Source organism: Diaphorina citri, unplaced genomic scaffold (genome assembly GCF_000475195.1).
Source record: "Diaphorina citri unplaced genomic scaffold, Diaci psyllid genome assembly version 1.1 scaffold758, whole genome shotgun sequence".
Classification (NCBI taxonomy): Eukaryota; Metazoa; Arthropoda; class Insecta; order Hemiptera; family Psyllidae; genus Diaphorina; species Diaphorina citri.
The window spans coordinates 59,216-131,304 of NW_007378191.1; the positions used below are offsets into that span (position 1 = coordinate 59,216).

At 36.3% G+C, this 72,089-nt stretch overlaps 1 protein-coding gene and 2 pseudogenes across 1 annotated transcript; all 3 read right to left on the reverse strand.

Annotated features, from left to right (window-relative positions):
- Nucleotides 1–12,476: 12,476 nt before the first annotated feature.
- LOC103511847 lies at nt 12,477–58,321 on the reverse strand. The gene is made up of 10 exons (XM_026825481.1): nt 58,194–58,321; nt 57,694–58,104; nt 29,149–29,389; nt 28,518–28,739; nt 27,200–27,359; nt 25,248–25,480; nt 22,913–23,122; nt 22,548–22,613; nt 22,049–22,373; nt 12,477–12,668 (listed from the first exon to the last, which is right to left on the reverse strand). Exons 1-10 carry the CDS (start codon nt 58,310–58,312, stop codon nt 12,478–12,480), a joined length of 2,178 nt encoding a protein of 725 aa, XP_026681282.1. The 5' UTR covers nt 58,313–58,321; the 3' UTR covers nt 12,477.
- LOC113468517 lies at nt 42,112–42,229 on the reverse strand (annotated as a pseudogene).
- On the reverse strand, nt 54,661–54,778 carry LOC113468518 (annotated as a pseudogene).
- Nucleotides 58,322–72,089: the final 13,768 nt, after the last annotated feature.

A 72,089-nucleotide genomic window follows, 5' to 3' on the forward strand; every position in this document is an offset into this window, starting at 1 on the left:
TAGTGTACTGTTTACATTGTTTTATTTGTCGCTCCACGAGACCAAGTACTTGTTACTGACGTGCACAGTTAGAAGTGCTTTACGTGGAGACGAGTCTTTAGGGCACTTGTTTCCAAACAAGTCCAAACAGTCCGTTATCTATTGTGGATAACAAGTAGTGGATCTATCAGATGAGTGGCAAACATTGAAGTAGATCGGATCAGCTGATCTGACGAGAAGAGTACACAGTAGTTCCCAACAGATCATTGAACCAACTTTGTCCGATTTTGGGATCTGGACGGATGGTTGTGTGACGACACACTGCCATTCCGGAGGTCATGCGCTACTTTGCGTTGAAAGTCCAGCGAAATAATATACCACATGCGTACGACAACACACATTTCCGAGTATATTGAAACAGAGAGTCGAACTTCATACAAGATAACACATTATCTTCCATCATGTCGATAGGAAACACTTTGCCATTTGTTCTTGTGACAAATAACCGTTAAAATACCGAGCAGATTTGTGTACATTGGAAACTTGAAAATAGATTCCTGCTCATTACGCTGATCATACGAAACACATGGTAATGTGCATTTTTTGTGTTGAACCATCACACAACATCAAAGCATTACAAGTCATAAGTCAAAATAATGAACCATTACATCATTGCTTGTCCTTTTAAATCCTAATGCTCCATTGATCGTTATGAGCAGCGAATCAACTACTCATGTCCTCACGAGACTGAAATTCAGGCGAAAAGCCGAAAAACTTCTGTCACGCGGAGAATTGAACCCGGGACTTTCCGACAGAGAAGTGCTGAAACAAGAGGAAATATTATGTAATGTGCAATCAAGTGGAAAAGCACTCAAGCACTCATGTCCTCACGAGAAATTCAGGCAAAAAGCCGAAAAACTTTTATCACGCGGAGAATTGAACCCGGGACTTTCCGACAGAGAAGTGCTGAAACAAGAGGAAATATTATGTAATGTGCAATCAAGTGGAAAAGAGATTCCTACTGCTGAGGTATTCCATCCTTTTAGATTTGCTGGTAAACTTGGTTGATTTTCTAGAAATTTAATATGTACATTGTACTCGTATCTTGTATACCTTAACCTTAATACCATATTTATACTGTCGATGTCGGCTTAGAAAAATCCCATTATGTTAATCAATCATTCAGGTGAACTATTGGTCTGTTTTCGGAACCCAACACCCAAGGTATGACTTGGGGAAAATCCACACACTCTTTTCCAAATACACCTTAAGACAACGCCCAACAGATTGCCGTTAGACCAGCCAGTTTATGGACTTCTAGGCGCTCTCATGGGGGAAAACCCACCATATGATAGTCCAGTATGTTGTTTGATTGATTACCTTATTAGTCATTAGTGATCTTAACTCATGGTCTAATTAAGGTTGTAGTTGTTGTGTATGGCTTCTATTTCATTCATCCATTAGCTGTGAGAGGCTGTGAGGTGTAAGGAGTTAAGAGTAAGGTGTTACGTTGATTATACTAAGATTTCTGAGTGGCGCCATTACCAGTGTAATAGGATTATTGAAATATGAAAATTGATTGCAAATGAGGCACTTAATAGTGCTGTGATATCTACAAAAGTTGTGAAGACAATCTTGACCCCAAAACCAGCAAAATAGCGTACACGTGATGCGACACGATCTGTTTAATATACCACATGCGTACGACAACACACATTGAAACAGAGAGTCGAACTTCATACAAGATAACACATTATCTTCCATCATGTCGATAGGAAACATTTTGCGATTTGTTCTTGTGACAAATAACCGTAAAATACCGAGCAGATTTGGGTACATTGGAAACTTGAAAATAGATTCCTGCTCATTACGCTGATCATACGAAACACATGGTAATGTGCATTTTTTGTGGTTGAACCATAAACACAATTACATGTGTGTAAATCTTGTGTGGTTCTGCGATTGCTGCGGCATGTACTAAAGTTTCTGAATGTGACAATACAAGAATTATTTGCATTTTACATAACACCATTGTTGGAGCTTTGGTTCCTGATAGATGGCTGGCTCATCCCATGAGTTACGGCTTTGGAATAACATTATTGTCTACTTGCATAGAGGATAGAGGCTTCTGAATATTGATGGTCAGGGAAAATCAGTATTTTATATCCATTTGTTTTGAAAATAATAAATTAGCATACAAGTACTTCGCAGCTTGTAGATAGGGTGACTCTGAAAGCTTAATGCAGGCCAGATTGCAATGATTTGGCAAAAACATGACCATACAGGATGTAACACTAGAGGTTCAGTAAACTGTAGACCTCATTCAGCCCTCTCAAAAAAGGCCTCATAAAGACTTCATCAAGTCCAACATCTAAGAAGCAAAATGTCCTTTAGACGGAATGCACACTGGAGAAACGCGTTCTATGAAAAGCGATTCTCCAGTATGTATTCCGCCTTGGGTTTCGCCAAAGTCCATCAAATGCGGAGAATCCGTTTTGGGAGTTATGTATGGTGAAACGGAAATTTCTGAAGGCCTCATTTCCTTGGGGGTTCTTTTTAAGATATAAATTCTTTGTTTCGTTATCACTCCCGAAACGTTTTGTTTGATGTTGTTGAAATTTGGTAAAGTGCTCATTTTATATTTTGGGTTTGATAGGGCCTTTTATAACCCTCGTAGGGCCTTGTTTTCTATGTGAGTTCTATATTTCATTGAACAACAACTAGTTACATAAGTTACATAAGACATGAGTAGTGAGTACAAGTGCATCAGTACACCCTAAACACATTTGTTGATAATGGTTTATTTGTGCCGTAAATTTCATCTAGTTACATAAGACATGAGTAGTGAGTACAAGTGCATCACTACACCCTAAACACATTTGTTGATAATGGTTTATTTGTGCCGTAAATTTCAGTCGTACGTGCCGTCCGTATTTGATGTCGCAATATTTTATCTTCTCAAATATTGATGTTAATCAATAGAACAATCTGCATTCTGCATATCACCTCGTCGTAAATGCCTATGAGATAAACCAATGGAAATAGTGCAGTCCTAAGCATACTGGTACAGTCAGGTCAGAAGAGGTCAAACCCATTCATAGAGACCCACTTGTTGCATAATGCGATGCTGTATGAGATATATGGGGAAAGTTTAGATTTCTGCATATCACTATGAAAGTTATGCATTTGCGTAAAAAAAAGTTGACTGGAACGTCGCATATCGTGTAAAATGTTTGCCCAAAAAGTAAAAGAAGAAAAAAAAATCTAATCAAATCATTAATAATTATTTTGCTAAAGCAGAGCCTATTTTACAACTTTAGTCTACAATATCACCTACCTCGGTGGTGTAGTGGTCAAGGCGCTCGCCTGGTAAACAGGAGGGCGTGGGTTCAATCCCAGCCGAGGTATGGAATTTAATTTTTTCGGAGTTTTGACCTCAGATTTGGATTTTCCCAACTTTTTACTTAGGAATCGACCATTTATAATAAATTTTTACCCATTTGCAACTGCGCCATTAGCAGTTAATTAGTAGGTAGGTAAAACAAGGGTAGTTTTCTGGACTAATTTCCTATCGACCCAGTACAATAATATCCTTGGTTATTAGCTGATGGTAGCTAGCTCCCATCAGCTATATTAATATTCTTCGCCTATGCAGATGGCGCTCTCCCCTCCTCCTCCTTCTCTTTCTCCTCCTTCTCTTCCTCCTTCTCTTCCTCCTCCTTCTTCCTATTATTTCCCCTCCTTTCCCTCCCAACATCAAGATATTATTAATGATGGTGTAGGAATTGCCACTTTCCATAGGTTATAGGGTGTACCTCAAATAGTTCATTTGATGGAAACATTGTAACAGGGCCGAAAAATCTGCCATGATCACCGTATAGATCAAAGATGACAGACCAAAGATTGGACCACAAGATGGAAATAGAAAGGTCGGAGTTCGTAACTCGGGCCATACAAATCGGTAAATGGGATCAACAGATTGATCTTAATAATATTAGAGGTTTTATATCACTGTAGGTACCACCTACCTCGGTGGTGTAGTGGTCAAGGCGCTCGCCTGGTAAACAGGAGGGCGTGGGTTCAATCCCAGCCGAGGTATGGAATATCCTCAATATAATTTGAGAATTTGACCACAATAATAGTAGTAGCCTACTGCTGGAGTAAAGGGACTTTTCAGTCCTATGCGAGTTTGTGGTACTAAGTTCTGAGGTTCTCAGAACTTAGTACCGAGTTTACAGAAACTAATGAAACAAGAAATCAATAAAAAATAATCCTTGAAATCTACAGTGCATGCAAACTATTTTTAGTCAAATTATCAGTCCAAATTATTTTTAACTGCTAAGGTCTTAACTCTTAACGTCCCGAAAGCAAAGAGTCTTAACGTCCCGAAAGCAAAGAGAGAAGGAAGACAGGATTAGGAGAAAGCCAGCAATCCGGCCCGGGCGGGAATCTAACCAGCGGCCTTGTGCTTATAAGACAGACACGCCACCCTCCAAGCTAACTAGGCTGGAAATGATGAGTTTGAATGATTGCAAATTTCAATCTCAGGATTTCAGGTCCCGATAAAACCCTACTAGAAGAACAAATTTCAAGTCACCCTGTATTGCACCTAGAGTAAATGAGATAAAAGCTTTTCTGAAATAAACAACTTTCTAATGTAGAGAGGGCTAGGTTAGGTAGCTTACAAAAAAGGTTTTCTAAAAACGAGGATTCTGCTAAAGCAGAGATAAGGCAGCAAAGATTACTGTCACAGAGGAACTTACTGATGCTGCTCTATATTTAAGGTTAGATAGCAGATTAGCAGAAAGCATACAAAATCCTCAAAAGGCTGAGCGAGCTATGTGTTGCATCTAAATTGTGAGTGATTTTGAATCGTGCTACTGTTTTTCCCGGTCCTGTGCAATTGCTTGCTGCTGACTTTGACCGGCCCCATTCAGGGTGAGGTTTACTACTTTTACGAGTATGTGAGTAGGTGGTTAGCTCTTGTTACCGACTGAAGAATGAACTAATTAAGAAGATGAAGAAAATTTAAGAAGAAAAATAATTAAGAAGAATTCCCTAAAAGTACTCTAGTACTTAAAGGGATTTATTCCAAAAGAACATTTTATTGTTAATGTGACATAAAATAAACTTCAATATTAATATTATTATTACTGGAGGGTAAAAGCCCCCTCACTAAGGTCCTTAGCCGTTATACCTACAGTGATGTGAAACCTCTAATATTATTAAGATCAATCTGTTGATGTAAAACCTCTAATATTATTAAGATCAATCTGTTGATGTAAAACCTCTAATATTATTAAGATCAATCTGTTGATCCCATTTACCGATTTGTATGGCCCGAGTTACGAACTCCGACCGACCACTACAGCACCTGCCTCGGTGGTGTAGTGGTCAAGGCGCTCGCCTGGTAAACAGGAGGGCGTGGGTTCAATCCCAGCCGAGGTATGAAATTTTTTCCCTCACTCTCTCTCTCTCTCTCTCTTCTCTTCTCTTTTTCTTCAAAACTTGGATTGAGGAAGTAGGTATCATAATTATCTATCTAATAAATTAGAAAAATAATGATTTCTTCTTGGTAGATATTAATTAGTGATTAGTGGTAAATTTAAAATATTTAAATCCTTTAGGAGCTTACCTGTTCCACCCATAAATTCGTTGTCATAATTTGGTTTTTGAGGTTCTGAAATCAGAATAAAACAAAATGAAAATTGAGAATAAATTTAATAACAAAGAACTCCATCTAATTAAGAAAGCGAAAAAAATGAGCTTACAAGATATGCCAACAATGTCAACTTGATTTTTTGTTAAGCAGGTACTAGACCGCTAGACAAGAAGGCACTAAAAGGTACCTAGTATATTAGACAGATAAAAGGAGCCTCTTCACAAGGGTCACTCCAGAATACCTTCTTCAGATAAAAGCCAAACATCAAATAAAACACTAGAAAACGAAAAGACTAGCTTAGCTGTTCATTCTTGCAGACAACGATATGAAATGAAACAGACTAAATAGAGCACGAGACAAAAGATGAAATAGGGTATGAAATATGAAACGGAGTGCCGGGAAAACTAACAAGAAGCAATTAGTTCAGAGAATAACAATGAAACTTAAACTAAAGTGGAGGTAAAACTAAAAACAAACAAACATGACGGTGGAATTGTTAAACAAGAAATGGGAAAGGAGAAAAAGAAAGAACAAATGAGAAAAAAAAAGAGTGAAATAATTGAAGAAGAAGGAGGAGAAGATGAGGAGGAGGAGAAGAAGAAGGAGAAGAAGAGGAGGAGGAAGAGAAGAAGAAGAAAAAGAAGGAGAAGAGGAGGAGGAGGAAGAGAAGAAGAAGAATGAAGAAGAGAAAGGACACGACACGAGAAGAAAGAACGATAAGGAAATGAAGGAGAAATCTAAATGAAGATAGTGGGAGATAGGAAAGAAGGAAGAAGGAAAATGGAAAGGAAAGAAGAGGTATCTAAAGAAAGAAACGTAACAGAATCACGTAAACATAAATAATTATAAACAAAATGTTACGAACAACATGTCTACAGGCTACAGGATGGCACTAAAATATCTTAAACCAGTTGTGTAATAAAGGGTGTCCCAAATCCCAATAAGAACGCAAGATTTGATTGTTAAATTAAACATGGTTCTCCGTGGAAGAAAATGGATTTCTTAAATGATTAAGTAAACATTCTGAAATTTTTTATGGAACAATAATCATATAAATAACCTCCTTGACTTTGATGGTACATTCGTTCTCTTTTGACAAAATTTTCGATGACAAATTCGAGGAAATCAGGCTGTATCTCGTTGATGAAACTTTCAATTTCAACTTTTAAATGCTTCAAAGCTTGTGGGTTTGTTGGTGTATACATGTGACTTTAGATACCCTCACAGAAAGAAGTCTAGGGAGGTAAAATTATATGATCATGGAGGCCATATATTATCTCCTCAGCAAAACTGAAAATGACACGATTTCGACTAGGAAAATTCTCGCGCAAAAGTGATATTGTGTCGATTTTATTATGCTAACGCGTTGTAGAACAATTTAGGACTCCATGATGAATAAATTTGATATGTTTACATTGTTTACAATCCATATGTCAAAGATTGGGTAAGATAAAACAACGCATAAAAAAGTTATGACCCTTTCAAATCTTGCGTTCTTATTGGGACACCCTTTAGAAAAAGTAACTTTCATGCTAATGTTTTGATAAACACAAAAAAAAATCTAGTACCCTTCCTTGAGAATAAGCAGATGAATATCATTCATTTTGTATCGCTTTCTGATCCAACTTTACCCGTTCAACGAATCACAGAACATAGGAGGTTAGGCTTCAATATTGGCTTTTTCGGGGGAATTGAAAGAAAATGTATTCGGTGAAATGTCATGCAATTGACGTTAATTTATTTCACAGTTTTCAGACGCACAAACAGGGCATTGTAGAAACAGCAATATTTGTTGATAGTTCCCTTGTGTAAACCTTAGAGAACAAAAAGAGCTCTTCACTGTGTTCTGAAAAGCCTTTCAGTTCTGAGTTAGATTATAAGAAAAAGGGTTCGTATAAAAGAATATCGACTTTCTTTTAGTTGGGTACCTTGGTAAGCAGATAATTTTTGATAGTTATATCCTTCTATCACTCTTCTTTAGCTTACCTTAGATTCTTAGTCCTCTTTAGTGAGTAGAGACAAACAACTTGAAAGTCTGACAAATTTGACTTACATAGGTTCAGGTACCAGGTTTCTCTAGTAAAATTAACTTTTCTGGGTTGGTATGAACTGTGGATAACATGGAAACCAAATTTTCTTTTCGGTGCGTTTAGCGTGTTATGAAATTGTAGGTAAGTGCAGGAAATGATTGATTTTTAGTAACAAATCGTTTACTGTATATTTTTCTTAAAATTCATGCGATAGATTCCCGCCATCAAGTGTGGTTTGGTGATGGACTTTGTAGAGCGATTTTCTCGTGCCGAAAAAATATGCCTGTGGGATTTTCGATATTCCATTTTAATATTAGTTGAATTCTATTTTTACAGGATAGCTAGAACGTTCTGTTTTAGCAACCGAGGTCATGGATTATACTTGTGTTCTCCCAGTGAGGTTCAGAAGTTTACCGTGTCAGCAGAATTTAGGTAAGAACTCAGGGGACGGATATTTCCACCCATTTCCCGATTTCGAAAATTCGAACCGATTGCAATACTTTCAATAGAAAGTAAAAAGAAATTCATTTTCTCATTTTATGACTTGAATTACCAACCTCCAGATCCGAAATCCACCTTGCTAATCATTAAACTAATAAAGTTGATGAGGGGTGCAATTCTCGTACATTCCTTGCCTATTTTACGTGTTGTCGACTTCTCATCCATACCAACTACGGAAATTTTAATTTCAGTGATCTGTCGGGAACTTGCACATTCAATGACTTATATACAACTGGCTCTTATCATTAATTTGTTTTTTATTTCAGTCTAAGTCTTGCGGAAATGGTAGGGGGAATATTTCTTCAGATAGTTTTTAATTTTGGTTTGCTATTTGTTTAGTTGATCTTTTTGATATAAATGAATGAACGTGACTCCAAATGTCTTCGCTAAGTGAAAGAAGAAGGTTAGAGGAATCCTGGAATTTCTCATGCATTGGAAAATAAAACACGTACACATTGATTCTATAATCTTTAGCATGGACTCTATTAAATTTCGAAAAAAAAAAAGACAGAAAAAAAGATAAACATAATAAAAAGAATATAATAATATGGTTGCACCAATATGGCACATATAATAGGGGAAAACATAAATAAAAAATATTGGTTGTATACCGTATGGGCCGTTTTCCTTTAACAAAGGCAATATTAACAGAAGGAAAGTTTTGCATGAACTACTTTCTAGTTGGTTAATCCCTAACTTTTAACTTTTACAGATCCATTTGGCTGGGTCCATATTAAATACGTACATGAATAATACCTACTTAGTTTTTATTTACAATTTACAACAATTGTCAACAATCAAGATACCTACAACTACATTTGGCAATCCAAATGTTAAATGTTGATTTACCCAATCTGGGTAGAAATGGATAAAAATTTAAAAATATAGATAACTAAAACATTGTAGGCTTGAAGTTCCTACTTCTTTTGTTCCGAAGTTCAAGAAAAGTTAGTTCATAACTTGATATAATACATAGAACGGAAGAAATAATATTTTTCGTATATTAAAGTTTATTTTATCAAGTGTTTCAATGAAACGTTGAGAATTCGTTTCACATTTCTCAGATCCATCCAACAATCAGAACTGTGAAAACTGATACATAGTAGAAAACGAACCAGATTAAACAGTTATCGGAAATTTATAAAACATTATAAATGTTAAACCTTTGCAACATACAAGTAACAATAATCGAATTCCGTAGTAGGTACAACTTTAAATTGTGAATACATAAAAGAAGGAAAATAATATTTGACACAAAAAGGTAGACATCAGGTATCGGTAAAACAGAATACAGAAAATGAAGGTTATTTTAACTGGACGCATATCATGCTTTATTTTCTACTAAATTTAAAATTTTGGTTTGTCTAACCGAGAGACTAGGTCCTGATAAAACTGGATCCTGATCAAATTCATAAAATTCAAATAAAATAATGGGAGGTAAAAAAAGGGCACAATACAATACTATTCCAATATGCATGTAAATGTGCGTCTTTTCTTACGAAATTCCTCTATGGAGTTTAGATTAGGACTAGCCATAGATTCGGTAAGCTCCCTTAAAAGTGAACACTATTAAAGGATACTTTTTAGGAATAAGACCTAGAATTCTATGACCTTAAAAGTGAACACTATTAAAGGATACTTTTTAGGAATAAGTAGACAAGCAGAGGTTCTCAGTGGACAGTACCACCTGACGTACTTGCGGTTGCTCGGAATATTATCAGACGTGGATTCGATTCCCGCCCGGGGACTGAGAGTGCGTACCACTGTTGGTACCCGCAGGTCATCCACGGCCTAATCTGGCCCCCGGAGCTAATTCCAATAATAGGCATGGATTTTTTTTTTTTTTTTTTTTTTTTTCTTAAGAGGTTTGACAGAGGGAACGTAACTCTCTCGACCCCGCACCACACCTTAATGGAGCAGTTGTTTCATGGGTAAGAAATAAAAATGGCGGTGAAACAATTTGGCCCGGTTCGAGTATTTTTTCGTGAAAATTTTTTTGACGATTTTTTACAATCTAAAAATCCAGATTTTTTTAAATCGGTTCGAGTTTCCAAAATTTTCACGACAAAAACAAACATTCTCGAACTCGAACCCGATTACAGCAGCCACATAGGAAATTTTTCAAGATTTTTCACCAAAATGAGATTTTCAAATCAGCTGATCGAAAAAAAATTTTGAACCCAATTTTTTTTTTTCAAATTCTTCTTTCTCGAACGGATTTGTCGAAAATTTGCCGTTTTTGACAAAAATTTCGACTTTTTTTCAGAATGTAAAAATTGCTCGAACCGGCCCTTTATTATTTGACAGCTTCGGTACATGGAGGAAAACCCGGTGGGTAATCACCCCTTCTGGTTACTCACCAGTAGCCGATGATGAATATAGTGGATAGTTGCCATCACCGAAAGGTGCATTGTTGGCTGACTTTTTCTTCTTCAGTTTTTGTTTGCTCTTCGAACACAGGAAATTCGAACTAAAGAAATGGATGGGAGAGGTAGACTTATCCTTGTCTGTTATGTCACTGTTAATACTGCGCTTGAGCTGTTCCCGTCTGCAAGGAAATAAAATAAATTTATTAATACAATCTCTCTCAAATTCTTTGTGGTAAAGCAGAGCTTTTTCACAACTTTTGTGGATATCACAACATTACTAAGTGTCTCCTTTGCAATCAATTTCCGCATTTCAATATTTTTTTTACACTGGTAATGTCGCCACTGGGCGCTAATCGATTAAAGTAGCTACTCAATTGTCCTCACGAGGCTGAGTGCATCCCGAACTCCAAACACAGAGCCGAAAAAACCTCGGTCCCGTCGGGAATCGAACCCGGGACCTCCTGCGTGCAAGCCTAGTGCCTAGTGTGATACCCACTCGGCCAAGGAGGTTGCTTGGGTGAGTACCATAGTACATAATACAGGGTGCGGCGCGGTTATTTACTTTTTTGAAACTTCGATTAAAAAAAGGCTGTTTGGCCTTGACGACCGCCATTGACGATACACTCTGGAGGCGATTTCTGAGATTTCGCTCTACTCTTCCAACATTGCAAGAGGTATGCGGCCTATGTTGTGCTTTAACTCTTCAATGGTTCTTTTACGATCATTGTAAACTTTGGATTTAAGGAAACCTAACGGGGTTATTAACATTCACCGCGAAATAGGCAGCATACCTGTTGCAATGTTGGAAGAGTAGAGCGAAATCTCAGATATCGCCTCCAGAGTGTATCGTCAATGGCGGTCGTCATTTGAATGGTGGACTGTTCAAACCTTCATAAAATCAAATTTCCCACATGTCTTGATAATAATTCAGCATTAATCATCAATTAAGAATAACAGCCTTTTTTTAATCGAAGATTCAAAAAAGTAAATAACCGCGCCGCACCCTGTATGTATTATGCTGAGTCGGAACAAGCGTAAAGAAAAGAGAGGGAGGGAGAGATAGACAAAGAGGTACAAAGAGCGAGATAGGAAATAGTAGAGTTGAGACAAATTCAAAAATGATAGAACAAATCTTAGGTCCGTGTTAAAGTAAAATAAATGATTTCAAATCAGTGACCTCCGTGGCCAAGTGGGTATCACACTAGACTTGCACTCCAGAGGTCCCGGGGTCGATTCCCGGCTGGGTCGAAGTTTTTTCGGCTCTGTGCTTAGAGTTCGGGGTGTACTCAGCCTCGTGAGGACAAGTGAGTAGCTACTTTAATCGAGTAGCGACCAGTGGCGGCATTACAAGTCAAAAAAACAAGCGATGAGAAATATGATGATTGAGTAAATGAAATAAAATAGCATACCCCTTAAACAAAATGAGTGTAGAAGGGTTGTAATATACCAGCATCTTGAGAAAAACACCGCGCGATCACGATCAGATAACCTGCTTAAGCACTTGTAAAACACTGCTTTTAGACGGACTATGTCCACCCCGGGCCCTCATTTTAGTGCCGTATACGGGTTTTACACCCAAGAGTTATAGCAGTCTATTTTTTTGTCGTTACCCGCCTTTTCCCCCCTCGTTACACCCAAGGGTTACAGTCAAAACCAGTTGGCCTCAAAGCGATCACTCTAAAGCTGATTGAGAGGCCGACGAAAAACGCCGACCCCATCTGAACATGGGAAAAGGCATAAGCGCTAGGCCGTGGGTTCGATTCCCGCCCGGGGCGGATTTTATTCTAAACAGGTAAGGTTCGTTCTCGGAAAGGCTGGCTTTCTCCTATCCTGTCTTCCTTCTCTCTTCTTTTTCGGGATGATAAGACCTTGGCAGTTACAGTTCCCTCTATTAAACTTTTTTATTTATTTATTTATTTTAGTACGTCTATTCCATTCAAGTTACCTTGAAGTTATCGCCCCTGCGGATTCGTTTCTGCTTCAACAATTCAAACGGAGGAGGCGCCACAAATATCACAAATGGTTTCAAGTCAGAACTCCGCAGGATTTTCAATGATTGAGGATGAAGATTGAGTACGCAGATTTTGCCTGCGTTGACCACTGTTCGAATTGCGTCCAGTGATGTACCTGTGAGAGAGGAAAGAACGGGAAGATGTCAGTAAGCATCTACTCGGACAATGAAAATCGACAAAATCTCTTTTCCTGTGACGAACGACACTTTTACCTCCAAAATCATCTACGCTTTCATATCGCTTTCCACCTACTGATTCTAAGGTCCGCCGATTTAAGTTTGAGAGAGTGGAGTTGAAGCAGTCTATAAACGCTGCTCAATAATTCACAGGGACTTACTGGTATTGAAAGGATCTGCTAGGAATGAGACCAGCCAAGGTGTGATCTTCCTCCCCTTCCCGATAGGCTTGCCACCAATTCGGATCATCCTGGCTAATCACATGCAGGATATCCCCCTTCTGAAAACTCATTCCTAATTCTTTACAAGGTATGTACATGTCGTCTTCAGGATCGTAGTCGAAGTGAGCAATCACGTGCATCTGCAACACAAAATGAGAATGAGACAGTTAGTAAAATACAACCCAGGTGTTTGGTGATACATAAATGTATCGCCAGGACTTGAAGGGTTAATTCCATGCCCAAAAAGCCCACTCTGAGGCTTGGGTGTAAGGGCAAATAACCCTGAAGTTTGGACTAAGCTATACGAATCTAGTAAAATACAAAATCCAGAGAAGGAATGAAAAAGAAACTCATAAAGTTCAATACAAATAAGCCCTTCAATAAATTAATTATTGATTGATGTTCGTCACTGTATATCAGCTAAGGGGTTATACCCTTCATTCGGTGACTGACAAGCTACGCGTCTCCTCACATTAACCTTACCCAGTCTTTGAATCCCGTCCGGAATACAAAACCAGCTCCTCCGGGTTGAAAGTCTGAGCTATCTTAAGGTATCTACTTCGTAACCTAGGGTCAGTGCTTGAAAAGGGTGGGGATTTAGGTAGTGAGATAAATCATAGAGTGCAGTGGGGATGGATGAATTGGAGAAAGCTGAGTGGAGTGCTGTGTGATAGGAGAGTTAGTTGTAGGATGAAAGGAAGATTGTACAAGAGAGTGGCCATTACGACCCCTAAGTCTTTAATTTCTCTCTCTCTTTGGAGTGGTACATTATTGATGTGGTGTTTGTAGAATAGGATTCATCTTTCTATGGAATATTATGGTTTTACATTTATTGACATTTAGATCCATTTTATTGGTTTGACACCATTCATGTAATTTATTGAGAACATTTTGCAAACTCATAGTGTCCTCTCTGCTTACTATTTTCTTGCCTAGTTTTTTGTCATCAGCAAAAAGCCAAAAAGGGGTGTCAATAGTGTATTGTATGTCATTTATGTACAAATTAAACAATAGACCACTGTTGTGTCCGCCTTGAGGGCTCCCCGATGTTACATTGAAAGGGTTAGAGTAATAAGCTTTTGAATTTTTCGAGACTTTATACAAAACTTGTTGTGAGCGGTTTGAGAGGAAATCGCAAAACCATGATAATAGTGGATCCGCGATTCCGTACGCGCTCAATTTTGCGATTAGTATGTTTAAATTCAATTTGTCAAAAGCTTTGGAATAATCAGTCAGAATACAGTCAAATTGAGCTCCGTCATCAATAACGTCATTAACATAATCAGTAAAAGACACAAGATTGGTAGTGGTGGATTTCATAGGGACAAATCCGTGTTGTTGTTGCGCGAGTAATGGTGATAGAACGGGAGAAATTTTCTTGTACACCAGTTTATCTAATATCTTAGGAATGGTTGAGATCTTGTTTATTGCTCTGAAATTCTTAACGTCTTGTTACAAGAAACCGTATATTCGATAGATCTTTTCTTAAACAAGGAATCTCTATGTACAACTCCTTGCCTGACAGTCTTAAAGAAGTAAATCCTGTTAATTTCAAACTTCAACTTAAAAATAAACTTCTCAGTGCTGCGCCCTACGAAATTGGAGATTTCCTGGGACGGCCTGGACTGATGGATGACTCGGGTTGGATCGGTGTGTTCGGTTTGCACTGGATCGTCCTGTTGGTCCGGTCCTGTTGAGTTCGCCTATCTAGTCTAATCTAGTCTGTTAAACCTCTACTCTTGTCTTTCATCTCCTCTTACCAACAGTAAAGGAGTACCTATCAAGCGCGCCGGGAGGCGCGCGAACGTCAAGGGTTCGCAGCACCGCCCGGCCTATATTAACACGAAACAGAATTTCATCGTTTTTCGGCATTTTCACCTCAACTTTGCTCCCACTTCCCTTCAACTTTAAGCAAATTTTATTTGATATTCCTGGTCGGACGTGAAAGTAGATGCGAAATCTCCAAAACCCGACCTTAGAATAATAATATGTAAGTGCTTATGTACTATAATACTATTTATTTATTTAATTTAATTTAATTGGGAATTTATTTGTATAAATTTACGGGAATTCCCTTTTTACAATTGAAAATTATACTAATACAATTTAACATTAAAAACTAATAGACTAATACTTAATAATAAAATAATAAAAGTATGTAGGTGGTAAGATATACTAAAAGTACATTGATTCAATTTTTAAATAATTCATGCAGCTTGTCCTTGATTTGTTTTTCTGACATAAAAAATACGTCAATGGTTGAATCTTATTTTTTAATAAAACGGGTGGGATTAAATCTGGTCCACATGACGAGTCGTTTTTTAGTGCTTTTAGGGCTTTTAGAATGTCCTCTTCCTTTATGTAAATATTTGTTAGAGGCGTAATTAGGCTGTCACGAAACTTGAATTCAGGCGGTGCTAATTGTTCACTCGAGTACACGGACGCGAAATTTTTTGCAAATAAGTTCGCAATGATATTTCCATCACACGATGATTCATTGTCAAGATGTAACATAAGAGGTAAACTTTCATCATTCTTTTTCTCGCGAATACCTAAATGACCAAAATTTTTCTGGATTTTCTTTGAATTCTCGTTCTTTTCCTTGAATATATTTTTTATAGTCCTGCTCTGATTTGTTTTTACATTTTGTTCTAAGGTCTTGAAATGCAATTTTATAACTTTGGCTACCTGTAGTTTTAAAATTTTTATGTGCTTTTTTCTTCTCAATTATTAAGTTTTTAAGATTTGGTGTAGCCCATACCGGGAATTTAAAATCACGAATTGTCTTACTAGGGACAAACTTAACGATGTTTTCTCTAAGAATATTATAAAAATACTCGGTAGCTTCGTCAACACTTTCTGCTTGTCCTAGGTCATGGTTCCAGTTTACCGATTGTAAAGACTGACTCATCAAAATATAATTTGCTTGTTTGTAACACAACACAGTTCTATCCTCATTGTTCCCGGTTCCATTAGTTTTTCTTTTGTTCAATGGAAATTTTACTTCAATATTTAATGGTGGATGATGTTCATCTACTAAAATTGGTAATCTGTCAAGACTCTCTTCAACGTTAACTTTTTGTATGTTCGAAAATACAAGGTCTAATTGAACTTGATCGCTATTGAGGATAGAACTATATTGTTTCAGATTATGGTAAAAACATAAATTTGAATACAGGGATTCAGATGGTCCTGTATGAACAGTGCAGGGATCAAGTGTTAGATCTGCTTGCCATTTTAGGTTTCGATGGTTAAAGTCACCTGTCAATATTATGTCAGTATGGGGGTATTTCGAACATACCTCATCTAGTTCTTCGGTAAAATTTAGAATAGTTTGCAGAGAGGACTTACAAGGAATGTATACATTACCTACTATAACTTGGTGGTTTTTATTTTTAACAAATACATAAATGGATTCTGTGGTCGAATTATTTGTATCAATTTGATGGGCAACGAGTGATTTCCTTGTTGCAATGAGTACGCCTCCACCATCCGATTTATGAGATGTTTGCTTCGTTCTGTCGCTTCGAAAGACATTGAACTTGGAAAAACCCAATTCAGGATCGTTGATTTCATCTGTTAACCATGTTTCTGTCAATGCGTAAATGTCGAAGTTGAGAGTAGGTATTCCAGCTTGAAGCTTATCCAGTTTGGTGCGCAATCCTCTTGTATTTTGGTAATAGATCTTCAGACAGTTGGTTCGAGAGATGTGTTTTTCAGTGATTGTTATCAAATTACTTTGATTCCTAAAGTCGTCAGGGTTCCATCTTGTGGAAAAATTGTCTGGAACATTTTTTTGTTCCTGCGTCAAGGTTGAAAGACAGAGGTTTGAAGAAGGTGAAGTGTTATAATAAGTATAACAGTTGTCAGATTCTTGCGATGTTTGTCAGACTTGATACTCGTCTGAGTAATTTTGCTGATAATGCAGTTGCATATCATTGTCATCATATCCATACTGTTCATAAGGATAATAGTAGTACTCGTAGTTCTGTTGATAGTTATCGTTCTGTGCTGACCAGTGCTCTGTTTGGTTAGAAGTTTGTCTTGAAGCTACAGGGTGGGTTTGTTGTGTATTTTGATAATTCCATCTTCTTCTATACTCTTGGTTTGTATTGTCCTTATTCCATCTTTTGAAATGAACGTTTCTGTTGTTTTTATTTTCTTTGGTGCCTTCTTTTGGTTTCCATGATGATTGATAATAATAACTGTTATAGTATTGATTACGATGTGGATACTTTTGATATTTTTGTTGACTCAACGATCTTTGATTGATTTCTGCTTGATATTTTCGGTGGAATGATCGTATGGCTTTACTAATCTCGTTACAAATCTTGATTTTCCCATTTCTGTTGATTTCGATCTTATTCTCGTAATCCCAGGATTGTATAAGTTCTTGTGGTTTATAAACGACAATATGTTTGTATTTTTTTATATGGTCAAAGACCATCTTATTCACTGAATTGATATGAAAATTGAGGTTCACATTATCATATCTATCCGGAATTTGTATGAGATGGATAGTGCTGTTTGCAAATTGTTTCGCTATTATATTTATGGCTTGTTTTATTAATTTTTTTGGCGTTTTCTGTATGTCATTGCTCCCTGCAACTAGTATGAGATGTTTGCATTTCAATGTTTTTATTTCATTTAGTGTGCTGATATCAGATAATGTGATCTCAGTGTTGCAGTATTCCATTATATGAAGATTATTTGGTATTTTCTTCTCAAGTGTAGGTTTCAAGTTTGTTGCGTGTTTGTCTCCAATGATCAGGATATCTGTTTGTTTTTCTATTTCTTGTATCAGATTTGATGTATTTCTTTTGGTATTTACATTTAATTGTGAAGGTTCTTGTATTTTATGTAAAATTTTCTCTATGTTTTTCTCAATTGTCAATATTTTTGCTTCCATTTCTTTTCGTGTCATGTTGTTTCCTTCTGTTTGATATTGTTTGGGGTTCGTAGATTTTCTTGTTGTATAAAATATAGAGTTCTCTGGACTGCTGTTTTCAGGGGATGAGAAATATGCGTTCTTATTGTGTTCATTAGTTTGTGGTGGATGTGAATTATTTGCAGACCGAGGAGGTGTATGAAACTCAATCACGTTTGTACTAGTATTGTGTTCATTTGTTTCTTTGATTTCTTCTGCTAGTGACCGAACTTCTTCAATTCTGCTTATTTCATTTATTTTGGTCTTCAACTCTACAATTTCTTTGCTCTTTTCCTTTATGGTTCTTTTTTCATTATCTAGAATTTCTTCATTTTCAGCAATCATACTGTTGATCTCTTTGTTTTTCTGTGCTAGTTGGTCTTTTAAGTATTCAATTTCATTTTCCATTTCCGTCGATTTTATAGCTAGAGAATTGTTTAATTCAGACATCTCATGAATATGTTTTGACTTATTTTTTATACTATCTGCTATAGAGTTAATTATATTTACTAGAATGGTGGCATCACAGATTTCTTTTGCTTGCATTTTTTGATGTATGAATTGTAGTTCTTGATAAATTCTTACAAATAATTCTTTGTCTTCATTTGAGAGATATTCGGCATCATCATAGTTTTTCACCATTGTAAAACTATTTCTTAGTATCTTGAACATTGTTGAGATATTGATACACCTGGTATAACGTCTGTATATGCAATAGTGTAGTACTTACAGCTTGTTTATTTTTATCACTAACATAGTGCACTCATATCGGGTGGAAACGTGCTTTGGAATGTAAACAAACTGACTAGTTCTAATTGTAAAAAAAAAACTTCGATGTAACGATTAAAATAAAATCGAAAAAGACTTTAAAATGATTTTTAGCCTTTGTATGTTTTTCAAAATGTTTGAGAAATTATTCATAAAATGGGGGTGAAATTTCTTATTTTTTCTATATAACTTGAACTTGGTTAGCACTTGAGGTTGACTTGAAAAATATATACAGGGTGGTCCAGAATTATAGGGACAACGGCCTACAGTAGATATATGGGATCATTTCCAACAATAATCATTCCCATATGCATGAGCGGTTTCGATCGGTTCTCTAGATAACCGCCATTTTGTGTGTTTTGGGGAAAATGAGAGGCACCCTCAGAAAAAGTTGAATAACTTTTTTTCTACTTGTCGTAAAAAGAAACGGTTTTCATTTTTGAAATTTGCACAAAATTTTAAATCTAGAACAATCATAATAATATGCAAAAAAATACAAACTTACCTATTTTTAGGAGTGATTCTCTCCAAAGTTTCAGTTTTTGAGATTTTTTGACCAACTTTCCGCTTGAATAACTCGAAACTTTTCCCCCATAAACAGAAATCTGGTGTTCTCATCAGGAAAAATTGTGTCTGTTTTGGTTGCCTTTTCATTATACATCAAGATTGTCGAAATCGTTTACGACGACCGAAACCGGAGATACAACAAAATGTTTGGCGATAAAACGCGATGTGCACTACACAAACTATCACAGTATTCATAAGGAAATTGTTGGTACTTAGACTCGAACCACTAACGCGTTCAGAATCGACAGTACATAAGAATGTTCATATTCCGAAGTCAGATGGTTTCTTGGTCGCCACAAAGAATTCCGCAATTGGCTAGACTATTTTCTTATGATTTTCTTTCTTTTTCTCATTAAATGTAATTAATGTTCGAAGCCACATGAACATATAGAAGTGTGATTGAGTCTCTCTCACTCTCAGTACGTCTTTCTCTCTCGCTTTCTCTTTCTCTCTCTCTCTCTCTCTCTCTCTCTCTCTCTCACTCTTTCTCTCTCTCTTTTTTTCTCTCTCTCTTTCTCTCTCTCTCTCTCTCTCTCTCTCTCTCTCTCTCAATTGTTTCTTGTAATGCTGCAATGATATTTATGTTGCATGAAATATGACATGAAACAATATGTTGAATTACTTCCCCGGCTTACAGGGTGTTCCAAAAAGTTTAGAATTGAATGAATTGATGCTGCAGTCCTGCCTGAGAGTAATTTCATAAATATGGCTCCAACTTCTGGATTGTCCATTGCCCAGATGGTCACCGCACCGATCCGGACACCAACCACGAGTAATGTATGAACACCCTGTATACAAATTTCAAATATAGGGTTGTACATTTAGGTACCTTCTGGTACAAAAATATATGATCTGTGAAATGAAAATGATCTTGTAGAAACAACAGAGATTTATTTTCCCTTTCTTGTTATGACTATGATACAAGCTGAGATTTGCAAATTTTGCAATTTACAGTGATTAGCAGCTGATACCTGTTTGCAAATTTCGGAGATTGGGTGCATTATACGACAGTGTTGATAACTTACAAGCAGTGGCGTAGCGTCCATGTAGGGCGTGTATGGCGGCCATACACTCAAAATTTACTCAAACACCCTTAAATAGGTACATCAGACTCGAACGGCGCTAATACAACTTTCCCGGGCCTAATAAAAATTTCAAACGTCCTTCTACTACCTTGCTCTCAAATTTTACCTTATTTACCCATTAATGGCCAATAGCCCCAACAGTGGCGTAGCGTCCATGTAGGGCGTGTATGGCGGCCATACACTCAAAATTTACTCAAACACCCTTAAATAGGTACATCAGACTCCAAAAAATTGGGGTCAAGGAGGCCGCTGGTCCCCCCAAGAGGACCCCTTCCCCTACCTTCGAGCTTAATTTTTCTCCTGTAATACGCCAGGCCAAGTTCCAGTAAGCACGCCTGTGTATCTTTACACGAACCGATTCGGCAAGTTTTTCTCACCTTCATAGATCGACTTCCTCTGGAGATGAACTTTTGAAATTCAGGTCAGTTTTAGAGGAAATAAATTCTTTTTGAAAACCATTTTTGAGACGAATCGTAATACGTCACTCAGAAGACAATATGGTATTGTGTTAGAAATCCCCTCGAGCCCTTCAATCTGAGCTCACGGCAATACGCCAGGCCAAGTTCCAGTAAGCACGCCTGTGTATCTTTACACGAACTGATTCGGCAGGTTTTTCTCACCTTCATAGATCGACTTCCTCTGGAGATGAACTTTTGAAATTCAGGGTCAGTTTTAGGTACTTACCAGGAGTTCATTAAATGATAGAAGCTCAAAGGAAAGAGAGAGATAGGAGATAATCACAGTTGAGACGAGTTCAAAGCGAGCGGAAAGGAAAGAGTGAGAGAGAGAGGAAGAGAAAGAGAAATATAGAGCGAGATAGGGTAGAGAAGTGCAAAGGAGAGAGCGAGATAGGAAATATGTAATAGCAGAGTTGAAATAAGTTCAAGGTCACACGACGCATGTACGTTATAGGAGACGACAGGTTGTTCTACCGGGTTCATAATATTGGGAGTCAAATTCATCACTATAGCATCGTGAGCGCTTAACGTCTGATCCATGTCTTCTAGAATATTGATACATTCCGAAGCTTCGGGCAGTGAACACGATTCTAACACTTTGATACTCTGCAAAAAGGAAATCAAACGTGAAAATTTTATGTAAAAAAAAGGAAAAGAAAAAAACAGAGCTAGAATCTAGATAAATTAGCTCTTAATAAAAATGGAAACGAAGTAAGAGAATCGGCTCTCGTTAAGTCTCCTTTTTCAAACTTAAAAGTCATACGTAGCGTAAGTAGATACCTAACTACCTACGAGACGTTTTTATTATTTTTTAGCATTTCGGGGCAAAGTCCAAAGTTTAGGTGGGTCTGCGCGACGCGGCGGAAAGCTTCTAGTGCTTTTTGTCTCACTAGAAAGCTTCTCCCTATTAATACTCATTTTCATTTCTACCCTAGCAGATACCTACAAGATAGGAATCCCACTATGGCAGTCTTCTTCTTCCTAGCCTTTACCTATTTAAATAGGGTCGCCATATGGCATATGGCCTACTACGGCAGTATGGCGATATATTTTCCAACCTACTAGTCTACTACTCGTATTGTGTTATGTAATTTATGAGTTTCCGCGATTTCAATTTGCAGATGATTATCTCTACCATGTCCTTCCACATGAACATAAAGCACGTGTTTCAGACTCGTTAGTTCTTTTTTTTCCTAGCACAGGCGCTCTAACGCGAAAGGAGGGGAAACAAGCTTCACAAGAGGGAAAATTGCAAAGAAAAATACGGCTTGTGCTTCCCCTAATGAAACTCACCGTAATAAGACTTTTCATACTCTCCATGTTCGATGAACTTCCTCGCCAGAATGTCCAATTCGAATTGAGCGCGGGTTATGAAATGGTAGTCCTGGCCATCCACTTCTCCGTCTTTCATTGGTCTACTAGTGTGCGGAATAGCGGCGGCAAATCTATCCGAATCTTCCATCAGTCTTTGCCGTAGTTCGTGTCGGCCGATATTAGGCGGCCCTATGAGAACGATCGGCCTCTTCTCATTAGATCGGGGATAATACAGGGATACCTCTTCGTATGTGAGAATCTCGTCAACGTCGAAGTCTGAAAAATCGGGCATTAGATAGAAACAGTTTTATTATCACAGCATTACCAAGTGCCTCCTTTAAACTGTTAATTGCCATCTATTGGGATAAGGTAGAGTAAAAAAAGAAGAAGAAGAAGAAGAAGAAGAAGAAGAAGAAGAAGAAGAAGAAGAAGAAGAAGATCTACTTCGTAACCTAAACAGTACGAATCATGAACTCACCAAATTTTCTCTAGAATTTGTTCGCTTCGTGTTCGTTTCCGGGTTGGGCAGAACCAACATGGTCATCTGCTCGTATCATCAATCATTTTAAGGTGCGCCCAAACATAGTCGACCAGCCGTCAATCGACCAAGTGAATTTATGTTGTCGAAGCAGTGTGGACGGTTCAGCCGACATCGATCGACGGCCGGTCGACTATAGGTATGTGAACAACTTATTGTTTCATTATAAATTTACATTAGTATAAATGGTTTCTTCAGATTAATTTGGGCAAGGGCAAGGAAAATCTAGACCCTTGACAAATACGAGTGTGCTCAGTGTGCCTGAAGGCATGTGATGTTTTCCATGCCTCTCGACCCATGGTCATCTCTTGACCCGTCAATCCAACTAAAATATCACAGACAATATGAATACTTTTGCCTCGAATCTCTATGCCATTAATTTCGAGGATCTCGTCTCCTTCGTGAAGAAGTCCTGTTCTGTCTGCCAGGCCACCCTTGACAACTCTCCCTACTATGACAGCATCGCCTTCATTCCTGATCGTTGCTCCCTGGAAATTAAACAGAAAGTATCGATTAGATTATTAGCCTTAGCAGAAAAAAAAAACATTGTGTAAGAACTAAGAAAGTCGTAAAACTAAAATGAAGCTGTAAAGGTACACGCTATAAATCGTGGCCATAAAACAGTAAATAATGGCTAAAAGCTATAAATATTGCTAGGTACCCAGTCATAGCATAGTTCTAGATATGAAATTCGATATCGTTCCAGTTGTAGGACAAGCCTTTAAAATTGTTCAGGCTTAGCTCTGTCTACAGAGGAGAAAGGAAAGTGAAATCCGAGGTAGGTTCCCACTTATTTTCTAACTAATAGTTGTACAGAACTGTAAATTACACAGAACGGTATAAATACCTACATATTTTCAAGTGAATTTGAACTTTGGTTTCATGAACGGTAAACTTTCAAATTCTGAGGGAAGGAACCCACCGTACGTACGAGTAGAATACTTAGAATATACGAGATTAGGTACCTTGTTTATCCTGCTCGAATGAGCAAAGCCTCTTCACCCCAGCAGTCTAAACAAGGTCTCGTGCTATATTATTGTTAGAAGGGGAAATAAATTCCTTTTGAAAACCATTTTTGAGACAAATCGTAATACGTCACTCAGAAGACAATATGGTATTGTGTTAGAAATCCCCTCGAGCCCTTCAATCTTAGAGTTTGGATCCTTGGGCCCCCCACCTGTCCTACACGCCTTACACTTGACTTTAGACCACGCTACGCCACTGCTTACAAGTAATAGAGTATTCTTTTGGAAGGTAGTAAGTCTACCTTGTAAGCGCTAGGTCGCGGGTTCCCGTCCGGAGCGGACTTTATCTTGTTAAGGTTCGTTCTCGGAACGGCTGACTATGTCCTCGTCCACTCTTTGATTTCAGGACGATAAGACCTCCATAGACCTCCGATAAGACCTCCATAGACCTCCGATAAGACCTCCATTCAGGACGATAAGACCTCCATTGTTATACATAGCTCTCTCTATCAAATCTCTCTCTTTTCCTCCTACTCAGGGGACCAAGTTAAATATGACGCGGATAAGTAGGTAAGTAATCAGGGGATCAAGTTAAATATATAAATAAGTAAGTTAATAAGTAAGTTCCTAATGAGTACAGTACTTATAAATAAGTAAGTTTCAGAATATAAATTAGTAAGTTCCTTATGAGTACAGTGTACAGTCAGTACACATATGAAAAGCGGAATTAATAAACGCTTTCGAATTACATTTTACCCATGGAGCTTATATTGCGAGACATATTAAAAACTTAGCCTATTTTATGGGTTCTCATAAACATAAGTAATATTATAAGTATTAAGTAATATAAGTGTCTGTAAATGCTATGTATTCGCTTACGTCAGATAAATATGGGTACTAAATTGAAAATCTCAAACGTATTACATTTTTGTCTCTGCATCAGAATAATGCAATTTCTCCCTCCCTCTGTTTTTCCCTCTTTCTCCCAATGTCCCTTCACTCCCTAACTTAGCTCTTAATAAAAATGGAAACGAAGTAAGAGAATCGGCTCTCGTTAAGTCTCCTTTTTCAAACTTAAAAGTCATACGTAGCGTAAGTAGATACCTAACTACCTACGAGACGTTTTTATTATTTTTTAGCATTTCGGGGCAAAGTCCAAAGTTTAGGTGGGTCTGCGCGACGCGGCGGAAAGCTTCTAGTGCTTTTTGTCTCACTAGAAAGCTTCTCCCTATTAATACTCATTTTCATTTCTACCCTAGCAGATACCTACAAGATAGGAATCCCACTATGGCAGTCTTCTTCTTCCTAGCCTTTACCTATTTAAATAGGGTCGCCATATGGCATATGGCCTACTACGGCAGTATGGCGATATATCTTCCAACCTACTAGTCTACTACTCGTATTGTGTTATGTAATTTATGAGTTTCCGCGATTTCAATTTGCAGATGATTATCTCTACCATGTCCTTCCACATGAACATAAAGCACGTGTTTCAGACTCATTAGTTCTTTGCCATTTACTTTGTCAAAATATAAAACAAAGTGTAATAGGTTGGGAAAACAACGTTGGTTATACGAGTATATATAAGTAGGTACTATCGTTTTTTTATGACATAGAAATAGCTTCCATCTAATAGGTTACCCACTGAGTAACGTAACCTTGTTGGCTAACTTACCTCCTTGGCTAATGATTGCAAGTGTGACGTCAGAGGTATTGCTGTTTCACTTTTAAACGAATAACTTTGCTGTACAGCATTGTGTAAGAACAATGCTCTTCCGAACTCTGGACTTAATATTAGATTCTGTACAAGTTGCAGTTTGGATTCTGGAACGGCCGTGCCTTCCAGTTGATTTAACTTCTTCAAGTTAACCATAAGTCTTTTGATGGCGGACACCGTTTCTCCATAATCTGAAAGAAGGAAGAATAATTCACAGTTAGAAAGCAACCTCCGTGGCCGAGTGGGTATCACACCACACTATATATACTTGCACGCCGCGCCAGGTATCACACCACACTATATATACTTGCACGCCGCGCCAGGTATCACACCAAAATAACAAAATACCTAGAGTACCTAGACGGACTCTCGTTAAAAATAATAACAAATATACCTATAGGTCTGTTACTCGTCTAGGTATTCCTAGATAACGAAATTTCATTTTCAATGATTCAAATTTAATAAACAGAACAGAAAAAACAAATAAACAAACCTTATAATAAAACAAGTCCTTGTATTTTTTCTCACTTGCAGGTAAAGTCGACACCATAGCGATCTAGCAACTATTGTGAATCATAGCACTAAAAAACTATTACGATATTTACTAATTGACAAACACGAACCCATCTTATCAGTATAGTCATGTGCGGTTGTGAAAACCTTATCACCACTGAGTGCTATGATAATTTTTCATATGACACCTTCAAACGTACCGGGGACATTATTTCTATAGTACGGTTTGAATAGAGAATCAAATACAGTGTTGCCGAAGCAATTTAGAAGCACCTTAAAGCGTATTCGATCATGTGACTTTTTTATAGTCAACATGGCTGACCCAATGAGATTCCGCTTTGGACGTCCACACTTGCTCCGCAAAGCGGAATCTCACAATCTCATTGGCTCAGCCATGTTGACTATAAAAAAAGTCACTCAATCGAATACGGCTCAATTTAAGGTAAGCTCTATGTTCCATGATATCCGCTTCACTCTGTTTTTAGCCTTAAAACAGTCCACGGCAAAAGTATTTTCCATTGAAAAAAGAAGAAAATTACACACAGTGATGCACTGCACTCTATTTTGCGCAGGTGAAAAAATCTGTCATCTGGCAACAACATACACAAACAATTTCTTTCTTTACCACAACTATAGTACAGTATTTACCTATGAAGGTTTATAGTCTGGTTATACCCAGTTACTGCCTAGGTACTTGATATACTCACCCAGGGTATACAATCTCCAGTCAAGGTACTTTTTTAGCTCTAAGAATACTCGGAGACTGTTCCCGCATAGTCTTTTAACGTTCTCAGAGGTTAATAAACACTGTGACGTGAGATTATAGACGGTATATCGTAAAAATCGAAAATTAATTAGTGCATAACTGTTAAAAAAAGAAGAAGCAGAAGAAGAAAAACAGCAAGAAGAAGAGGAGGAGGAAGAAGACAAAAGAAGAAGAAGAGCTGTACAAAATACAAATTGTGCCAATTTTGTCTGTGCTCTGGATACTGATTTTGCCTCGTGCGTACGAAATATAATTCTGTGATACGCACTAGGCTACGGGCTAACCTTCAATACCAGTTAACATGCAGATTTTAGTTGTAGCCAAAACCAAATGTCAGCCCAAAGCAATCACCCTAGTTAGGGCTAATTGAGAGGCTGACGAAAAACGCCGACCCCGTCTGCTAAAAGAGGGGAAATGAGCTTCAGAAGAGGGGAAATCGTCTCAGTTTCGAAAATGAAAATACGACTTTTCATTCCTATAGGTAGGATAAGGAAAGTTAAAAATGGAGTAAGGCCTTTTCAAACATAATGGCTTGACGGAAAGCCCAACTGCCATTCATCGAGCTGCAATCATCTGTATTTATTTTGAGGGAGCAAAGGGAGGTGGAATACCTTCAGTCCATTTTCTCAATTTTCATTGAACAGTTCATCTTCCACGGAGAATGCGTCGTTCACAACTCCCGACTTGTTTTCCAGGACTTGCAGTTTCCGGGAACCGCGTAGGGACCGGTTGAGGAATTCGTTTTGTTCGGCGATTTTGTCATCGTTCTCTTTCTGCTTTCGAATGACTTCCTGGAATTCAGAAATTTAGTAAGTTAGTAGAAAGATAAGTCCACAAAAATGGTAAAGAAGCTCTCAGCTTCACCACAGATAATTCAAGACGATTTGGGAAAATAATTTACGTTTGTCATTTACACTCTGTATGTTAAAGGTTTGTGTTAGGAGAAGGCTTAGAACAAGATACTGTCTATACTGTCTATTCAGAGGATATTATCATTATTCAACCTACATATGTCCACATGAACACCTCAAGACATACCCACATCTTAGAAAACAAAGAACACAATAACAGAAACCATAATACACTCAGCAGAAAATGTTATCTTGAATAAGAGTCAGAACTGTCCAAGAAAAGTGATCCTAGGTGCCAAGTAAGTAGTGATAATAAATTATTACTAGGGTTAAAAAAAGTTTGATTGAGGGGAAACGTCTTAAAGGTCTTATCGTCCCGAAAACGAAGAGAGAAAGAAGACAGGACAGGAGAAAGCAAGCCGTTCCGAGAATGAACCTCATCTGTTTATGATAAAATCGGCCTCGGGAATCGAACCCCGCGACCTAGCGCTTCCACAAGGCAGACATCCAAGCTAACTAGGCTACCAGTGTTTCAATGAACTGTACATAGAAATCACGAGAAGATTAAATTTTAGATAATATAATTTCAGGTGTTCACAGGTTAATTTATAATCAGCAGTGTACATTTTCACCTGGAGCACCTGGGAAATTTTAGACCTTATCGTCCTTATCACAAGACAAAATGCAATTTTAATGTGCTTTATTTTCCAGAAGTCGATTAAAATAACCAGGTGGGATTTATGCTAGTTAGAAGTTAGGTGCATAGTTAGAAGTAGTGTCAAAAGGCAACTCCGCAAGATAATCAAAATCAACAAGTAGCTCAGCGGATATAGTACTAGATTTTTGTACGAATACCTACGAGCCAAAATACAACTAGGGATTTCAGTGGCGTAGCGTCCATGTAGGGCGTGTATGGCGGCCATACACTCAAAATTTACTCAAATACCCTTAAATAGGTACCTACGTCAGACTCCAAAAAATTGGGGTCAAGGAGGCCGCTGGTCCCCCCAAGAGGACCCCTTCCCCTACCTTCGAGCTTAATTTTTCTCCAACAGCTGTGTCCCGGACGGTAAGTCTAACTACAACATTGTCACTTACCTGGTATTTGCGGATGCTATTGAGTTGTTCCTTGGTCGGTGCCTCCACAGGGGGAGGAGGAGGGACATGGTTATTCACATTCCTCACAGGTATCTGAGGAGGGGGAGAGGTGGGAGGTTGAGGAGGGGCTTTATTCCGCGGAGGGACTGGCTTGTCCAGCTTCAAATGATCCCGAGGAGGTGGGGCGGGCTTCGGCTGGATGACAGTCATGGGGATTCCGTTCTGGAAACCGAGAAATAAATTAGAGTCTTCCTCAATAAACATTGGACAAACAAGCAATAACGAGTAGAGAAGAGTCAGCGCAAATGACTTACTGTCAGTAATGTTAAAACGCCTTAAAGGAGACAAAAAAGACGTCAAAGACCATCGCAGTGAAGCCTATGAAGTAGATTTGTGTAAACTCAACCCATCCTTTAGGGCTGTTTGCCCCTACATCACCCAAGGCCAGCCACTCACCATCAGGTACACCTGATCACGTATAGCTGAAAAGGTCCGAATGTCAGGTCTACCTGATACCTTATGAGCACACACACTCTATCAGGTAGACCTGAGACCTGATCATTTCTATCTGACTAGCTGGCCTAAGCCTCAAAGTGGGATTTTAGCCTAGGAAGTAAGTATTCTATCTTACCTGAACCCTCTCAGCGGATCTGGGCGGAGGATAGCGAGGTGGCGTTTTCGTTCTCGCAATGAAAGTCTCAGGAACGTCCACTGCCATCTCCCGATGAGGTCCACTGTCCATGCCTGAGATCATCCTCATTATACTGGAATATTCATCGTCCTCTTCTTCGTCCAGGTATTTCTTCTTCACGATCTCGAAGTCGGTCGCGTCGCTGACGATACTTGAGCCGCCACTTTGTCGTCGAATCGACCTGAGAACAGAAAACCGAAAGACGTATTCATGAAAAACGAGTTTTAACACCTTTTGGAAACTGAACACTAGACCTTCAATGGGTCATTTTGGCCCATCGGGGAGGGAATCAGCCATTTCCAATGGTATAGTACAGGCGAGACGCTGCAAAGCCATCTAGTGGTCTAACTGATTCCCGTATTTTCCTTTAAAAGAGGGGAAATGAGCTTCAGAAGAGGGGAAATCGTCTCAGTTTCTAAAATGAAAATACGACTTTTCATTCCTATAGGTAGGATAAGGAAAGTTAAAAATGGAGTAAGGCCTTTTCAAACATAATGGCTTGACGAAGGAAAAAGAAGATACCTATTAGTATGTATGTATGTATGCATATGTATAGATACAAAATAAATAATATTAAGTAATATTAGTCCATAGGTAACTTAGTAAGGTAAAAAAACCTCAAGCCTGTTGGACTCAAACCATCAACTTCCGGGTCCGTAGTCCACACCGCGCTAACAGTAGAGTTGCTGATGTTGGTTGGACTTATGGTCCTAAAAGCTGACAGTCTAAAAATCTAAAATACTCCAAATGAAGCTCTAATTAATTGTTTTACCTTGTATTTCAAAATCCACGAAACACTTTTCATTTGAACAATAAGTGCCTGGGCACCCTGTATTGATTCGCATATGCCTTACCAGTGTGTTATACTAAGTACTGAGTATCTACTGTTCATTGGAGTAGGTATAATATAGCATAGTCTATAGCAGAATGATATGATATGTCCAGTCACTAGTATGTCTTTCATATGAAAACTCTACAAACTAGCACAACTACTAAGAATCTTGTGTCAATATACATGCTTGAATGAATAGAATTCACAGCATACTACTCGGAGTTCTTGGGTTCAGAAAGTATAAGAACCTACTGCTTGTAGAGAAGTTATTGTGTTGAAAATAATACACCAGCTACCAGCTGTTGTAGGTATTCTTGGCAACTTCCATTCTTCTGTCAATTTTCTTTCCTGATTGAAACCCGGGGCAAACTTTATCCCAAACGGATAAGTTTCGTTCTCGGAACGTCTGACTTTTTCCAATCCTTTCTTCTCTCCTAGGTTTCGGAACAATATTATAATAACAAAGGACTCAAAGGAGGTCCGTTGTTAAAGTTCCCCTATCCCCTACCAAACCTATAAAAAAAAAAAAAAAAAAAAAAAAAAGCTTACCCACTACCCTGTAACCTCATCTGTTTATGATAAAATCGGCCTCGGGAATCGAACCCCGCGACCTAGCGCTTCCACAAGGCAGACATCCAAGCTAACTAGGCTACCAGTGTTTCAATGAACTGTACATAGAAATCACGAGAAGATTAAATTTTAGATAATATAATTTCAGGTGTTCACAGGTTAATTTATAATCAGCAGTGTACATTTTCACCTGGAGCACCTGGGAAATTTTAGACCTTATCGTCCTTATCACAAGACAAAATGCAATTTTAATGTGCTTTATTTTCCAGAAGTCGATTAAAATAACCAGGTGGGATTTATGCTAGTTAGAAGTTAGGTGCATAGTTAGAAGTAGTGTCAAAAGGCAACTCCGCAAGACAATCAAAATCAACAAGTAGCTCAGCGGATATAGTACTAGATTTTTATACGAATACCTACGAGCCAAAATACAACTAGGGATTTACTTAGTAAGAAATTCGGGCCCGCGAAAACTTTCCTAACTGGACAGCTCTACTAAAGGTTTATCTACTTGAATAGGAAGGCTTGAAAGCTCGCAATCAAAACAAGGTCTCGTTTATTTTACAATTATGTAGACCTGTATACATTGTGCTTTTATACAGACTACATACGCCTATAGTCCAGAACTTTAGATGAACTTAAACTCATGAAAACGCGATTGTATAATTATTGTTTACAAATGAAAATGGGAGAGTAATGTTCCCAATTTTAGTGATTTTGTTGTTTACATAGTAAAATAAAATTATAGTTAATTATTTAACTTTAGCCGATTGTTGTTCATGTTCACGAAATTAAGAAAAGAGTGCTTTTTTACTAGCCATACACCAGGGTGAAGGTTGAAATTCACGAGAAAATCCAAATCTAGGTGCCTAATTATATTAAAATGGTTGTTATGACTGTGTAATACCATTAATGCCTATCACAGGTGTAGAAGAAAATAACAATTCGTTTTCTCCCTCGTCCTCTTCTCCTTCCTTCTAGGGATCCTTTCAATAGTACTCAGTACTCACACATACAATGTCATAATTTGTTACTCACTGTACATTCAATTACAATTAGCCCTGTGTTTATTCAGAATAATCAACCAGTTTCCTTCTAGGGATCCTTTCAATAGTACTCACACATACAATGTCATAATTTGTTACTCACTGTACATTCAATTACAATTAGCCCTGTGTTTATTCAGAATAATCAACCAGTCAGCCACAGCTATACGATCCATCATGATAAACAAAACATGAAACCCAACCATCATCAATAATAATGATAAAGTACCATCGCTGTATAGCTTTATCTGTACCCAGGCAGATTCCTTGAGGTTCTTTGCTGACCTCTGTGTTATATTACATGCTAAATCCTCTCAGAATATGCATTGTATTCAAGGCTGATGCTTGCTAAGTTGAATTCCGTAGGATGACACAATAGATTCAGACAATGTTAGCTGAATTCCACTAACAAATCACTACAATCCGTACATGATCTATCAAATATGTCCCCAAGACCTTATCTAGACTGGGGGGGGTAAAAAGACTTTTCAGTCTCATCCTGAGGTATATTCTATTCTATTCTGTAATGTGTATTAATAATTAAAATAAATAATATGAACATTTTTTTTTAATCCAAAACAGAAGCTGCCTCGGTGGTATAATGGTCAAGGCGCTGGCCTGGTAATCGGGAGACTGTGGTTTCAATCCCAGCTGAGGCGAGGTATATTATTTTAAGCTCATTTATTCGAGAGTTTGACCACATAGCTAAAAGGGCTCTAAGGGTTAATCTCACCGAGTGGTTACCTTCCACTCAAGAGCTCATTTATTATACAATACATGTATTTTATTATATGGAATGGACTTAATAATGTGAAATTCTTATTATTAAAATAATATTTCCAAGAATCATGGTCGGAATCTAATATAAATACTCATAACCAAAACAAGACAGTGAAAAATATTCAAATATTTCATTTGATTTGACCAATAAAATGAGTCATTTGATGATTTACCCTTTGATATGATTTCATATTTTAAAAATTTTTATGTCTACAGCAAGTGTGCCAGAATAAATTTCGACTTGGATTATTCGAATCTATTTATATTTACAAATAAGATTTTTTTCGTATGTCATAAAGGGGAAAGTAAAAGTTATCGAGCAGAACAGTGGTTATGTGAACGTCAAGAGAATTAGACTGACGATGACTAGACGTGGCGGGTCTAATATGGCGGGATTTATAAGGTAAATATTTACTGTTTTTGGTACTCATCAATGAGAATTTTGACGTGGCTATTATACGGGACGTGAACAGTTGATCGTACAAAAAAGTCATTAATCGCCATGAAGGTATGGCGCATAGCCCCTGTTTTCTAAAGAGAATCATTTTAAAATGGAATTTTGGCTTCTGCGCAAGCACGTATGAAGTACATCGTCCAAGTTTGATAGGTATTAGATAAAAAAAAAAAATGGACAGCTGATTTTTATGATTATCCCATTTCTTGGCGTTTCTTTTCTTACACGGCGTATTTTCTCGGGCGGGGATAAACCAAACACGAACTCAGGAATCTCTCGAATCGAGAACCGGTTTTAGTCCTTAATGTCATAAGTGAGGTCTGGGTTCTGAGTCAGTCCCTCTGGTTTGAGGTTCTCAGAAGATGAGGACTACAGGACATCCAAGGTTTGGATTATGAGAGCCCATATCTACACCCAATGGCATAACACCCAACATCATAACGCACAGCCACATTCCAAAACTTTATAATGCCTGACCTCGGTGGATTTATGGACGCCTCGTAAACAGAAGGGCGTGGGTTCAATCCTGGCAAAAAAATGGATTTTTTGTCCTTTTAGTTTGAGTGGAACTCTTATTGACTTTTTTTTTCAAGGTTTTCCTTTAAGTAACAAGAGTCTCCTGAAGAGCTCTATTTAACCATTATATTCACCTGCGAACTTGCAAGTAAAAGCCGACTCTCATGCGGCCCTTAGAAGTTAGAAATCCCCTACTCTACGAGGATATGCTACCGGTCAAATACGTAACAATAAAACAGGTTCAATCCCTGGTGATGTCATAAATTTCTTTAGTGAAACGTGGGTTATCTGTTAAGACATTGTTTAGGCCAAGAAATATTTCAGTCATATCCGGAAGAAGACAATAAAAGAAGGTACATATCTCATTCCACAGTAAACAGAAGGAATAAATCAGTCTATAATGCTATAATCTCACCCCAACTTTATGGGGAGCTTAGGATATCTATTTGTAGTGAATTTATGGATGTAGATAAAGTTGAGGATTTCTATGTATAGGTAAGTAACCTTATACTTATCGGATTTTTCTTTAACTATTCTTGAGAAAAATTCCATTGAAGCAGGTATGGCTGTGATAAAGTTATTAAGAAAAAGCATGGCAGGTGTGAAAGAAAATATAAAAATAGAAGGCAAATAAAAATTTAGAAAAGAGGTATCCACATTTAAAGAAAGATAAAAGCCCAAGAAAGTTTTAAATGAGAGAATATTAAGACGAGAAAATCTCATGAGAAAGAAATTATTGCTATAATTAAGGTTATTACTGACAAAAGAACTTACCAAAGGAGTTTAGGTAATCTCATTTTGGAACCAGCTAGCACATAAAGTCTATAATATTTTCACAATACAACATCTAATCCAATTTGGTAAGTATACACATGATCAGTTTCAGTCTTTCTTTTCTCCAAAATAATATATAAATTGAAAAATACGTTTAGTAAGTACACGAAAGTTATGTTTATTTTTCTGTGTTTATTAGTTAAATCAAATGAGTTATAATTTATAATAGAGTTCGTTTTAAGTTGTTTGATAAAATTTACTGGTATGATTAAAATTTGTATAAACAATTGAACAAAGCACCAGCAGCACACTCTGAACAAATAAACAAAGAACAGGGAACAGTTAGAGCTAGGTACGGCGCGGCGGAAAAGTTGTTGAGAATGGAATCCGTACAACACACTGGAGTACAATATTCCCAATTCCCATGTTACAAAACAAACTTGCAAACACAAATAGAGTCTGTCTATACTCGTAATTGAACAATTACACATACAGGAAATTTAAAATGATGGGGTTCGGATTTCAGGTGTTATTTCCCAAAGCTCAGAAAACAGGAGTGCTGTGTATATGGAGGGGGGGAGAGTACTAGGATGGGCCAACAGGAGGGGGATATGAAATATCTTGTCAAAACAGCAAACAGCGCAAGATAATACTGAAAACGTGGCACAGGAAAATGAGGGTAGAAAATGCGTTTCAGGTGTAAATTACGAACCGTACGGTTTTCAGTAAAACTTTTTCCCTTGCGTTTCTAAAAATGGAACGATTAGTGAATATGGGTTAAGTTTTTATTACAGACTTGATGACCAAATGTCTGTTAGTCTGTTCATTATTCGAGTTATAATCTGTCTAAAGGACGAGGTCAAAGTTTGAGATTTTCTTCTACCTAACCCTTAGCCTTGAGTGATTTATGATTGAGAGTGGGCTCATCTTGAACATTTGGCGACATATTGCCTTCCTTGATTGTTGAGTGTCATGAGAACGCTCCTACAGTTTTCCCTCCAGTGAGTTTTAAGACTATGACGTAACTAAAAACCTGCATCCTGATTAGTCCAAGCGACAGAACTTTAGCAGGGAACCATTATTGAAACTTATTTTGAATCAACCTGTAGGTGTAAATAGTGTTTTCCGTACTAACAATGGGTCCCTTCCCCCTTCAACATTTTTGGTCACGCTAGGTCTAATAGAACCTGTTGTACCGCCGCATCAGTGCATCATAGTAGAACTCCCTACTTCCCTACTGGTGTAATGGAAACATCCACTAACCTTCACGGTAAATGGTTTAGTTCAGTCAATGATACATTATCAGTTCCCTTCCCCCTTCAACATTTTTGGTCACGCTAAGTCTAATAGAACCTGTGGTACCGCCGCATCAGTGCATCATAGGAGAACTCCCTACTTCCCTACTGGTGTAATGGAAACATCCACTAACCTTCACGGTAAATGGTTTAGTTCAGTCAATGATACATTATCAGTTATTAAACTGCTTACAAATATCATCATCAATATGAAATCCCCGATACAACTGAAACAAGTACGTTGCTTGGTTACCCTACTTTTCTGGTTAACTCTGATATAGATCCGGATACCTAATACCTAAATTGGTATAGGTAGGTATCTCTATTGGTAAGTTAGGTAAGTCTCAGAATTATATTACAATATCCTGTTATTGAATACATCAGCATACTTTTCCAACGACTTTCATATCAAATATTTCCGATACACAAATTTTGGTAGTCTCGGGAAAATATCCTTACATGTTACATCGTATAACAATACATGGATCACTCGAGATTTCATTACTGAGAAATAACGGTGTTGAATAGAAAAATATTCATAGAATTACACCGTACGTTATTTCTTGCCTGGCTTAATATTCTGACAGCTTCACAGTTTCCTAAAAATGTTTATTGATGCCACTGTCAGCTAAAGAGCTACTTATCCTAATACCAAAATTCACGTTATCCAAGGAAAATCGAGCAAAATATTCACTTTTCGTTGGCCGATCAGTTTAGACTTTAGACTATCAATTTTAGCGGCTGTTTCATTAAACCCTCTAGGATTGACGCTTTTTATTGAGGAAGCTACAAACTACAGGAGCGCTAGATTTGAAGTAATAATAGGTAATTGATTTGATTCATGTTTATGCAAGGAATAATAGATCAGAATCAACTGGACAAAGCAAGATTAGTTTTACGAATCTGGACAAAGGAAGAGTGTATCTATTGTTCCTACCATCTGCCTGAGTGGTCAACTCCTAACCTGGGAACCTGAGGGTCCCAGGTTCGAATCTCATCAAAACAGAAAACGGTAATGTGACTTTAAGCCCGAATTAATCTTAAGAAACAGAAAAAGCTCTTATAAGAGAAACAAAGTAACGCTATGTTGAGCAGTAGAAAGCGCTTTAAGCAATTAATCTGGTCGATTGTTTAAGTTTCAATGAAACTTCTATTATAACGCCCAGCCTAGTCTTATAAAACTTTGATGTCCTGTTGTGTCTTAAGTATAAAAACATAAACAATAACAATAGCCTCAGAAATAACATGGAAGACAATAGAGAATCTTATTCATGAACTTCTCAATCAAAACTTCAATGCATCCTCAGCAGAGGTTCTTAAAAAAATCACTTTGTAAACCCAAGAAAACGTAAAAATATCGCAACTTTTTTCAAGAAATAAATCAAAAAAATTAAAAATCAAGCAATTATTGGTTTAAAATTAATACTTGGTTATTTATAAATGAAAAATTCGGTGAAAAAAATAAGAACGTTGAATATTTTACCAAAACACTTGCACTAGCACAGGTTTCACAGGACTGAACACAAAACACAGGTAAAAATAAACCTGCTTACACTTTTCAATAGAACCATAAAAGGGACCTTTTCTTTTTTGTTCAATGGAATGCACCAAAAATAAATAAAAAAGGAAGAAAAGGTCTTCGGAGCCTAGAATGATGATCCTGTCACAAGCATACCTAATTCTTTACTAAAGAACATATTATAAAATAAAGAAGATAGGTATTTCTGGCCCCCCCCTACCCAAGTACCATAGGTATTCTCAATCTCTGGCTCCTGGCTTCTATATTCTATTCTACAGAACGAACGCTTTGGAATCTATACCCAAGTACCATAGGTATTCTCAATCTCTGGCTCCTGGCTTCTATATTCTATTCTACAGAACGAACGCTTTGGAATCTATCCGGTTTCTATAGTTATAGTGTAGCTGAGAAGTTCTAGTCATCAAGACCTGAAGAACATCTCTGGTACCTGTTTTCAGTTCTGAACAGAAGAATTTCTTCTTTGTATTTTGATTCCTACTAAATTGAACGCACTTTTATGATTGGATCAAGCTCACCTGCTCTCTACCTCATATTGAACTTGATGCAATTCATAGCAAGTAATATAACTCATTTCAATTGACATTACTGAATGCAATTATTTATTTAACTCAATCCAATTTATGTGACCTATTACAATTGATGTACCTGCATAACTCGTGTTTCAATCCGATCAAATTGATGTAAATATCAATGCAAAAAATTGAAATCATATCTCCTGAATGTGATTTATGTAACGTTATACAATATTGATGTTAACAAACCTGATTCATTGATATTTAATGCAATTACTATGACTGAAAATGTAATTGATGTAACAACATAGGTAATTATGTCATCTAGGTTTTCATGTAGCAAGTGATACCCTAGAAAATCCTTTTCATGTCAGCTCATATTTGATCGATATCAAATTTAATATTTGGCAATTATCAACTGTGCTTAACACAAGATTGAAATTCCACTATCGAAATTAAATTTAATTTGCTTTTCTTTAGAGTACCGAACTTTAATTAATTATTAATTTGCTGTAACCATTTACGAATAAGTATTAGGCAATTATCAACTGTGCCCAACACAAGATTGAAAGTCCACTATCGAAATTAAATTTAATTTGCTTTTCTTTAGAGTACCGAACTTTAATTAATTATTAATTTGCTGTAACCATTTACGAATAAATATTCGCAAATATTAAAATTCTTTAACCAACAACAAGCAGTGACACATTTGTAAAATCTGTCAAATATTATAGACCTTATTTTAACACCCAGTCCTGTCCTCAAACCGCGAAATCCGATTTAGATGCCACTGTCTTGACCGCTGGACAGGTCTGTATAAAAGTCTTAATTATTTGTGTTGAAGCTAAAATACCCTCTACAATTTTTTGGGGTATCACGGTATTACAAATAGCGTCTTGTGTTTTTTTCATTTCTGTAAGTACAATGAATCTTTTTAGGTCAATAATGCTGTCGCCCTGCCACTGGCCATCACACTTTTATAAGTAAGTAGCTTTTATTTATCCTCAAGAGGCTGAGTGTTCCTGAATTTCAAAGACAAGGAACACTGTCTCTGAGCTGCTGGTATTCAAACCCCAGTTCTTCGATGTTACGTCTGATCTCTGAAGGCCGGAGGTTGCCTTTCTACTTCTTGTACACTCTATACTTACCATATTTCTAACACAATTTAATAAACTGAATAAAAGTAATCGAAGAACTAGAAACAGACGTCATGGTTGGTTCCCAGTTCTTCGATGTTACGTCTGATCTCTGAAGGCCGGAGGTTGCCCTTCTACTTTTGGTACACTCTATACTTACCATATTTCTAACACAATTTAATAAACTGAATAAAAGTAATCGAAGAACTAGAAACAGACGTCATGGTTGGTTGACATTCAGTGCTCACTATACTCAGCGTATAGGAGCTTACTAGCTCAGTGGGTTGATCGTGGAACAATATGATATCAGAACTGGGCAAACAAGAAATCACGGGCCTTATGTCAAACCAGCACCTCATTATTTGATGGTCCACAACACGATAACAGGACTGGGTAACAAAGAAATCGTGGGCCTAATATCACCAGCGCGGGCCTTGGGTATTTACTGACGAACGGGCCTTGGGTATTTACTGACGACCCACGCTTAGAATTTTGTGTTGGTGACAAATAATATGCTCTACCTTGATTTTGATTTTAAGTAAATAACTTGCATTTTATACTATCTTTCTTTTGAAAGAAAGAAGAAATATTAAAAAGAAAACAATTAATCGAATAGAAAATGGACAGACACAAGGTAGAAAATCTCAAAATATTTTCCAAACTTCAATTAATCATACCTAGTGCTTATTTATACTGCTCGAATTCTATCCTTTACCTCAGAAGTAGACTACTACTATTATTGTGGTTTTGTGGTCAAATTCTCAAACAATAAAATTTCATAGATCGTCTGGGCCAGCCTGGTTACCAGGCGAGCTTTCTTTTGTGGAGTTGATTTGAATTGAAGAGGAAGAAGAAATATTAAAATGAAAACAATTAATCGAATAGAAAATGGACAGACACAAGGTAGAAATTCTCAAAATATTTTCCAAAAAACTTCAATTAATCATAGTGCTTATTTATACTGCTCGAATTCTATCCTTTACCTCAGAAGTACACTACTACTATTATTGTGGTTTTGTGGTCAAATTCTCAAACAATAAAATTTCATAGATCGTCTGGGCCAGCCTGGTTACCAGGCGAGCGTCTTGACCACTACACCACCTCAAAATAATACGTCTCAAGATTAATTTTTTCACAGAGCATAATCCGCATGATAAATGTCCTGATCAGCGGAAGTCAAAAAGCCAAATCGGACAATATTGATCCCGATGGCATTCTAAACACGTAGCCCTATCGATTATTTCGAGCCGCAGTAGTAGGACGGCAGTTGTAGCCAAAACCAAATGTCAGCCCAAAGCAATCACCCTAGTTAGGGCTAATTGAGAGGCTGACGAAAAACGCCGCTCGGAAAAATCTAATAAAAGAAGTTTCGGTGGTCAAAAACTGATCATCTTTGCACAGAAGTTCAGTAGAGTAGTCTGTGGTTACTGAACGGTGTGGATTTTACGATTTGATGACACAAGATCATTTTATTTTTGCGGTCTGAAATTCTAGACATATTCGAAGTCTAGTTTATGATCTAATTTTACAACATACACTTGTAGGTACAGGATGTTTATTCAATGTTAGGTTGTTCGTAAGCTAAAAAATCCTAGCAAATATTTTCTGTCTCATACCCAGATGGGGTTTTATGCCGCAGATCCCGTTGGAATCAGAAAGGAAAAGGAAAAAGCAGGATGTTTATTCAATGTTTGGTTGTTCGTAAGCTCAAAAATCCTAGCAAATATTTTCTGTCTCATACCCAGATGGGGTTTTATGCCGCAGATCCCGTTGGAATCAGAAAGGAAAAGGAAAAAGAAAATGGCCTGATCAGCGGAAGTCAAAAAGCCAAATCGGACAATATTGATCCCGATGGCATTCTAAACACGTAGCCCTATCGATTATTTCGAGCCACTGTTGACATAATTTAAGTGAGTCATTTTCTAAAGGAAATGGTGCATACATCTCGCATACTTAGTTATTAATTAGCAATTACCTGTATGCAATCGTAAAGACGTAATACGCAATAGTGTTGGCGTATTGTGTTGCAGATAAAACAGTATGACTAAAGACTTTACAATCCAGAAGACGATAATGTTAGCAGCTAGTGCTAGAAACCTGAGAGTTACCTCGGTGGACAAGCGATCTGAGGGGTTTCAACTGGCAGGCACCTACTACAAGAATAAAACACCTCCTAATCTAAAACAACTTTGAGGGAAGGAAAAAGGGAGGGAAAGGGAGAATGAAAAGAGAGAGAATTCATATTATTTTTGGTGGATGTGTCACAATTACCTACCGAATTTCCGAGTAAGAGAGAGAGAGAGCTAATGCTTTTGGTGGATGTGTCACCTGTCACAAACACCAAACTTTCTAATAAACAGAGAATGGAGAAGTGAAGACTATAATATTTTGGTGGATGTGTCATATTGATCTACCAAATTTTATAGCAAATTTTTCAATACAGCATCAGAGAAGAAGGTACCAATAATCAATGTCAACATTAGTGGATGTGCCAAAGTGCGAAATCATCAATATTAAGATAAACAAGGTAATATTCAACTCTTCACATTGAAATATGAGATTATGAGCCAATCCAGTGTTAAACAATAGAGAATAGAAGCTATAATACCCTAATTCGGCATTGGGAAACAGTATGATCTGGAGGGTACTTTTGTTTAACACTACCGAGTTTCAGCTGAAGATCTTGATAAATTAGGCAGAGTAGGTAGGTATCTTTGATCATAATTATTTGATGATGTAATTACCTTCTAATGAATCTAATCAGAATTCAGACAGATGACTTGCTTATTCTGCTAGAATTGAACTGAATAGACTTGAGAGTTTTAATTTTTCTAACTCTCTCAGTCGAATCTTCTAAGTTTTAAGGTAATTAGTGCTTTATTTTAGAATTTAGACTTGTCAGCTTAGAATATGGTGATATATTATTATTAGCTATTATTTTAGACTGTCGAGTGAGAACAGTTCACTAAATCACCACTTTATTGATGCGATCTCAGTCATAAAAAATCTGGTGTGAACATCACACGACTTTCTATTACATTTGCGGAACACGTATTTGAAAAAAAAAATCCCGAGCCTGAGCCGCCTACGGCGTCCGATTTTTGGTCGAAAATTTCCTATCTTAAAATACTCCCCATGTAATGAGGAATCATTAAACAAGCCAGTTTGTGCAAATGGCTTGAGCGTGTAAACAGTCCATTACGTAAACCCACCTAAATGGACTAGTATTTCATCACAAGAGGGTTTTAAAATACTAGCTCAACATAGAACTTTGTTTACATCTACTGTACACGCATTTCTGAGTTTAGCAACCATCGGCATCGATAGGTATAGGGGTATAACGTCACTTTTAACAACTTAGGTCTTCTCATGACGGGGGTTTCACCCACCGCTCGGCGACAAGTCACTCGCCTCCTCAATATAACCTCACCCAGTCTGAGTGGAGCGAGGAACCCAGCAGCACGCGGATTCCCCAGATGGTCACCATCCAGGTACTAACCACGGGCAACGTTGCTTAACTTCAGTGATCTGTGGGGAAATGGTGCATTAAAAGTGCCATCGCCGCTGGTAAGCTATACAATCTATACATATTGGTTGATTGAAAATTTACAAATACATAGAATGTAAAATTGGTTTACCTGAAAGGAGAGCTGAGACATATCAACGGGTTTGATACGGTTGAGTGCCGAGAGTCGTTCAAGCCGTTCCCTGGCTTGTTGCTCGACGGCAATGACGAAAGCATCTTGAACATTTTGATTTTCCGGGAAATCAAGTGCTGAAAACAAGACAGAACCGGGAAAATTAGAAACACAACCGGGAAATTAGACAAAATAAATGAAATGAAATATTAAGTCACATTTCTAAGGGTGTGTTCACACACAGTCGACCGGTCGTCTATTGCTGTCGACTGAACCGTCCACACTGCCTCGACAACATAGATTAACAACAATCGGCCGTCGATCGATATCAATCCACGGACGGTTGACTATGTTTGGTCACAGCTTCAAGCTAATTCTTTTAAGCAGCCTAGGACACGTTTCGTTCTTATTTGATCTCATCAGCTAGATATAGCTCTCAGGTGCTAGCTAATAATTCCAAAGTTGATGGAAATTTCAATCTTCCGTTCTGAATAAAAAAATAAATAAATAATGGGACCGAAAACTTTACAGTCCATTACTTTTCACCTCTGTGGCTGAGTGGTAAAGAAACACGAACTCTGAACTCGAAGCTGCTGGGTTCGAATTCCGACAGTGACGGAAATTTTCTAACCAGACTTCAGACTTTTCCGATCGGCATGGACGTAAATGAGCATAATTTTTTTCGTACCTCCTTCATAGCCTTGTTCGTAAAAAAACTGACTCCCTCGAAATATTGATATTTTATATATTTGTTCAATCCTGATTTTCACGTAAAAAACAGCGAAATTTAAGCTGGAATTGTGTGAATGTGTAGGGATTATAATTATTCGTAAAATCAGTACCCTTCCTTAACCCTTCATATTGATAATAATAATTCAGAGTTAAAGTTCACTTGAGCCTTTTTACACACTTTTCTAAGCAAGTGAGAACAGTTCACTAAATCACCACTTTATTGATGCGATCTCAGTCATAAAAATGGTGATTGCTTGGCCGATTCAATTGAATCCTAGCCAGTCTGTGTCCATAATCCATATTCAAGATCTATTTGCTCTTTATTCTATGGACTTCACCCCCGTTTCTTCCCCTACTAGATTTGCTTAAGTTCGGCCTTGGTTTGGTTAGTAACAAAGCTATCACATGAGAAGCCCTATGAATCATTACTTGACTATTTTTTCTCTGCATTGATAAAGACGGGGCACACGTTTATAAGAATTGCCTACTTGGAGAAAAAGAGACGGGTGATGGAAATAAGCACGTTCTCTGAATAAAAAAATAAATAAATAATGGGACCGAAAACTTTACAGTCCATTACTTTTCACCTCTGTGGCTGAATGGTAAAGAAACACGGACTCTGAACTCGAAGCTGCTGGGTTCGAATTCCGACAGTGACGGAAATTTTCTAACCAGACTTCAGACTTTTCCGATCGGCATGGATGTAAAAGAGCATAATTTTTTTCGTACCTACTTCATAGCCTTGTTCGTAAAAAAACTGACTCCCTCGAAATATTGATATTTTATATAATTATTTGTTCAATCCTGATTTTCACGTAAAAAACAGCGAAGTTTAAGCTGGAATTGTGTGAATGTGTAGGGATTATAATTATTCGTCAAATCAGTACCCTTCCTTAACCCTTCATATTGATAATAATAATTCAGAGTTAAAGTTCACTTGAGCCTTTTTACACACTTTTCTAAGCGTCATTTTAAACTTTTGGTAGCATCGAAATTTCATGTATGTTCATTTAGTTCATATTCTCATGTTTAGTTGTTTACATTTTATCATTTAGTTTTAATTTCATGTTCTTCAGTTTCCTCTACTCGAGTGTTTTTGTATTGGTGTAACATTCCAAAGTGTTGGTATCACCTCAAGTCGGTAAAACATTCCTCGGTTTGAAGTAAAAGCCATTGAACAATACTCGTCATCTTGTACCTCATGGGAACTATAATTTCTCCTTGGAACTACGCGAATACCATTAGTTGTCAATTTGTCATTGCTATCACATCAATCTTTACTTCATTGAACAATACTCGTCATCTTGTACCTCATGGGAACTGTAATTTCTCCTTGGAACTACGCGAATACCATTAGTTGTCAATTTGTCATTGCTATCACATCAATCTTTACTTAAACCAAGTACTATGAGGAATGGCTTTTTATTAACACAATATTTGCTTTGGCATCAAAGCGATGGTGAAATTGCATCAATCTTTACTTAAACCAAGTACTATGAGGAATGGCTTTTTATTAACACAATATTTGCTTTGGCATCAAAGCGATGGTGAAATTGATTTATTGAATACCTACAAAGAGTTTCGGATAGTTGTATTTGGATGTCAATATTCGTACATGATTAAGTATGCGAATACTGAATTAAAATCCGACTATTCATTTGACAAATTTGGCTGAATGTGTCAAGAGAGTTAACTCAAGAGTTGAACACTTTATGTAACAAACAGGATACTGATCCGTTAGGCCCGCTACACACGTTGTGGTCAGTGGTCACTGGAGGCCAGGACTGTGCAGACCAAGCCTTTCCAGCGACCGTGACGTGTGTGGCGGGCCTAGGGCAAGAAGTCTGGACTAGGCTGGGCCTTTCCTGTGATCGCAACGTGTGTGGTGGGCCTTAATTTATTACTAGATTTCATAACAGATCACTATACGTGTATACTACCACATAACCACACAGTTCGTCTAGTGGTATCACCAATTTGTCATGCAAAAGGCTCCGACTTTGTGTCCCAAATTGCGGCGAAATTTTGCACTTGTCTATCGATCGGACTCTGAGCCCAAGCAGTCTCCTAACAAGCTCAGAGGTCAACATGAGACTGTATAGTCCCGGGCATAAGTAACAGATACAGTTGTATTTTCCTTTTGGAATTTCCCCTCTTCTGAAGCTTGATTCCCCTCTTTTGGCATGATAGCGCCTGTACTAAACCATAGGAAATCCAAGATGGCGCACCATCGGGAACCGGTTCCGTTTCCGAAAGGAAAATATAATTCTTCTTCTCTTTCTGGTACCATGTCCATTACTGAACGTTGGTAATCAAATTGGCTAATCTTATTGGATCTTGAACTATTTGATATAGGGATATGTTTGTTTCTTGATACCATTCTCTCAGGTTCTGCATCCAAGATGTTCGTTTTCTTCCTCGTCCTCTTCTCCTTCCTTCTAGGGATCCTTTCAATAGTACTCACACATACAATGTCATAATTTGTTACTCACTGTACATTCAATTACAATTAGCCCTGTCATAGGAAATTAATCCCTAAAAAGCGATTTATTGGGTATTAAAAGTTGCCGTTAGGAGCGAGTCAATCCCATGTTACTTTTTTTATGGCGAATCGATTCATACTTTTAGCCTGCTGTGACAATAAATGTTGAGCTTTTACTGACAATACCCAATGTTCCGTTTTTATGGGGTAAATTTGTACGAAGCAGTGACTGGACAACCGAAATAAGTGTACCTAGGTTGAGTTATTTGGCTATAAAAGGTTCTGCTTCTCAAAATTGAATTGAATCGAACTTATTAAACAGGGTCAAAACAGAAATAAAAGTTGGGTTGAACCGTTGGATGGCAAAAATTTCCTCGGGTAATAAACCCACATCATATACCTACAATTTGTTAATAAATTATGTGTGTAGGTAAGTATCTATAGGTATTACCTACGTACTTGTAGGTACAAATCACTTATATGTAGGTTGTACGTACATAGATACTCGTAGGTAATTAGATTTCCAATTGTTTCACCAAGCGTTCTGTTCTGTTAAGTCACCACAACTTTGCCAATCCACGTCTCTTATCACTTATATTATGTAGGTTGTACGTACATATTAGATACTCGTAGGTAATTAGATTTCCAATTGTTTCACCAAGCGTTCTGTTCTGTTAAGTCACCACAACTTTGCCAATCCACGTCTCTGTGACGTAGCCGTCTCCCTCGCCATCATTATTAATCTAATAGGTAATCCAGTCGACATTTGTACCAGGTATCGACACAAGCACAAGTCATTGACATACCCTAGACACTCCACATACCTTGGAAGAGAAATTATTAAATCGGTACCAATATACTTCACAATAGGCTAATAGTATACCAGGCTACAACATCTCGTGTAATTACTTTGGTGGAAGGAGAAATACCAGAGCCAAACCTAAATCACGAACCTCGAGATCAGAACTCACAGTCAGAGACACAATGAGCTAGAAATGAGGGCTGTACTAGACAAACTCAATTATGAAATGAAGAACAAGAAGAAAAAGAAGACGAAGAAAGAAGAAGAGGAAGAAGAAGAAGAAGAAGAAGAAAAATCAAATCGACTATAGGCGAGTGGGGGGAGTTACTCATTTTATGCTCCTAAGGATAATTGGGCTAGAAATAATGAGGCTAATCAGGCTAAAGATACCTTATGTGTAACGTTTGTAATGATAATCGGGGTTAATAAAGTCACCTTGTAGAGACATCGGAATGCCAGCTCTTCAATTATTGTCCTCAAAGCTGAGTGCACTTCAGATTTATGCAGAAATATGCGATTTTTCCGGACAGTCACCCATTCAGAGACCGCCACTTACGACGGTACTACTCGAGTGTTTTTGTATTGGTGTAACATTCCAAAGTGTTGGTATCACAAAGAAGACGAAGAAAGAAGAAGAAGAAGAAGAAGAAGAAGAAGAAGAAAAATCAAATCGACCATAGGCGAGTGGGGGGAGTTACTCATTTTATGCTCCTAAGGATAATTGGGCTAGAAATAATGAGGCTAATCAGGCCAAAGATACCTTATGTGTAACGTTTGTAATGATAATCGGGGTTAATAAAGTCACCTTGTAGAGACATCGGAATGCCAGCTCTTCAATTATTGTCCTCAAAGCTGAGTGCACTTCAGATTTATGCAGAAATATGCGATTTTTCCAGACAGTCACCCATTCAGAGACCGCCACTTACGACGGTACTACCTACTCGAGTGTTTTTGTATTGGTGTAACATTCCAAAGTGTTGGTATCACCTCAAGTCGGTAAAACATTCCTCGGTTTGAAGTAAAAGAGTTGCATTGAACTCCTTTATTATTTTGAAAGTTCTGTAATTATATTATTTTAAGGTTCAGTCAGTAAGAATGTTAGGAAATTACAGAGCGGCTAACCCATAGTTCACTCTTACTTCATCGCAGTGACCTCCAACATCTTCTTGGTTAGAAAAGAGGAGAATCAGAAATTAAATATAATAAAACTTTGTATTTCTACGGGAACTATGTTCCATCACGATTCTTTGATCCAGTGTTCAGAAGCGAGAGTTGGATCTTAAGGATGATCTCAGCCTCGAGTGAACGTTTGAGTTGTACTTCTGCGTAAGAAACCGTAGGCTTATTTGAGTAGTAATTCTGAGTGAGCAACCATTTAACCAACAGGCTAAAAAAATATCCACTCATGGTTGGTGAAATTTTTGGTAAAAATGTTAAAAACAAAGGAGCCCGATTGCACCTTATCGGGCTTTATGAGGACTTCTCTTCCAAGCAACTAATAATACCTACACGCCTTCAGTTCAAAGAACTACCATTAACTCATAGTTAGTTAATCTACTTGTAATCTGTGTGTAAGTGTAAAGTTCACATATCCGCCGCCAGGGCCACAGGAAAGCGAAAAATACCAAGGATGTTGAAAACTGCTAAAGTCAAGAGCATTTTCCGCTCTATTTTCATTGGCGCGATTCAAGACTCATTCAATTCAACAATTGAACTCGATTGCACCTTATCGGGCTTTATGAGGACTTCTCTTCCAAGCAACAAGCAACTAATAATACCTACACGCCTTCAGTTCAAAGAACTACCATTAACTCATAGTTAGTTATCTACTTGTAATCTGTGTGTAAGTGTAAAGTTCACATATCCGCCGCCAGGGCCACAGGAAAGCGAAAAATACCGAGGATGTTGAAAACTGCTAAAGTCAAGAGCATTTTCCGCTCTATTTTCATTGGCGCGATTCAAGACTCATTCAATTCAACAATTGAACAATCAGTTTCAGTCTTTCTTTTCTCCAAAATAATCTATAAATTGAAAAATACGTTTAGTACACGAAAGTTATGTTTATTTTTCTGTCTTTTTTAGTTAAATCAAATGAGTTATAATTTATAATAGAGTTCGTTTTAAGTTGTTTGATAAAATTTACTGGTATGATTAAAATTAGTATAAACATTATCAGTTATTAAACTGCTTACAAATATCATCATCAATATGAAATCCCCGATACAACTGAAACAAGTAGGTACGTTGCTTGGTTACCCTACTTTTCTGGTTAACTCTGATATAGATCCGGATACCTAATACCTAAATTGGTATAGGTAGGTATCTCTATTGGTAAGTTAGGTAAGTCTCAGAATTATATTACAATATCCTGTTATTGAATACATCAGCATACTTTTCCAACGACTTTCATATCAAATATTTCCGATACACAAATTTTGGTAGTCTCGGGAAAATATCCTTACATGTTACATCGTCGTTGCTTGGTTACCCTACTTTTCTGGTTAACTCTGATATAGATCCGGATACCTAATACCTAAATTGGTATAGGTAGGTATCTCTATTGGTAAGTTAGGTAAGTCTCAGAATTATATTACAATATCCTGTTATTGAATACATCAGCATACTTTTCCAACGACTTTCATATCAAATATTTCCGATACACAAATTTTGGTAGTCTCGGGAAAATATCCTTACATGTTACATCGTATAACAATACATGGATCACTCGAGATTTCATTACTGAGAAATAACGGTGTTGAATAGAAAAATATTCATAGAATTACACCGTACGTTATTCGTACAACCTACAACAATACATGGATCACTCGAGATTTCATTACTGAGAAATAACGGTGTTGAATAGAAAAATATTCATAGAATTACACCGTACGTTATTTCTTGCCTGGCTTAATATTCTGACAGCTTCACAGTTTCCTAAAAATGTTTATTGATGCCACTGTCAGCTAAAGAGCTACTTATCCTAATACCAAAATTCACGTTATCCAAGGAAAATCGAGCAAAATATTCACTTTTCGTTGGCCGATCAGTTTAGACTTTAGACTATCAATTTTAGCGGCTGTTTCATTAAACCCTCTAGGATTGACGCTTTTTATTGAGGAAGCTACAAACTACAGGAGCGCTAGATTTGAAGTAATAATAGGTAATTGATTTGATTCATGTTTATGCAAGGAATAATAGATCAGAATCAACTGGACAAAGCAAGATTAGTTTTACGAATCTGGACAAAGGAAGAGTGTATCTATTGTTCCTACCATCTGCCTGAGTGGTCAACTCCTAACCTGGGAACCTGAGGGTCCCAGGTTCGAATCTCATCAAAACAGAAAACGGTAATGTGACTTTAAGCCCGAATTAATCTTAAGAAACAGAAAAAGCTCTTATAAGAGAAACAAAGTAACGCTATGTTGAGCAGTAGAAAGCGCTTTAAGCAATTAATCTGGTCGATTGTTTAAGTTTCAATGAAACTTCTATTATAATTATAACGCCCAGCCTAGAGTCTTATAAAACTTCGATGTCCTGTTGTGTCTTAAGTATAAAAACATAAACAATAACAATAGCCTCAGAAATAACATGGAAGACAATAGAGAATCTTATTCATAGGTTTTAAAAAGTTTAAAAACGCGTTTTTATAACACAAAAATTACGAATGTAGTCACAGTCCAAAAAAATATGAACACGGTCTGGACTCTGATTATATTTGAATGCCTGGCAATATTAAGATTAGTGGATGTGCTATTGTACCAAAAATGCCAAATCATCAAAATCAACTTTACAATATGTACAGGATGGTAGGGAGGGAAAGGGGGGGGGGAGACAGAGGATACTCAGATAAAATAGGTAAGATAACTAGTTTATACGTAGAACAGCAGACAGCACATTTCGCTATCGCGTTTGTCTGTTTATAATTTCTCTACTTACTTTCCGGTTTTTGCTGATTGGACATTTCGAGTGGCGCCAGTGGATTTCAGATTTGTATCAGGAGGAGCACTCCAACACAGTCTCATTGTAAACAGGTGTGTTATGTAAGGCGATGAAAATTCAGGTTATCTCATGATGTCATTATTGAGAACATCATATTATGAGTGATATTCTTGATTTGCCAACAATCAATTTGCACTGGTGTACTCGGATATGACTTGGAAATCTTGGAATGGACTTGAGTTGGCACGTATTGATAAGTTTGATTTTATAAGCTCAATTAAAATTACCTCACTTAGATGTTGAGAGTCAAACAAATTCATTTCCACTATACAAGGATTGTGAATTTGTGAAAGTTTTCCCAAGTATGAAAAATGAAAAGCTCAAGGTTGTTTCTCACACAACACCTAATTATAAAAGTCATAAAATTCAAGCAAAACTTGGAAATGAAAACAAAATCGTCATAACATTGAATCCCAACACCCAAAAGTGTTCCGTTCCCAAGCGAAGGGCAATTTTAAACAGTCAAACTTTTCGAACAACATTTACACTTTCAAATGCAAAAGACGCAAATTAAATTAAAAGTTAGAGCTGTGCAAAGTTAGAAGTAGTGATATTTTTGAAAAGCTGTTATTAAGGTGAGTAGATGTTAGTTTTCAAAAGCGTTTTGTCTATTACCTTTGCTAATAATACTCGTATATCCTCGATTACACTTTTGATAAGTTAAACTAACCTATCCACTGCACTAGAAGTAAAACAACATCTATCAGTAGAAATTCAGGGTTTTAAAAAGTTTAAAAACACGTTTTTATAACACAAAAATTACGAATGTAGTCACAGTCCAAAAAAATATGAACACGGTCTGGACTCTGATTATATTTGAATGCCTGGGAACTTCCTCGGATTTAGAGTTTTTACACGGATTAATTCATGTAGGTACCTCACACATGTACTCCATATTTTTTATGAATGAAGCTCGAATGAATCATCATGGGTAAAAATGTTAATAACTTCAATAATAATTTCAATCTCCAACTTATTTAAGATGGGTATAATTTTAGGAATTCACGATCGGTATTTGTTTACACACTAAAAGCACCATCGGTATTTAATTTGATGAGTATGAAAAACCCCATTCTGAAATTCTCCTGAAATGACACTAGTAAAAATGTTAATAACTTCAATAATAATTTCAATCTCCAACTTATTTAAGATGGGTATAATTTTAGGAACTCACGATTGGTATTTGTTTACACACTAAAAGCACCATCGGTATTTAATTTGATGAGTATGAAAAACCCCATTCTGAAATTCTCCTGAAATGACACTTGTAATAATTCCGATATGTCTAAGATGATCGGTCCACTCACAACTACTGAATGTCAGCCACCATTACACTTTGTCACCAACCTCACAGTTATTGCATACGGGAAAAGTCCACAATCAGGCCCGTTCCTACGCGGTATTACTGTTTCTTAGACTACAACTTCTTGGAAAATCTTCCTATTGATCATCAAAATAATTAAGTTCAATTCAATGGGAAATTATTTTAATGAAAAAAATATACCCAATTAAGAATAAATTATTGTTTTAGAAAAAAAAAAATCTTTTTTTCCGAGTATTTTTATGTCGTCAGTTGGACATTGATATTTCACTCCTTGATTTTCCCCCCTTCTTTCAAGTAGGTAGTATACTTATTTATATCTACCTATTGGAAATGACACAATAGAGCAGTTGCAAATGGGTAAAAATTATAATTAACTGGTCGATTCCTATGTAAAAAGTTGGGAAAAATCCAAATCTGAGGTCAAAACTCCGAAAAAATAACTGTAACAGGTCGAAAATTCAATTTTTATTTTCCGTTCTAATGAAAGAGTTCAAATATGTGTGACGTCAGACTTTACGCAGTTGTTTTTTTTCGTCCGTTAGGTAGCGCTAGTATGCGAGCACACTTGCGGAGGAGCAGAAAGAAATGCGCAGAAACGTATGCGCACAAACACACTCATGTGGAGCTTTGCTTGGGACATTTGATGTGACGTCATCGCCTACGGGAGCGTATACCGTGACGTCAAAGTTCACGATTTACCGGCATTTTTTTAATCGATTTACCTATCTCGGGATGTAGAAGTCGTAGAAGAAAAAGGAAAATTCCGTTGGTCCTCATTTTTCCTGCTCTATGACTTTGAAACATCACCCAACTAAGCGCAACTGATCTATTTTATTACCTTCTCTATTAGTCATTAGCTCATTAAATACAATATTTACTACCTATAGGTAGTAGGTAGGTAGGTACTTGAAGAAAATTATTGTGAATACTCAGAAGATCTACATAATATAATATGACATATACATTGTAACTACAACCAAAGAAAAATTCGTGACGAAAAAAAAAAATCGTGCAGTGTGAACAGGCTGTGACGATCTGAGCCCCTCTTGGGGTTAAATCTAAGTGCACTCCGCCTCGTGGGGGCATTAGGAGCAATGATTAAGAAGTTGGTAATTCCAAGAGGGAAACGGTAAGGTGCGAGGTAAATTGAGAATCTTAATCTGGCTATGACTGAATTACTGAATAGATACCTATAATTATGAGATCATCAATGAAACTATACTAACTATTTTTTTCTGCCATGTACTGTGTATACTCTTAACTTATTAGTTATTAGAACAGCGGTTCACAACAATCTCAATAATGGAAAAAAAATCAAGTTTCTTTTTTATTCTATTTACTCATTTTCAATCGATCTATAAAATAGATTTTTCCCGAATGTCCTGTAGGCGATGTAATTTAAATGAGAGTGTTCCCAATACACACGACACTATTTTTTTTCGAGTGTGAACGAGCTCTAAGAATAAATAAATGATTAGAAAGAGGAATCATCTGAGGGAGGTACCACGAAAAGCACTTATGATGCAGTGAGTAATGAGCTTGAAAACGGCTGAATCAGATAATATAAAATTAAACAAGGTAATATTCAACTCTTCACATTGAAATATGAGATTATGAGCCAATCCAATGTTAAACAATAGAGAATAGAAGCTATAATACCCTAATTCGGCATTGGAAAACAGTATGATCTGGAGGGTACTTTTGTTCAACACTACCGAGTTTCAGCTGAAGATCTTGATAAATTAGGCAGAGTAGGTATCTTTGATCATAATTATTTGATGATGTAATTACCTTCTAATGAATCTAATCAGAATTCAGACAGATGACTTGCTTATTCTGCATAATTCCCATTAACATTAACTCATTAAGTCATTACATAGACATACCTACTTATTATACAGACATACCTACTCATTACATAGACCTACACCTACTATTAGTAGCTTTCATTAGAACAGCCATTCCCAAGCTATACGGTTAACGAAGCTTTCTAGGTTCCTCTCACAGTTTTGTGCAAACCAAACAAACCGGCATGCGCAAGCCAGTTATGCTATGACACAGACATTAGGCAATGCTAACTGCTAACTGAAACTGAAGCTGTTCTACTTTGAATGTTATGTATTTCATTGAATGAACTAATTGTTTACAGTATTATTATGTACGACATTTCAAAACAACAACAAATAACCAATATCAGAAAGTAACCGATATCAGATAGTATACTATCAAAATAAGGCTATCTCTGTCCATGCTATGACACAGACATTAGGCAATGCTAACTGAAACTGTTCTACTTTGAATGTTATGTATTTCATTGAATGAACTAATTGTTTATAATATTATTATGTACGACATTTCAAAACAACAACAAATAACCAATATCAGAAAGTAACCGATATCAGATAGTATACTATCAAAATAAGGCAATTCTCTCACAGCGATGTAACCGTGATAAGTTTGTTACCATGGTAACCTGATAATCCGTATAATTTCTGCTTTACCATAAGCAAAGGCCGTGATTAGAGAAATTTCCAAAGAGCATTATAATTCCCATTAACATTAACTCATTAGATAGACATACCTACTTATTATACAGACATACCTACTCATTACATAGACCTACACCTACTATTAGTAGCTTTCATTAGAACAGCCATTCCCAAGCTATACGGTTAACGAAGCTTTCTAGGTTCCTCTCACAGTTTTGTGCAAACCAAACAAACCGGCATGCGTAAGCCAGTTTGTGCAAATGGCTTGAGCGTGTAAACCCACCTAAATGGACTAGCATTTCATCACAAGAGGGTTTTAAAATACTAGCTCAACATAGAACTTTGTTTACATCTACTGTACATGCATTTCTGAGTTTAGCAACCATCGGCATCGATGAAGCTACATATAGGTATAGGGGTATAACGTCACTTTTAACAACTTAGGTCTTCTCGTGACGGGGGTTTTACCCACCATTTGGCGACAAGCTACCCGCCTCCTCAATATAACCTCACCCAGTCTGAGTGGAGCGAGGAACCCAGCAGCACGCGGATTCCCCAGATGGTCACCATCCAGGTACTAACCACGGGCAACGTTGCTTAACTTCCGTGATCTGTGGGGAAATGGTGCATTAAAAGTGCTATCGCCGCTGGTAAGCTATACAATCTATACATATTGGTTGTTTGAAAATTTACAAATACATAGAATGTAAAATTGGTTTACCTGAAAGGAGAGCTGAGACATATCAACGGGTTTGATACGGTTGAGTGCCGAGAGTCGTTCAAGCCGTTCCCTGGCTTGTTGCTCGACGGCAATGACGAAAGCATCTTGAACATTTTGATTTTCCGGGAAATCAAGTGCTGAAAACAAGACAGAACCGGGAAAATTAGAAACACAACCGGGAAATTAGACAAAATAAATGAAATGAAATATTAAGTCACATTTCTAAGGGTGTGTTCACACACAGTCGACCGGTCGTCTATTGCTGTCGACTGAACCGTCCACACTGCCTCGACAACATAGATTAACAACAATCGGCCGTCGATCGATATCAATCCACGGACGGTTGACTATGTTTGGTCACAGCTTCAAGCTAATTCTTTTAAGCAGCCTAGGACACGTTTCGTTCTTATTTGATCTCATCAGCTAGATATAGCTCTCAGGTGCTAGCTAATAATTCCAAAGTTGATGGAAATTTCAATCTTCCGTGATAGAAATTTTGGGACTGTGAGAAATTGTGTTGTTGTGCCCGCCACAATGTCATGAAGGTTAAGTACCTAGTTGGACACTTAAAATATGGAGTTGACACACATTGAAATAGAAATAAGTAAGCACTTGACACTTGACCCACAACTAAAATTGCAATATATGACGAAAACCCACATTTTTCTAAAATGCTGACCGAAATAGATATGAATGTTAAAAATGTGCTGATGGAAGTATCCGTCAGCAAGCACTACCTAGGCTCAAAGAGTTCTAGTCAGTAGTTGTATGTTTGTAGACTGATTCAGCACTCGTGAGTCACAGTTTAATAACAGTAGGTAGCTGTAGTTTTATTACTTTTTTTTTAGGACAAATTAATTCCGGTTCTAAAAATAGAATTCGTTCTTTAATCCTTTGAAAAGTGAGTAATTAAAATTCGTTATCAGTAGTCGTTTGAAAAAATAAATAAATTGAATTTCCAATTTTGTAATGGACCTTTTTCCTAGAAATATAATGGTTAATTTCCAGTGAATTTCAGTTTGCCACCTCCGAAAATTTATCAGCCAATGAGCTACGAATCCATCCATTCTTCATAGAATAACCTGAAAACCTGGGGCAATCTGAGAACAGAATTCAATATGCTTTCTGATTCTGAGGTAAGAGATTGATCATCTTTAAAAAGTTTCGGAAATATTTCGGAATAAAATTATTCTTCACGTCAAACTTCATAGAACATTTTGTGCTATCTTATAAACCTACTCGTACATATCTACGTAAACAGCTATGTAGGGTTTTGAATGAGAAGAGAAGACAAGAGAGGACTTAATACTTTTAGTGGATGTGCCAAATTTTCCATTACGGTATATGGGGAGGTTAAAACATTTTCAAGATAAAAGCCTATGTTTTCTTTCTTTTTTTCTCAAAGATTCTGAATGACTTCCATGAAAGTACGTATGGAATAATAAAGCCTATGTTTTCTTTCTTTTTTTCTCGAGGATTCTGAATGTCTTCCATGAAAGTATGTATGAAATAATCTGATTTTGGACATACCACCTATGTCTGTCCTTACACTGTCAAATAATTCGGGGTGCACTTAGTTTCGCGAGGATTGAATCGAATTTTTCAACTATTAAGATTACTCGGTTGCTATATTTCTGTAAGTTCAAAGAGTTGAGTAATAAGTTACTAGTATTTATTTTTGGATATTGATATACTCAAAAGCTCTATTTTGACAGTCCAAACTAACAATAAGTATATTCAATAAGTTAGGTTAGTTGCGAAAGTTATTTCAAGAGCATTATACCTACTCTTGTCATTATTACACTAGACTAGAAGATAGCACTTGAGCATTATTACACTTGTCATTTACTTTATTTGCTCCTACATTCATTCATATTAGTTTACGCCACCCTATACAAGTTTTGAACAAATTAGATTAGGAAAATGTAAATTACAAAACTTGTCAACAAGCGTAGTGGTTGGAGTTAGTTGATGTATACCTATCTATTGGATTTGTTGTTTCTTAAATGGTGGTGGTATAATTTGTTAATTTTTAATAAAACATCGTAAAACAATTGTAATTGCAATTCTATTTTTATAATCACATTTTAAGGCCCAGGATGGAATAAAGAAATGCAAAGTGCAGAAATCTATGGAAAAAAAATGAATAGGGTCTTGGTTTTGCAAAGAAATGACCCTACATCAGATTGCTGAGTGGTATGATCTGTAATAGGACCCTAATGTTGCATAGAAATCAACCTACAGATTGCAGAGTGGTTCAAAGCCTCTATAAAACTATCGAGATAATTAGGTCTCCCCCGTCATTGTTTTAGGTCACCCCTCAGGTTCTGCCCTAGGCGCCACATTAACCACACATTTTGTGTCCTGCTGAGTAGAACCACCCCAGGGTAACTGGTACATCAAGTGTCCACATGTAAGTGTACCTGCCATCCACGCCTAGTTTTGGTGATTATTTTATTTATTAATCTTATCTGGTGACACATTTCGGTGTTGGTTTTCTAGCTAATGATTTGGTTTTATTTTTTATGCATACTCATTTGCAAAGGGTCTTCCCCTATGCTAAAAATAAGACATGAATGAGTTGCTTCTAAGAAGAGCTGTTTTGTTTGTCTAGGTACGTTTTACTACCGGGATTACAGGGACCAACAGGTTGGAATTTTTTTTTTCTTTTTTTTTTTTGTAGTTTTGATTTTTGGATTAGAAAGTTGGATGAGAAGAGTTTATTTTATTTTTAGTGCATGTGTCATAATACTTCCAAATTGTATTCTGTCGTATTCTAACTTGATTTAATTATTCTACCAAATGTGGCTGTTCAAAGAAATTAATAATGAAACTTGCATTCTTACCTGTTAAGATCTTCTTCATCACTTGGTTGCCTCTCTACAACGGCCGTTGTTTTGATCTTATTCTTGACGTTATTGAATTCTCCAATCAACAACTCAGTCTGTCCGTTCAAGTACGAAGTACTAGCACGCCGTTTATCAGCCGAAACTTTGTCGGCTTCGTTTTTCAGAGTCGAAGTAGCGGCTAGGGAAACTCTTCTACCTCCTGAACTGATTAGGCCGTCTGAAGGTTTAAAACTATTGTCTAACTCTTGGTTAACGAGTGTAGATAGTACCGGTTCCGAAGGATTAGTTAAGGCTTTTATCACAGATGGGTTATCACATGTTTCCGATGATGGGTTTCCCGACTCAGGTAATGTTGCAGGATTAGGAGATGAGCTGGATTTCTTATTGTTACATGTAACATACACGGATGTATTAGGAAGGACTGGAGCAGGTTCTTCTATCTTACGAGGAGGTGAATTATTGCTATTTGATTGAGATTGCGATTGAGACTGTTTGATGTATTAGGAAGGACTGGAGCAGGTTCTTCTATCTTACGAGGAGGTGAATTATTGCTATTTGATTGAGATTGCGATTGAGACTGATCTTCTTGATTCAGCTGAAACAAAACCATATGCATACAATATTATATTATAATAAAACCAAACACATACATATGCATAATACCTAGGTACCTGGTACTAACAGTAGTATTGACCATTAAACATAATGGAGTAAATATCCCCTGGATACAGAATGAAATGATCCAGCAGTTCAATATTTCCGGCCCTAGGAAATAACATTGATTTCCCCCTTCAGTTTGAATTACAGCACTAAAAACAATGGAAATTATGTACAACCACATACACATAATATAGTTTACAGTTTGTTGTGGATTCACGCATTAGAAAACAAGCTTGTATTTTCAACGGTGCCTTTTGAAAATTAAAACTGAGTTCAAGTGGAAAACATCACTATTCCATCAATCACATATTTACATCATTGTCGTTTGTAAACTCCCCCTTTGTGGTAAAACGCCCCAGATCTTGGATTATTTCTTGACGATTGCACCCCTACCTTCGCGCTTGATTTAAACAAAAACTAATGTATTATCGATCCCAATTACGCTTACGTAACTGCAGTTTACAAAAATGTTGCACCCCTACCTTCGCGCTTGATTTAAACAAAAACTAATGTATTATCGATCCCAATTACGCTTACGTAACTGCAGTTTACAAAAATTGCGCGGAAGAAAGTTCCTTTTTTTGTTTTAAAAAGAAAGTTACAATTTTTTTCGAAAGCAGCTGCCTTTTCCCCAGATAATTAAACTGTCAACCTAGTTTAAAACATACGAGAAACGAGTAAGATGCTATGGGAAAAACTTTGAACTTTATTATTATTATTTTTTTTTACATCCATAAATTTCCAGTAAATATACACTCCCCAAGCTTTAAGCTTTCATAGTTGTTATAGTTCTTATGCAGAGGAATAGGGGCTCTTGGAAGATCCTCTCATGAGATACCTATTGGCTTTTGTTGTCCTTGTCCTTTTATTTTTATTTTTTATTATTATTATTTTTTTTTTTACTTAAGGGGAATGGGGCACAAAATGGCAGGTATTGACGACGGACATACTATCTCTGTGTAAAACATTCGGTGTGATGATGGTATTCATATACATATTTCTTTGGGATTTGGAGAGACATCTTGTTTGTTTCACCCTGTATACGCGTATAGGAAAATCTGAATATGAGTTGTTATTGTACTCGTATACCGGATGACCTTCCAGTATCTCGAAACCCAAAATGAATAATAAAAAAATACACCCTCAGGTTGAAGTCGTGTCATCAGCTAGATAGGTACTCTTAGGATCATGGGAGCTATTGGTGACCCTACGCAAATATGCTAAAATGATAGGCTAAAAATCAAAGGTGATTTCTCTTTAGAGCAGCTAAAGTTTCTAGTTTCATTGGAACAAGTCTTGAATTTATTCACAGTGCAAAAACAAGGGCATTCTAAGTTTTTAACAAAGCGAAATGAAATCTGGCAAGTCTGAAGTTGGTTTCATTTTATCCTCAGGGCTATGTGAGATGTGAGAGTGTATTAGAGGATACTTGTCGTATCTTCAGGATATTCCTCATACTTGACCACGAATACAAAACCTTCCAACAGGAAATCTACACCAATACCAATCTAAATCACGTCATATACTCTTACCTAGATATTATTCAAAGTTATTCCAGACAATTTCAAATATTCTTTTTTCAAAGTTAATCCAAGAAAAAACATGGGGCTGATTTGTTTCTTGAAAAATATGTTATCGCAAAGTACACACATAAACAAATTTACAGTAATAAAAAATAAAATATGTATAATATAAAAAAACACTCAATTCGAATGCGTAGTTTGCACACCTATAAAAAAAACTCTATTAAAACTTCACAAAAAAATCACAATCAAAAAGATACACTCAATTCGAATGCGTAGTTTGCACACCTATAAAAAAAACTCTATTAAAACTTCACAAAAAAATCACAATCAAAAAGATTAAAAGCTATTTGTTAGAAAAAAAAGGTACGAAGGTTACAAAGGAATTTGAAATTGTAAGATTAAAAATTAATTATTTAACCTAAATACAGAAATTAAATAAAAAAACACTGAAACTTTAACACCCAGCACTGGTCACTGACTGAACAGCAACAGAATTGTGTTGACTGTTGCTATCAAGGCCAAAGTAGTTACCTGTGAGTTCTGAGCAGAGAGTGGTACTTGGTACTCTATCTCAGATATACTCTAGGTGGAAGATATACGGGATGAGAATACCACACCTCACACTCTGCCACGAGTACAAAACAAAACAACAGTGCCAGAACAACTTTCAGTACAACAACTTCAACATGAAATTATCTTAGTTTATCCAGAAAATTGACGGGAGAACAATAGAATCTCGATAACGATAAGGATGATACGAGCAAAGAATATGATACTCAGAAAAAGATACATACCTAAAAGAGAGCTTGATTTCCAAAGACCCCAATTTTTGAAAGGGTCACAGAATCAACCTGCCAAATTAGAAACCGAACAAAACACAGATTGCTCATTTTTTATCAACCTTTATATCAAGGATCAAGGGCTTTCTGATCTCAAGAGGTTTATTCTAATCACTCAGACACCTGCGTCTTATGCCCTCACTAGGGTTCAGGGGAGCAAAGAATATGATACTCAGAAAAAGATACATAAAAGAGAGCTTGATTTCCAAAGACCCCAATTTTTGAAAGGGTCACAGAATCAACCTGCCAAATTAGGAACCGAACAAAACACAGATTGCTCATTTTTTATCAACCTTTAGGTATATCAAGGATCAAGGGCTTTCTGATCTCAAGAGGTTTATTCTAATCACTCAGACACCTGCGTCTTATGCCCTCACTAGGGTTCAGGCCCTACCCACTATCTACCCTAAGAAATATTTCAAAGATCTTTCAAATTAAAGCGAATAATAGGGATCGTTTTGTAAAGCGCCAAAATATCTCATGCTTCATTTATCGTAAGACATCTTGAAAGTATTCCTCTTTTCTTCCAATCAGAAAATTTTCATCTGACGGGCGAGGTGCACGGATGCTCTTAAGAAAATATAAGAATACATTTTTCGTTATTCTACAGAATTTCCATCAATCTTGACGCATCTCCTAACAGATGAATTCAGCTTTTCCAAATGAAAATGGAGGAAAATGAAGTGCCTTTCCCAAAAGGCATTTAACAATTTATTATTCAGCCCAATGGAAAATTAGAAAAGATCAGCTTTCACCTGCATACCATAAATGACACAGTTCAGACCCATACGAGGGACAAAACCTGAAGGATTTACCTGCGAATCTCAAGATTTTCTCCGTAGATCTAGGGATTCCAGAGTTTTAGAGAAAAGAAATCTAGGATTCACCGGCGAATCTAGGGATTTTCAGGGCAGGGATGAAATCTTATCTCTTATGATTGGTTGGTCCTTTTCTGCCTTTATATTATTTTTTATCTCAAGTTTGAGTGGCTGAAGTTCATTTTCTGCGAATTTATTGTTATTATTTTCATTTATTTTATTTTTTCTAAGAAATAGGTAGATCTAGGGATTCCAGAGTTTTAGAGAAAAGAAATCTAGGATTAACCGGCGAATCTAGGGATTTACAGGGCAGGGATGAAATCTTATCTCTTATGATTGGTTGGTCCTTTTCTGCCCTTATATTTTTTTTTATCTCAAGTTTGAGTGGCTGAAGTTCATTTTCTGCGAATTTATTGTTATTATTTTCATTTATTTTATTTTTTCTAAGAAATATGAATAGGGTCTTGGTTTTGCAAAGAAATGACCCTACATCAGATTGCTGAGTAGTATGATCTGTAATAGGACCCTAATGTTGCATAGAAATCAACCTACAGATTGCAGGGTGGTTCAAAGCCTCTATAAAACTATCAAGATAATTAGGTCTCCCCCGTCATTGTTTTAGGTCACCCCTCAGGTTCTGCCCTAGGCGCCACATTAACCACACATTTTGTGTCCTGCTAATCTTCCGTGATAGAAATTTTGGGACTGTGAGAAATTGTGTTGTTGTGCCCGCCACAATGTGATGAAGGTTAAGTACCTAGTTGGACACTTAAAATATGGAGTTGACAGACATTGAAATAGAAATAAGTAAGCACTTGACACTTGACCCACAACTAAAATTGCAATATATGACGAAAACCCACATTTTTCTAAAATGCAATCTTCCGTGATAGAAATTTTGGGACTGTGAGAAATTGTGTTGTTGTGCCCGCCACAATGTCATGAAGGTTAAGTACCTAGTTGGACACTTAAAATATGGAGTTGACACACATTGAAATAGAAATAAGTAAGCACTTGACACTTGACCCACAACTAAAATTGCAATATATGACGAAAACCCACATTTTTCTAAAATGCTGACCGAAATAGATATGAATGTTAAAAATGTGCTGATGGAAGTATCCGTCAGCAAGCACTACCTAGGCTCAAAGAGTTCTAGTCAGTAGTTGTATGTTTGTAGACTGATTCAGCACTCGTGAGTCACAGTTTAATAACAGTAGGTAGCTGTAGTTTTATTACTTTTTTTTTAGGACAAATTAATTCCGGTTCTAAAAATAGAATTCGTTCTTTAATCCTTTGAAAAGTGAGTAATTAAAATTCGTTATCAGTAGTCGTTTGAAAAAAAAATAAATAAATAAATTGAATTTCCAATTTTGTAATGGACCTTTTTCCTAGAAATATAATCGTTAATTTCCAGTGAATTTCAGTTTGCCACCTCCGAAAATTTATCAGCCAATGAGCTACGAATCCATCCATTCTTCATAGAATAACCTTAAATAAATTGAATTTCCAATTTTGTAATGGACCTTTTTCCTAGAAATATAATGGTTAATTTCCAGTGAATTTCAGTTTGCCACCTCCGAAAATTTATCAGCCAATGAGCTACGAATCCATCCATTCTTCATAGAATAACCTGAAAACCTGGGGCAATCTGAGAACAGAATTCAATATGCTTTCTGATTCTGAGGTAAGAGATTGATCATCTTTAAAAAGTTTCGGAAATATTTCGGAATAAAATTATTCTTCACGTCAAACTTCATAGAACATTTTGTGCTATCTTATATACCTACTCGTAGTACTCGTACATATCTACGTAAACAGCTATGTAGGGTTTTGAATGAGAAGAGAAGACAAGAGAGGACTTAATACTTTTAGTGGATGTGCCAAATTTTCCATTACGGTATATGGGGAGGTTAAAACATTTTCAAGATAAAAGCCTATGTTTTCTTTCTTTTTTTCTCAAAGATTCTGAATGACTTCCATGAAAGTACGTATGGAATAATCTGATTTTGGACATACCACCTAATGTCTGTCCTTACACTGTCAAATAATTCGGGGTGCACTTAGTTTCGCGAGGATTGAATCGAATTTTTCAACTATTAAGATTACTCGGTTGCTATATTTCTGTAAGTTCAAAGAGTTGAGTAGATAATAAGTTACTGGTAGGTATTTATTTTTGGATATTGATATACTCAAAAGCTCTATTTTGACAGTCCAAACTAACAATAAGTATATTCCATAAGTTAGGTTAGTTGCGAAAGTTATTTCAAGAGCATTATACTCTTGTCATTATTACACTAGAAGACAGCACTTGAGCATTATTACACTTGTCATTTACTTTATTTACTCCTTACATTCATTCATATTAGTTTACGCCACCCTATACAAGTTTTGAACAAATTAGATTAGGAAAATGTAAATTACAAAACTTGTCAACAAAATTAGAAAGTTCAAAATCTTGAAAGTTTTCCAAGGTAGGCTGTTCTAAGTTGAGAAATTAAAATTGTCCCTTGAATAAGTTGTATTGGTTTTCAATCGTTTGTAAAACATCGGTGTGATGATGGTATTAATATACATGGGGGTACTTATATAGGAACAAAAGGAAGATATTTTTATAGTTACATTAAAATAAACCATTCTCATTCTCTCTTTAGGATTTGGAGAGACATCTTGTTTGTTTCACCCTGTATACGCGTATAGGAAAATCTGAATATGAGTTGTTATTGTACTCGTATACCGGACTAAGAAATAAATCGAAACTTTTTAAGGTTTCAGGTGTGTTGTCTCTTCTAGCTCAATTTCCCATTTTTCTGTTTAACCTTCCACTCGTAAACTTTAATGTTTCGTGCTAAAGCTCTCTATTTGTTTTGAAACATATGTGAGTTTTTCTCACCTCGTCTGACACGAGACTTATCTTGAGTTTAGTACTGCCAGGTATTGGAGTTTACCTGCATGACGTCACGGATTTGAAAATACAAAATCGCCGAGGTTCAACGATCTATCGGTAGATCGGTACTCTGTATCTCTAGGACTCTGAGCTCTCAGCCCAGGTTAGCCCTTTGAGTATCTTCCGGCCTTATAAAAGCGGGGTGAATAAGCAAACCTTTATTTAGTACGTTTAAAAGTTCTCGGAAAAATAATTTTATTTACCAATTTTTATGGACTCAGCCGAAGATCCCTAACTGTCGTCATGTGGATGTTTCAATCAATTAAAAAAATATCAAAAGCTCAAAATAAATACCTATCCAAATAGAAATAAAAAAAAGGTGTAACTTTTACATAGTAAACAGGGACAAGTTTACATACAGATTTACTTTCATATTTTTTCTAACAAAATAAGCATTAGAAATGTAAATAATAGAGTACTCATATTTGTTTACAAAAAAAAAAACATCCAAAGCTGGGAGCTTTATTGGTGTTTCGTCATTTATGTGGTGTCAGTCCGAGGACATCATGTCACAACTTTAGCGGTCTATTGATCATCCTCAGCATTCCAAGCAATTATTTATGCTAAAACTATCTTTTGATGAACTTCGTATACAGGCTGATTCAAAAAGACGTAAAGACGTGGCTGAATTAAACCGAAAAATTTTGAGATAAGGTAGGTGATACTTGGGCTAAATTTAGTAACTTCTTCAAACAGTGCATCATATTGCTTTTAATTAATTTATTTTGGGTTGAATGTGTAAATGTTTTTAGAGTATTGCTTTTCTTATTTAAACACCTAATTAGATTTTTAACCAGGGTTTTGTATTGACACTAAATAGTACGAAAGAGAGCATTTGACTAACCAAAAAATAATGTTTTATTTTTATTATTTAGGTTTCAGACGTGGCTGAATTAAACCGAAAATTTTTGAGATAAGGTAGGTGATACTTGGGCTAAATTTAGTAACTTCTTCAAACAGTGCATCATATTGCTTTCAATTAATTTATTTTGGGTTGAATGTGTAAATGTTTTTAGAGTATTGCTTTTCTTATTTAAACAAATAATTAGTTTTTTTAACCAGGGTTTTCTATTGACACTAAATAGTACGAAAAAGAGCATTTGACTAACCAAAAAATGATGTTTTATTTTTATTATTTAGGTTTGATGGACGGAACTGTAACTGCTAAGGTCTTATCGTTCCGAAAGCGAAGAGAGAAGGAAACAGGATAGGAGACAACCAGCCGTTCCGAGAGCGAAACTTATCCGACCTGGGCGTTAATCAAAGCGACCTAGGGCTTACAAGGCAGCTACCGGCCAAGCTAACTAGGCTGGCAATGAGAAATTAAGTTAATGCATTCATTCTAACATATAGGTAGGGCGAACGACATGTTTTAAAGGTGTTTCCACACATAGTCGACCGGCCATCGATCTATGTCAACTGAACCGTCCACACTGCCTCGACAATATAGATTCACTTCGTTGATCGGTATTGACGGCCGGTCGATTATCTTTGGACACTCCTTAAAACATAAAGCGCCTAACCGTAGTAGGCAACTAAAAATAATGAAAAATATCCTTACCTGCTTTGCTACCACTTTTTCTCTTAACCCGGAGACATATACTTCTTGACCTGATACACTGAAAAAGAAAACAAAATTTTGTTGAAATTTATTATGGAACGTCCACTACTACAAATTTGTAGAAAGGTTGGGCTCAGAGACAGTTGGAGATAGTCCTTATCAGATGACCACAGAACCTTGTTGTTGTTGTTGTTGTTGTTGTTGTTGTTGTTGTTGTAGCGGCTTCAGTTGAACTTTTGAAGCCGAATGGTGATGGCAGAATATACCGGATACCGGGGTGATGGTCTCTAGCAGAGATGTGCAAAATGCTTTTGAAAACCAATTTGAAATGCAAAATGTAAAATGCCTCTAGAAAACCAATTTGAAATGCAAAATGTAAAATGCCTCTAGAAAACCAATTTGAAATGCAAAATGTAAAATGCCTCTAGAAAACCAATTTGAAATGCAAAATGTAAAATGCCTCTAGAAAACCAATTTGAAATGCAAAATGTAAAATGCCTCTAGAAAACCAATTTGAAATGCAAAATGTAAAATGCCTCTAGAAAACCAATTTGAAATGCAAAATGTAAAATGCCTCTAGAAAACCAATTTGAAATGCAAAATGTAAAATGCCTCTAGAAAACCAATTTGAAATGCAAAATGTAAAATGCCTCTAGAAAACCAATTTGAAATGCAAAATGTAAAATGCCTCTAGAAAACCAATTTGAAATGCAAAATGTAAAATGCCTCTAGAAAACCAATTTGAAATGCAAAATGTAAAATGCCTCTAGAAAACCAATTTGAAATGCAAAATGTAAAATGCCTCTAGAAAACCAATTTGAAATGCAAAATGTAAAATGCCTCTAGAAAACCAATTTGAAATGCAAAATGTAAAATGCCTCTAGAAAACCAATTTGAAATGCAAAATGTAAAATGCCTCTAGAAAACCAATTTGAAATGCAAAATGTAAAATGCCTCTAGAAAACCAATTTGAAATGCAAAATGTAAAATGCCTCTAGAAAACCAATTTGAAATGCAAAATGTAAAATGCCTCTAGAAAACCAATTTGAAATGCAAAATGTAAAATGCCTCTAGAAAACCAATTTGAAATGCAAAATGTAAAATGCCTCTAGAAAACCAATTTGAAATGCAAAATGTAAAATGCCTCTAGAAAACCAATTTGAAATGCAAAATGTAAAATGCCTCTAGAAAACCAATTTGAAATGCAAAATGTAAAATGCCTCTAGAAAACCAATTTGAAATGCAAAATGTAAAATGCCTCTAGAAAACCAATTTGAAATGCAAAATGTAAAATGCCTCTAGAAAACCAATTTGAAATGCAAAATGTAAAATGCCTCTAGAAAACCAATTTGAAATGCAAAATGTAAAATGCCTCTAGAAAACCAATTTGAAATGCAAAATGTAAAATGCCTCTAGAAAACCAATTTGAAATGCAAAATGTAAAATGCCTCTAGAAAACCAATTTGAAATGCAAAATGTAAAATGCCTCTAGAAAACCAATTTGAAATGCAAAATGTAAAATGCCTCTAGAAAACCAATTTGAAATGCAAAATGTAAAATGCCTCTAGAAAACCAATTTGAAATGCAAAATGTAAAATGCCTCTAGAAAACCAATTTGAAATGCAAAATGTAAAATGCCTCTAGAAAACCAATTTGAAATGCAAAATGTAAAATGCCTCTAGAAAACCAATTTGAAATGCAAAATGTAAAATGCCTCTAGAAAACCAATTTGAAATGCAAAATGTAAAATGCCTCTAGAAAACCAATTTGAAATGCAAAATGTAAAATGCCTCTAGAAAACCAATTTGAAATGCAAAATGTAAAATGCCTCTAGAAAACCAATTTGAAATGCAAAATGTAAAATGCCTCTAGAAAACCAATTTGAAATGCAAAATGTAAAATGCCTCTAGAAAACCAATTTGAAATGCAAAATGTAAAATGCCTCTAGAAAACCAATTTGAAATGCAAAATGTAAAATGCCTCTAGAAAACCAATTTGAAATGCAAAATGTAAAATGCCTCTAGAAAACCAATTTGAAATGCAAAATGTAAAATGCCTCTAGAAAACCAATTTGAAATGCAAAATGTAAAATGCCTCTAGAAAACCAATTTGAAATGCAAAATGTAAAATGCCTCTAGAAAACCAATTTGAAATGCAAAATGTAAAATGCCTCTAGAAAACCAATTTGAAATGCAAAATGTAAAATGCCTCTAGAAAACCAATTTGAAATGCAAAATGTAAAATGCCTCTAGAAAACTCTAGTAATGTTTAATTGGCTCGCCCTGAACCGCAGTCAATCATCGTGAGGATTTCTGCTTATTCTTTTAAACCCTTTAAAAAGCTGCCAGCCAACTATGTTCTCCTTCCTCTTTATAATTCCACAGCTAGACACTAGTCTACTTTCTGTTTAACGTCCCCTAGCCAGTCCCATTAAACCCAGTATCTTAAATGTTGGGTAATCTGGAATTTTGTCAGTCCATTTTCAATCTAGTAAGCAACAAGCAATTTTGCAGTTTCATTGCAATTTTTTTCTAATTTCTAAATCAATCTGGTAATGCCGTCACTGGTGTTAATATCACAAACATAATTATACTTACGTCATGGATGTGAGTGATAAAAGCCGAATGGTGATGGCAGAATAAAGAAAAGATATCTTTTTTATCTGCCAGAATATACCGGGGTGATGGTCTCTAGTAATGTTTAATTGGCTCGCCCTGAATCGCAGTCAATCATCGTGAGGACTTCTGCTTATTCTTTTAAACCCTTTAAAAAGCTGCCAGCTAACTATGATAGTTAGGGTTAGCTGTTCTCCTCCCTGTTTATAGATCCACAGCTAGACACTAGTCTACTTTCTGTTTAACGTCCCCTAGCCAGTCCCTTAATTAAACCCAGTATCTTAAATGTTGGGTAATCTTGAATTTGGTCAGTCCATTTTCAATCTAGTAAGCAACAAGCAATTTTGCAGTTTCATTGCAATTTTTTTTCTTCTAATTTCTAAATCAATCTGGTAATGCCGTCACTGGTGTTAATATCACAAACATAATTATACTTACGTCATGGATGTGAGTGATAACTTCGTTATGATTACAGTTGTCTTTGAATGTTTTGCCATTAACCTCAAGAATTTCATCACCAATTTCCAGATCTGATTTGTCTGCTGGGGAACCTGAAACAGAAATGGCAATCGAGTTTGAAAAGAAAGTAAGTTGTCTTCTTGTAATGTCATAATCAGAACTTTGTGATAAAACATTGTTGATTATGTTTCTGCTTGTAAATCATAATATGCTATCCTTTCATCTGCCGATGTTAAGAATCCTCCTTGATCAATTATTAATAATTTTAGACGAGGCACCTACAAGTATATATAGGTACTTAGTCGAGAAGATACGTACCATAGAGCTTGACTTTTCCATCAGGAGTTTCAGCGATAATGATGCAGTAACCTTTCAAATCAATCATATGAGATGGCGATGTCGACATGTTAGTAAAACACATTCATAGAACGAACAGAAATCAGGACCGAGAAAAATATCACAAGGCAAAGATGAGGTGAAACTTAGGAGAAGAAAACTAAAAGTAAAACCGAACACAACTCGATAGACAGAACAAGATCCCGAGTTAAAAAAATAACAGAGCTAAGAAAATTGAACAAAGAAAATGGAAGCACTTTCTAATACATCGTTTTTATGAAGAAAACAATAAGTTTAATCTTTGAAGGATAAAGTTAAGTGGAAAAATAATAGACTTAAATTACTGAATTTGGCAACATGAATTGGTTAAAAGTTTCTCATTTTAAACTTTTGGTAGCATTGAAGTTTCATGTATGTTCATTTAGTTCATATTCTCATGTTTAGTTGTTTACATTTTATCATTTAGTTTTAATTTCATGTTCTTCAGTTTCCTGTCCATCAGAGTCCTCTTCACTTTCTTCTTGAATATTTTTCATTTTTTATTTTTAAACTTATTTCAAAATGAGTTTGGTAAAATACATGATCTTACTGTAACAGAAAAGAAAGTTTTGTATAGGTAGGTACCTACTAATCCAAAAGCTATAGGTATTCAAATAATTATCCTTTCTACAGTCACCAGTCAAATGCCCCTTCATTGCAGGTGTAGACTCATAGAGCAAATGACTGTCTCTTAAAGCTAGACATCAATGATGCCTACTCCTCACTTATATTATTATTAGCTAATATTTTCCGAGCAGTAATTTTCGATGAAAAGAAAAAACTTGCAATAGAGCTCTGATTTTTTTTTTCCTTTAGGGTCAAAAATGAAGAATAGGAACCTGAACTTTGCTCTCTATAATTATATTATTTCACAATTAATTCGGTTAATTATTCAAATTGTTTCATTTGTTATTATTTTATATTAATTTAAAAGCAATATTTTTTTATACATCATATTTTACTTATTATTTTTATATTTTTTAAAATAATTTATAAAACTGTCTGTAATGGCTTTTCATCTCCTAGATATTCTACACTCTCTACATTTCTCTCCACAATGAAACATAAACACTCTCGCACACCTTATCATAATGAACTTGGAAAATTTCTTCTGCATTTACACAACAAAAGGCGTAAGAATCAAGAAAACTTTGAAAAAATTCAAGATAATTTGAGATGTTAAGGCAGAACAGATAAAATTTTTCCATGTTGACCTGATCACCTGCTATCTTATCCTCTTGTTTACCTAATTAAAAATAAAAGCATGTATCTGTATCCCCTTTTACTTTTTTTTCCTATTAGTTAAATTATTTTTTTCTGAAACGATATTATTACAAACTCTATGTATAGATCGAAAAAAATGCCAGTAATTATATTAAATTAAAACAATATTTCGTCTATCTATAATTTTTATTCGCAAATGAAAGTGCTTTGCGAGCTTATCACCGGGTTTTTGTAAAAGGGATGAGCATTTTACTAATACTATCTTGCGAAATATACGTGAAATGATGATAGATAATAATTTTTAAAATACCATAGAACACTCTCACGGTTATTTGATACAACCGAATTAAAATATTAAAACTAAATACTATTAAACTATTTTTAATAATGTATAATAAAAAGAAATTTGTAAAAAAAAAATATTTGTACTATATAAATACTAGATATTAAACGATATCAAAGGAAAACAGAAAAAGAGTTTGCTCTTGGAGTTTATTTATTTATTTTTTTGGGGAAAAATCGTTATGTCACATGCGCTTATTTTCCCGTACCGCCCTTTTAATTTAAAAATTCAATACTAACTTTTGAGGAAATGTAAAGGGGGGTAGATGCGAGACATTGAATTTCTCGGGAAAACCTTTGCTGGGACCACGTGCGTTTTACATTTTCATTCATAATTTTTTGTGTTCCATCAGAGTAGCGTATTATTTATTTATTTTGGTATTACGTCTATTTCATCGGTCCGATATGTCGAATTCAAACACGTTCTTCATTATTTAAAATAAATAAACAAACAAAAATATATTCTATCTGAAAATGTTGTGAATGGAGTAAAATTATAGCATGGAAGAATATCAGATATCCGACAGTTTTTTCTTCAGTACGCACGAATTGGCAATTTGAAATTTGAAGACGGGAGCGTTTGGCTTAATTGTTTTGCCAGGGGCTTAACACACATCACGTTTCCCATGATTTTATAAATTGGCAGCTTTACACCACAAAGAATATCGAGAGAGGAAAACATCAATAGTTTATTTATCACTAAGAATCGAACATCACACAAAATTTGTATTAAATATCCACCTAAATCACCTATTGCATAAAAAATGTCTTAGCGGAATGTACGTAGGTATATTTACCTACTAAATGGGACTTAATAAGTAAAGAACCTAACTGACTAAATTATTAAATATCCACCTAAATCACCAATTGCATAAAAAATGTCTTAGCGGAATGTACGTAGGTATATTTACCTACTAAATGGGACTTAATAAGTAAAGAACCTAACTGACTAAACAGGAATTAATTCAATCTCAATTGCTGCCTACTTATTTTTCATAAAGTTCACATGAAATGCGCTTGGAAATCA

Excerpts from the sequence above, each read along its gene's own strand:
- LOC103511847 (XM_026825481.1), bottom strand. The coding sequence starts at position 58,312 with ATGCATATGGTTTTGTTTCAGCTGAATCAAGAAGATCAGTCTCAATCG. Across the intron at positions 22,614-22,912 it reads TTGGATTGACGGGTCAAGAG|ATGACCATGTTGGTTCTGCC; the intron begins ATGACCATGGGT and ends TGATACGAGCAG. Across the intron at positions 12,669-22,048 it reads GTATGAAAAGTCTTATTACG|GTACATCACTGGACGCAATT; the intron begins GTGAGTTTCATT and ends CCTCTCTCACAG.